Source organism: Battus philenor, unplaced genomic scaffold (genome assembly GCF_028537555.1).
Source record: "Battus philenor isolate CCGP_79_NKW_IND1 unplaced genomic scaffold, ilBatPhil1.0.hap1 SCAF_28, whole genome shotgun sequence".
Lineage (NCBI taxonomy): Eukaryota > Metazoa > Arthropoda > Insecta > Lepidoptera > Papilionidae > Battus > Battus philenor.
In genome coordinates this window covers 2,163,601-2,235,689 of record NW_027181691.1, presented here as the reverse complement: position 1 = coordinate 2,235,689, position 72,089 = coordinate 2,163,601, and the positions used below count along the sequence as shown (strand labels likewise).

The following is a 72,089-nucleotide window of genomic DNA, read 5'->3' as shown; positions in this document are numbered from 1 at the left end:
ATGTCAATTAAAAAAAAATATATACCAAGTTGTAATTTAAATATAATATCAAAACAATTTCTTTAATGAAATCACCCTGTGGAGACTTAAAAATAAAAAAACACTTGAAATACTGTTACAGCTGTTATAGACAATCAACAGTACGTATTTAATTATTTAAACTATTTTTATATAATGTATATAGCAACGAACTTAACGCCGAAGGCATTTTCTACCAGTTTTGTTTTTATAAAATTTAATTTATTTTTTATCACATCACTGCTTTAAATCACCTTAAGAGAAAATATATGAACGTGAAGCCTAAATCAAGTGATGGCAGGTAATAAGTTGAAGTTAGCAGGCTTTCTTAAAGCGCAGTGCTCTCAAAGAAAATAAAAAAAACGAAAAAAATGCCATAAAAAGTTTTGGTAACGTTAGCAAAGAAAATATATTTTTCATTAGCTCAAAATTATTTACTTTTATTCTTTCCTTATTACACTGGCAAAGAGAGTGATTAATTATGAAATTACAACTAAGAAAATTGGTTCCCGCCAAAAAAGAATTGACGAAAAACAATTGGCCTATCCTAATTAATTGTTTAATTTTCAAAGAAGAAAACATATAATGTTTATATTACGAAAAGAATTATTAAAATTGTTTAATGTTTGTCTAAATGTGAGTGTTTTATTTGACATCGAGTGAAAAAATGTCCCGAAGTTTTCGTACGTTTTTGCGAGAATTGCTAGGTAGTCGAACGGTTAATGATAAATTAATGAAGATAGGTAAAATTAATACATCGACCTTTGGAAAGAGACAATCGTTATCTCTGTCCCACAGAATACGACTGACAAAACGTCACATAGGTAGTGTGGGACAGAGATAGTGCTCTACGAAGCCGAAATTAGCCGATTGTCTCTTTCCAAATGTCGATGTGTAATATTTATCGCCTGGTACTGTAATTATAAATATATATAACGTAAAGAAATGGAAGAAAATAATCTTTTGATATTCATAAACCTAAAATTACTTTATATATTGTAGGCGGCGATCTGAAGTTCCACATCTATAACATGTGCGGCGCTGAAACGGGTTTGGGGTTGGAACGCGCCCGATTCTACGCGGCGCAAGTCGCCTGTGGTTTGGAACATCTGCACAAGATGGGCATCGTCTACAGGTTAGTACTAGTCTGGTGTTAAGTAAGAAAAGGACCAATATTTAGCCACTTCCGCACATGCAGTTTCACACCGATTAGTGCCAAACACAGAGTGACTCTGTGTTTGGCACTAATCGGTGTAACATAGCTCCTGAAGCTGCCCCGTGGAGGGGTGAAACACGTGTTGAGTGATTTGACGGTGGTAGTTGTGTGATTCGCATTGTTTGCAGCATGCGCATTTATCAGCTGGCTGGCGGGCGGTGCATTTCATTGCACGACTACCACTGCATGTGCGGAAGTGGCTAAATATTGGTCCTTTTCTTACTTAGGATGGACTTCCACGAAGTAACGCCTGATTCCATTAAATACTAGTCTGGTGTTGTTTACCAGGTGGTGACAACAGTAATTGTATCAAAGTAGGTTACACTGGAATTTATCATCAGGATGTATTTTGGCAACAGTGTTAAGGGGCACCTTCGCAATTCATAGGATATCCAAGTGCTTAAAAATATGGTGGACGACCAAGAACCTGTAATTATCCCTGTGCATGGCTGTAGTGGACTCACAAGAATTTTGTCTTAAATTGTCGCGAGTTCGAATTTCAAATTCAAACGTCAATGCAGACGCTGATATTGCAGTCGTGTTCTATTTGTAAATAGTCTTTTATTTATTATTCTGTTTGCTATGAGACGAAAACCTTACAATTTCGAGTAATATGTTTTTCAGATATTTTTCAAATTAACATTTGTACTCTTTTCTCCTTCGCGGTATCTATCATGCTTTTCTTTTCTTTCATCCGTCATAAAATATTTCACTCCATAAGCATTATTGTTATTCAACCATCGCCTTTCATACTTCTCCATTCCCAAAGCACCACAGATTATTTATCACATTGTTTCCTAGTTTTGTGTTGTGACTTTTGTATCTTAAATTTAACGAAATTCTACAACTTACCTTTTATTATTCATCTCTACTACTTTTTTATATCTATTCTTAAATGTTTTTATATTCATCTGGTCATACCTGACTCTTTATTGATTTTAACACATTCCATATATGGCATATGGGGCATATATGACCTCCGATACCGCTACCAACTATTAATGGAAATTTATGAGAGAGTTCTTTGGCTGAAAATATGGCAATGATCAATATAAGCTTTTTGTAACCTCATAGAGTAGAGTATATTTCCATTATAAGTAAAACTGCTATGTGATGTCCATTATTATATATAGAAAAATATCATTACATATAAGGAAACTACCACAAAGGATATTTTTACATAATTTAAGGATATGGTTAGTAGATAAATGCCACCATACTTTTAAGGATTTTTAAATGATATTGAATAGAATAAATACGTAATGTAAGTTAGTAGTTATAAGTAGAATTGTTTTAAAACAGGTATAATACCTAGTTACTTTTGCACGCCGATACTGGCTGAACATGTGATACACTTCTAATATATAAAATTCTCGTGTCACGGTGTTCGAACTTGAACTCCTCTAAAACGGCTTGACTGATTTTTACCAAAGTTAATATGCGTATTCAGTAGGTCTGAGAATCGGCTACTATCTATTTTCTATATCCCTAAGTGATAAAGGTTGTTCACACTTAAAAAAATTTTTTTATTTTTTTAACGAAATTTTTTGTTTTTATTTTTTTATGATACAGCATACAAGAATACATACGACCATAAATTTTCACCCCTCTACGATCAACCCTTATTTTTTATTTGTAAATTAAAATATCAATTTTTTTTTGCAAAACAACGTTTGCGGGATCAGCTAGTATGTTTATAAAATTGTAACAATCTTTTTAACATGTTTACGCAAATAAATATATTTCATTTCATTTGTATCTAGAAAATTTCGTTTCTGGCATAGTAAAGCGAATGAGATCCAAATAACGCGGTCGTTGTGAAACCACGTGTTCAACACTTGTAAACATTGATTTATTAAAAAGTTACTCCATACATCTACGCTGGTGTTTTTGTTTTGTTTTACAATTTAGCTGGCCGCTTGCCAGTGTAGACATGACCGTCTGAAGTTCAACGACCATTGTCACTTGTCAAATTACGACAGTAGTCTGATGTATTCAATGTTACTAATACAGGGTGTTACATAAATCAACGCCAAGCCCCCAAGTTTCCAAGTGATGAGGTAGATAATACCTAACTTTAGGTTTTCTTTAAGCTAAGTGCCCGCAAACATAATTTACGAAATATCTAAAAATTGCTATAAAAAGGTTTTGATAAGGTTAACAAATTTTTCTTTTTTTTATTAAGTCAAAATTATTTAACATTAATTTTATATCCAAAGATGACTTTTAACAAAAAAAAATATTTATTTACTTTCATTCTTTCCTTATAACTCTGAAAAGGGTTGATATAAATTATAGAATAATAACCAAAAAATAAGTTTGCGGCCAAAAAAGAAGTCTCTAAAAGGTCTGCCTTAATAAACTATAAGTTATAAATTTGTCATGTATTTTTTAAATTATTGCATTTAAAAAGTTAAATCAATATTGTCAAACCATGTAGTAAAAATGATTATTGCATTAAAATTTTATTAAGTTTTGAAAAAAGATATACGTTCTCTCATGATGCTAATATTTCATCATGATCATCATTTCAGCCATAGGACGTCCATTTCTGGATGTATTTCTTCCTCATAGATTTCCAATAATAATCTTCCGAACTTTAGGTCTTGCGTCTTTCGCTGCGCTTGCTTATTTGCCGTCTCCACTCCAGAAGAGAACGGAGCCGTATCTTTATTCTTCTTTTTTGAGTTTTCTATATAGTATGTACGAATATTCTTTCTTTTGTAAGAGTTCACCACAAGGTGACCACATCTGTAGTTTAGCGCAGAAAATCCCAATTGAGAGACACTGGGTCGTTGTCCCCGTGCTTTGCCATGTGTTGGGCAAGAGATCTGGAGATCATACCAAGCTTAACGCTTTTTCAGGGCATCTGGAGGCTTCTTTAGTTCTCACCCTCACTGACCATTTTGCAGAGACTGCAAGCCCGAGAACATACTGCTGGACGACGCTGGTCACGTGCGCATCTCGGACCTGGGCCTGGCGGTGGACGTGCCCGAGGGAGGCAGCGTACGCGGTCGTGTCGGCACCGTCGGCTACATGGCGCCTGAGGTATCTCACCACCAACTGCTACCACCATGCCATTGGCAGGAATTTTTAGAATTAACATAACAATGTAGGTATACATTGACAGTAGGGCGGTTTTGCTGTGGCATGTATAGGAAGTTGGGGGAAATCTAGCTTTCTCAGGTTGTATCATGGTTCAATACTGGAGGAACCGCTATGTTTCCTGAAGACGAAGTCCACCAGCCATCGGCAGGAATCCCTTGTGCTCACCCCTGAACCTGATCAGACTCGGAAGGTACCCAGAGATCATATTGGGTAATATAAGTGGAGCCATATTTCCTTAAGACAGTGATTTTTGTTTTAAATTCTCTCAGTTACCGCTACTGTACTGTTAATAAAATATTTTATTATAATAAAGTTTATTTTCGCTATAATTTACGCTGTACTATCCTTCCTTCATCATATAGAAGAAAAAAATAAAAATCCAGACTAAGGAATATATAGTATTTAGCAAACGAAAACAGATAAGATTTTCTATTAAGACTGCTTAGTTAGAATATGACCATAGCTTCCCTATGGGGGCGATACCGCCCATTTGTGGGCTCTGGAATAATCCCTAGTAACCTTCTTCCTCTGTAATACTTCTAATGATTCTTCCTAGATTCTTATTAGTGCTGCTTATAATTCATTTTAAATTAGTGTTGAAGCGAATAAGCAGCTAATTATTAACCCTAGAAATTTAGGTAAGGTATTTTAAACCACCCCTCATTTGACACAATCTCTACATTTTCCCTATTGGGAACTAATAATATTATGTATACATATTGAACCTGTTTCCTATGATAGTAATCCTTGATAATAAACCACTGAGCTGCGTGTTCCCGGCACTGTATTTAAATTTCCGTGTGCAGGTCATAGATAATGAACGGTATACGTTCAGCCCGGACTGGTTCTCCTTCGGTTGCCTGGTGTATGAGATGATAGAGGGTCGAGCGCCCTTCCGAGCGCGGAAGGAGAAGGTCAAGAGAGAGGAAGTCGATAGGAGAGTCAAGGTAAGCCAGTAAACAGTATGATATTTCGTGTAAATTTGACTTCACTGAATTTTAATAGTACTGTAGCGAGAAAATAAGAGATCTGTTCAGAATTTGTCTAAAGGTTTATTTCTACTTGAAATCAATACTCCTACCATATTTCACATTCTTATGCCTTATGGTTTCAAAGATATAAAAATGATTCAGTACACACGTGGAAACTTCTTACATACAGGGTGATTAGTTATGTGTTAAAATTTTAAAGGGCGTGAATAAGTATAAAGCTCATTTGTCAGCAAAGATTTAAAACTTTTACCTAATTATATATAAATTGAGCACTCTGAATTATTTCATATTAATTTATATATTTGTCCGCCATATTTTAGTGGAATTTGTTCGAACCAAAGCATTAAGGAAATCTATCGACACATATAAAATTATCTGATGGCTCAGTAAGTAGTATTGTGACCATTCCTACATAGCTATATTATTATTTAAATAAATAAAAAATAAATATTCCTAAGTTGTAAATATTATATTTTGTATTGGTCCTATGAGGGTGCCATTATATAATTAAAACCCTATATAACAAAGTAAAAAATATATATTATTATTTTCCAATGTCATAGGTCAATAGTTCCTGGCAGTACAAAAAATGATGAAACATAATAAACAATAATTAATTTTTATATTTAGTTAGTAGTAGTTTAGAGCAGCCGGCAAGTGATTTGGCCGTTATTACAGCACGAGCAGGAGAAGTACTCGAGTAAGTTCAGCGAATGCGCGCGGGCGCTGTGCACGGCGCTACTGGCCAAGAGCAGCGGCGCCCGGCTCGGAGGCGTAGGCCGACGCGGAGCCCTACACGTCAAGGCACATCGCTTCTTCACGCGTCTCAACTGGGCGCGCTTGGAGGCTGGTCTGCTCGAAGCACCCTTTGTTCCTGACGTAAGCACCCTTACTAAGGCACTAAGAAAGCAACTAATATATAGCTACTTCCGCTATGCAGGAGTAGTCGTGCAATGAAGTGACTACCACCTTTAATTTACTCAACACGTGTTAATTCACTCAACACCCTCCACGGGGCATCCTCAGGGGATGTTACACCGACCAGTGACAAAAACAGAGTGTTAGATATATTCGAACTTGTTATATATATTTATAATAACGTTTAATATAAAAATTTCCATATTTAAATCTTGTTAACATTTAGTTAAGTATATAAAAGTAAAAGGTATAGTAAAATTAGCACCAAAAAGAATAAATATATAATCATATATCAATTCATAAACAATTTTTAATTGTACCACGAATCCTTACAGTTTAAAAAAAAACAAGTGGGGGAACCCGAAGGTCTTCAAACCTAAAAGTTGTGCCAGACATTTGCATGTCTGGCGTATCTACTGGTATTACCATTTTTGGTCAAATACATAACAAACATGCTTGTAATGAATTAGAGATGAATTTAAAAAAAAATATTTATATTCCTAATTTCAATTTGTTTAAAAAATATAGCTGAAATTCGTATTTATATGTTTTAACTGCCCACAATTTTTTTTTCGTCAAAAAATTGGCTTTTTTGTTTTTTTTAATTGAGAAACGCACTCCCAAATTAAAACACTTTCAAAGGAACGTAATTATTCCGTAAAAAAATACTTGAGTGATATAATACATATATTTGAGTCACGTTTTACATTTTACCAATTATTGTATCAATGGGCATTTGCCCAGCTTCATCATGATACCGTTTCCAGCCGCATGCGGTATACGCAAAGGATGTACTGGATATCGAACAGTTCTCAACGGTGAAGGGAGTGAATCTGGACGCTGCTGATGATACTTTCTATGGCAAGTTCAACACGGGCAGTGTCAGCATACCCTGGCAGAGCGAGATGATAGAGACAGGTTGCTTCACAGAGCTGAACGTCTTCGCTAGAGGTAATATTGCATGCGATGCTTGTCTTTAATAAACAAGAAGAATAGACATTTAAATTCAGATTTCTTTATTGGAGTAGGCATTTACAAGCACTTTTGAATCATTAACTATTTTAATATTATAAATAGCACAGTTCAACCGGCTCGGAATGTTCTGTTGAGAAGAGCCAGCAAGAAACTCAACAGTTGTTTTTTTTAAATGAATGTAACAATTAAATAAGTAAATATTTTAAAAAACCAGGCTCCATACATTTCGATCAACAAAACACAATTAAATTTTTTTTTATCTTGAACAACTGTTTGGTGATCTGTATTATTTCAAAACTAGGTAGAAGTAAAATTTATCTAAAATTGTCATTGATTTTGACGTTTTCAAATTACTGTCCCGCGATTGGTCGTTAAGATTTGAGTTGACCAATCATATATCTATATATCGTATATCACTCAGTTTTGATCGGTGGTTATTATTAATTCATTGTTTTAGTTTAGCACGCATCCACCATATTGATATAATTAATTTTATAACAAAATGTTGATGGGAGAAAGTTGATAAAATAAATTCAATTTTAGAAACGCTTTGCGGGCCGCAAAGACAATTTTAACGGACCACAAGTTGCACACCCCTGCTCTGTATGACTTTAGTTTCTAACAAGTTCTTCTATCAAGGCTCTTCTAGTATTTACGTCATGTCTTAATAAATAACCCAAAGGGGGTAATAATATTAGTAAATTAATAAGCTTTAATGTTATAATTATGATGAAAAAAAAAAGTTAAAAAATAGTATTTTTCTCTGGGTGTCCAGGAGATGACGGCAAGGAGAGCCGAACGACGGACCTGCAGCTGGTGCCCGTCGTCAGCGTGCAGGAAGAGGAAACGGGCTGCTTTATGTTCGCGAGACGGGTAAGTTGTAACTGGTAACAGAGGTGCTATGCACTGTTCACTGTAAATCAGCTTGTAAGAAGACATGTTCATTACCAAGTTTACGTTAATTGTTACTGGTAACAGACCAGACCTGTGTAGTCTGTGTTATGAGAGCACGTAAGTTGGAATCAATCAACTAGGCAAAAATGTGCATTTACCCTCAATAATTAATTTTTGACTCAAGCGATTTTATAATACAGGTTCGCCGACATTTCTATACACACACTTATATGTATACGAAATTCCTTCTTAGCTGATGTGTACTCGGCGAAAGGAATATATTTACCAAATTTCAAGAATCTAGGCGTTACAGTTCCAGAGATATTGTGATGAGAAAGACTATATATATATATATGGTAATCGCGATGCAGGGATTGAATTTTAAAGTCTTTCGTGGGGCAGAAATATATTTATTTTAAAAAGAACTCCTAACTTGAACTGCGCACGCTCCTTCGTCGTTCAACCGTCGTCTGTCTCCCTTCCTCTCACACACTTCTCGCTTCCACCATCTGACGTTCCTGTTCACGTATGCTATTATGTTCCATTCCACATATATATTACAGTATTTTTGTGCAGCAAGTATTGCAAATATATTACATAAATAAATACCCTTCTTGCCTCATTGTGACATGTGCTCCTACGACGTCATCATCATGCCTACTGAAGATCGCCATGGTGAACGGTCTTGCGCTGACCACATCCACCGACTTCACGTGACCTTAAGTGTCGTCAGTCCACCAGTAGTAGGGCTCCTATCCACGCCAAGTCCACCAGCTCGTGGTGACCACTCCAGAACCTTTCAGCCCCAACGGCCGTCGATTCGTTTATCTATATAGTTATTAATAAACAAAGTAATTTCAGACACTGTGCCCGCAAAAGAAGATCCCGCCTCGACTTCGTCCCGTCCCCGTGCCGGAGCATCTGATGCAGAACGTGCAAACACAGGCGCAAGCGAACAGCTGACTCGGACCCACGCCCTCGTGCTAGGGTACTCCGCCAACACCAGCGCCGACACAACCCACATACTCTTCTCCGTTGAGTAGATATCGTAAACAAACATACGGGTAGTGGATATATAAACATAGCCACGTAAATAAACGCCCACTGCAAGCCATAGACCTCCCACAAAGATCGCCACGATGACCACATTCAGCGAATTCCCACTACTCTAAGTCGCGTAAAGCCGAAACAAAATGTGGGTAGATAGAAAAAAGTTTTCACATGATATACAGATGTACTGTAAACGAATATAATCTCTACATCTACTGACACATGTAGAAGTAGCTACACAATTGTTGTTCTGTATAGCTACGCTAGTAAAGTACAGTGGGTAGTCCTGAAATATCTGAAAATCCAGTACAAGGAATTTAAAGTGTCTAAATAATTGAATACTCAATCGCAATGTTTATATATTCATTGCCGGTTAAGTTCGTGTTGACGTTATTGACACTATTGTTAGGTTAACCAATGTATTACAAACACTCGCACAAACACGTCGGATTAGCGCGAATGGATAGTTCGCTTACAATCCAGCGCCATCTGTTAACCAACTCTGGTAACTGAGATATAAATTGTTTATTTTTATTCAACATTTGAAATTGAACCAGATTTTTTAGTGTCAAAATAGAAAATTCAACGTGTTAATCCGACTATAGAATGGTTTAGCATACCGTAAAATCCATTTTAAGGTATATATGTACAGATGATGTAAATAAATCATTTTATATATATTAAATTGGGAAAGAATTTTTTAGATTATTCGTGTCTAAGTTTGAATTAGATTGAATTAAATAAAAATAAATATTAACACGATATTTTATAAGTTAGGCTAATTTTTAAAAAAATGTTTTCTGACAAGTTAATATATACCTTAATATGGACTACCTAAAACATAAATTCTGTTAAATTGTTGAATAATTGGTTATGACGAGTTCGTACCACATAGGGTTGTACCCCGCCGTACCTGTCAACTAGTGTTGCGCTTCTAGAGATTGTAATGTCGATAACGCTTCGTCTAGTGTTAAGAAGGCATCATGAACAAATTAGTTTAGTTCTTCTTAGCTTTTGTCGTCAATAACCGACTGCGTCTTAATGGCGTGAAATACGTGATATCACGTGACAGTTAAAATGCACACTACATACAGAGTGTGTATTTATATGTGTAAAAGGTTTAAAAGAGTGAATGTATAGTTCATTCGTCAGTAAAATTTGAAGATTTTTTAAACTATTTCCAATCAGCCTGTATATCGACAGACCTGTAACTTCTGGCAGTACAAAGTATGCAGGGTAATTCGAATTTTGAAATCTCTCATTACTATATTATCATTATGTTGTTAATTATTTCAGAAATCATTGATTTTTGTATAAGGTGTATTATACATAAATTGACAGTAAATGAGCTATACATTCATTTATAGCTTTTATACAGATAAACAATCATCCTGTATATATTTTGGTGAAAAAGAGAGTTGGTTTATAATCGCAGTCGGTTTATAGTTTTGTAATTTTTGTATTATACTTGAGATATTATGTGTATTTGTAATTACAATAGTAATGTTATACTCAAGATTCAATTATCGACTGAATATTAGCGAACTGGTTATAAAAACAATTTTAATTGCGTAGTATTGAAATAGTGAAGGACGTCCACCCACAAGGACTGATGGCTTTGAAAAGGTCGAAGGCACTGGATGCAAGTCTTTTTCATCAGGTCCTACTGGAGGTTTATGGAGGAGGTCTATGTCCAGCAGAATTGTGGAAGGGAGGAAATGGTTACATGAGTTCCTTCACGCACAATCCAACTTAATTTTTTTAACACTTTTAAATATAATTACAATATTGCTTTAAACTTTATATTCAGTGAAATGAATTGATATTATTTGTTATAAGATTAATGAATTGTCTTTACTCAAATTTATTTCTGAACGTTTGACATTTTCGAGGTGTGAGTGTTTGAAAACTTTTTAAAAATTTCGAAGATTTAGGAATGGTTATAATGGCGGTTAGCTTTTATCGGATCGGTCGCTTATGTAGAATGGTTCAGATGGATCTATTAGATATTCGATCAGCACCGGGGGATGATAGTTGTCTGTACCCCGAGTAGATTGAGGATGTTGACTCGCTACAAATAAAAATTGGGAATAAATTTTTTTTTATTAGTAAGTAGATGGAATTAAGCATTTATTTATTTTGATAAATTATTTATCCCCGAATGCAATTACGTAATTGTAAGATTTAACTGGACGTGAAGCAATAATATGGCGGAATAATTTTTTTACAAAGTTCAATGCATAGTTTATCTGTGGCGTGTTGTTAATGTGTAAGGTTTTATAATTATCTATGGAATTTGTATGGTTTATATTAAACTAAGGCGTTCACTTTCTGTTAATCTCGATATATTGCACGAATTTTAAATTAAAAAAAAAAACATTAAAATGCTATAATTTGAACATTGCCAGGTTTGAAACTTCCATTCTGTAGATGTAAGTGTGAACGTTTCTATGTGTAATTTTTATTATATTTTTCGAATTAAAAAGCGCGTGTGTGCGAGTTCGTGTGTGGTTGTGAAGTGACGACGGTCGCACGACAGCTGGTCACCGTCCCCCACCGTCGAGGTATCCGACCGTTTGTCCATTCCAGATTTCAATCCGTTTAACTCATAGAACAAATTAACCCATAGGAAAAAAGAAAGGTGACGAAAGGGACGTCACGTATGGCGTTTTTAACTTCAGAAATCACAATAGAAATGACTAGACTAATGGCATATAGTAATTAAAAAAACGAACGACCTCACTTTCTATTGAATGATTGCTCTGTACACATATTTCAAAATGTCATTTATCCGACAAAACAAAAACGTGGGTAGTTAAAAATATTATAACTTGTCATGAATCTTTCATGATGAAAAAAAAAATTTTTTTTTCTATTACCCACATTTTATGTATTATATGAAAACGGTAAAATTTAACTATGATTCTCGGAATATAAGATAGAAGGGTAAAACTTAATGAAATCCTCTAGGCACAAGATTTACATTGCGGCTTAAACGTATAGATAAAGATGATGCATTTTGAACTGAAGGTAGTTGAATATCTCGCAGGTTTCCGGCGTGCCAAATGAAATGCTACTGATGCACTGAATATAATTTCTATCAACCGTAATTCGTTATAATGCCTCATTACCAGCGAGCTTTTATAGGTTAGTGAATTTGCCGCAACATTTGCCAATTCGACGTTCGTCGTTTTGGTTTGCTATTATAAATAACTGTATAAGTCGCTTCAGCTTCTCTTATCTCTACGTCGTTAAACTTGTAAGACGTGGTCATACTTACTACTTGTGCCTAAAATTTGAACATCTATTAGATTTAACAATTTTTAATCCAAAAAAGTAAACTATGCAAGTTATATAAAATTTAACGCTACCCCCATTATTTAAATCTACTGTAATAAAAAGGGAGTTCCCCGTTTGACGTTCAGGCATGCGGTGTCATTCGCTAATTCGACCGTACGATCAGCTGTCGTGTGGACTGTCTACAAGAAATGCGTGCTTCGCAGTATCCTTGAATGAATTTATTGTTATACCCGTGTTTTGGAACTGGACACGATGTTGACTCGTTTGTAATATTTTGCGAGCTTACTATTTACTAACAAAAATAATTTATATTGTTCACCCCACATCTATCTATATAATTTATATGCTTTTCTTTCATTTATTTGTATGAAATATTTAATGAAATTAGAAAAGATGAATGGGCTGGTGTTGATTTTAGATTCATATGAAAGCCTATAGGAGAAAAAAAATCATATAACAATAACAACATAATATCATATATAACACTTCTTAATTTATACTTCCTCAGTAAACTGATAAATCATAATTTTTTTTGCCCACAGTCACTCGAGATTCAACTTAGATACTCAATAGTTTAATGTTAATCTGTTCACTTAGTTTTGTAATTAAAATCAATAGATTACTTATTATGTATTCATTGCTCTTTTCATAATTTAAATAATAATTGTGTTAGGTTATACGCATCTTTCATGATTGTAGACAAAGTTATTTACCGTTAACCGGCTTGAAATATAATGTTCCAAGTCGATTCAAGTAAAGAGATTCACTATTAATAAATGTTGAGATTTAAGACTACCCTCGATTTGATATATCAGAAGAATTAGAAATACCCTCATTTTTTTTTAAAGTAATTGACTTGAAATGTAGTGTTGCAATCAATGGAATTGAAGATTTACACTGTTCGCTTTTAATTAATGTGAAGATTGAAGACTACCCTCATTTTGGTGTCTTGTTTTGAAAAATCTGATTAACATCGTCTTAAGCACAAAAAGAACGTCGGTCGCGTCCAGTTCCAAGACACGAAGACCTACCTGTATCATACTCATGGCGGGGGTAGTGCGCGGTAGCGATCGCTGCCTGTGCACACCGCGGCCCGCACGCTCGATACCGTTAGGCGTTATTGCAGTATTTTGATGCAAACATTATTAATTAAGCGTATTCCTAAATAAATTGACTCCAATTTCATTTGTGTTTTATTAATTTTTTTGACCCTCAAAACTCAGACCTATACGAAACTTAATATAAACCTAATATAATAATGTATGATCGATTACATTTAAACTATTTTAAAAAAGTATACCGAATAAATATGGAGACAAGATTTTTGTACACTTTTTTTTCTGTTTACAATCAAGGTAACTGTTTTTGGAGATATCCACTTTCTACGGTGCGATATTTCATTCAACGACATGGATTCAAATCAAATTTGTCGGTATTTTTATGAGTTCAGTTGTGAATGCCCTATATCCAAAACGATAAATTACATCAATCTGTCATATATTTTCGTAACAGTTCGCTTTGGGTGATGAAGCTCCTCGTACTACTATTTACAATAGGTTTAATTAGTTCAAAGGTGGGCGTACGTCCAATCTTCCACATAAACTAATTTCTAAATTATGCGAAACGTCATAGTGATAGTAGAGTTCCATACTATCAAATGCAAGCAAGTTTAGGCAATGCTATAGGTAAACTTGATAATATTTTACACGATTGTTGGTCTTGCACTATGGGACTTTCGTAAAATAGGGCGTCAAGATGATATAGCGGTGAACAAGTTCTGAAGTCTCTTGGAAAAAACCCTCAAAGATGAGTAAGCCCACTTATTGAAAATCGATGCATTGGATACCTACTGGACTTTAATTTTATAAGACTATAAATAATTTATGAGTTGATACTTCGTTATGTCTTAATATTCCAAAAAAAATTTCATCTCGTGTCATAAAGCGACGAGTCAGAAGGTTAGACACTACTACCAGGCAAAGATACTGAGGTTTTGACAATACAAAACATATATATCCACCGTTATTATCACCCTGTATTATAAAGTATTGTATCAGCTGTTTATACCGTTGGCGTTGCGTTATCTATACCTACAAACAAGACTCAAATATTGGACTACCCTCATCTGTAATTTTTTAACAAATGAGCGATTTTAAAACATAAATACCGATAAGTTCTTAATATAGAATAATGAACAATAGATCATTTCAAAAATATCTTTATTTTCAAACAATAAATAACATCAGTCCAATAAACAACATGCGTCACATATATTTACAATGCCAGCACATTAAATATCAATATATATTAATAAACTAGCAAACAAAACATACAGATTCCTAGTTTACAAATAAACTCTACAATCTACACATTAACGTATACAGATTCAAAATTATAAATTGATAAAATTTATTCATTAATATTTATAAAAACTGTTCGTATAATGTTCTGGTAAATAATTTTGGGAAAACTTTGTTTTTTGTGACTATAGAGTGCAAGTTTGACAAGACGCACACGAGATAGAACAGATGGCTTGACATTTGTAATTATCGCGTTCTGGCAATCAAAAATCTCACGAAACGGGACGAAAAATGGTTATTTAAGTTAAAATTTGACATACCCTGGGGTCATTTTTGAGCAAAAACGCCTTGTAAATATATTATACAAGATTTTTTAACACAAAATACTGTGACCCACCACACTAATGCGCAGACTTACTACTTACTATTCTCAATTCAATTATGTTAATAGTTTAAAGATACTTAATATGGCATGGAGATATCATCATAAACATAAACTGCTATATACAGCATGTCATTGCAGAATTTGATCCGTCAAGAATTATTGACCTGTCGTATTCCAAAATAAAAATGAATTAACGTTACATATTTCAGAATGATTTTATACAGGATCATTGAAATAGATGTAAAAATTTTAGGCATTTAGCTGACAAATAGGCTACACAATCATCCATGTTTAATATGTATCCTTACCTAAAGCGACAAGTTAATATCTTGTCAATATACTTCCGTTACATAGTTGTTCAAACTCAATGGTGTCAAAATATAGAAATATATAATGTGATATTAAAGAAATTAAGGTAATTAACATATGTACATGCATTAGAAATTGAAAACAGCATTATAACAAATAAATATGAAGATTATAAGATACATATATATAATTAAAAGTTTTAATGGTCTCCATTCAATTCCAAGGTTAAGATTTACATATAGACGCAAACATTATATAAATCATTTTTTAAACAACGTAATACAAAACAAGTGGTATGATTTAGTTCTACCCACATAAAGCAACATGTAAGGGTAGAACTAAAAATAAAACTTTATTCCTAAAAAAATTAAAAAAAAAAGTAATATTTAAGACAATAAACTCGTCATTTTATTACAAAACGATACTTTATTAATTCTGTGGTTTAATTAGTTATGGTGCAGTGAAGTTGAAGCGTTGGCATGAAATTGTAAGGAAAACGCTTTTGTATCTACAAAAGTTCCTTTTGTTAATTTTTCTATTCGCTTAATAAAAGTCGACTCCATAATCTCTTCGCTAATATAACTCAAATCAAATATATAATAAATTCGAAATTTAAACATGTGATGATTAGACGTCAATATTTATCACCAGGATTGGATATGATGACCATCAATTACCAACCTCAGAATGTATTGCACTCAAATAAAAATAAGGCATTCTCTCAAAATCCTCCAAAAGACATCTATCGGATATTCAGAAGTATATTCATCAAAAGCTAAAATATTAGCTTATTATGGAAAGAAAGTTCGTATCGTAAATGACTTCTTTCATTCATTTTATTCACTAAGATACATCAAAACTAACAAATTCGAAATTTTTTCATCTGAACACATCATTGTTTATGACCAGAACTGGAGATGGTTACCACCATGGTTGAAGATATTACATTTAAATTAAAATAATTAATCACATCTAAATCCATTGATTACTGTATATGTCCATAAAACTATAGGATTTAATACTACTAGTCAATAAAGATATTAACGACTTCAGCATGGCAACACAAACTGCGTCATTAAAATTATTTTTCATATGGCAACATTAACAACCGATTCATATGTGAATTATATTAAAATAAAATTACTATATTATATTTTTCGGATAGATCAGGAGAAAAGTCTCGGAGTTGAGGTTTTCCTTTTTCAGATTATTCACGTCCTAAAATTTAATACAACTATTTATTGCACCGCTTAAACATATTACGTATTTATATTTTAAAGTGCTAGATTTTTAATGAGGGTACTTGGAGAATTAAAACAGATTCATCCGAGGCTATGCACTGGCAGTTTTCTTCTGTTGATTCTTATCCACGTAGATCCTCGGGAAGAGAACGAACTTGCCAGGTTGTATGTGTTTAGGCTCATGAATGGCTCCAGTTTGCAACCAAGACGGTTTCTCACAATGCTTCCAGGTCCTGCAGTCTTTCGCCACTTGCAGCTTATCTAGGAGTCGCGAAGCTAACCCTGGTATTAGAGGCTGCAGTACAATTCCGCAAATCCTCAGCGTCTCCATCGTAATGTGCAGGACTACGTCCAGCTCCTTTTGGCACTCTGGTTTCTTCCGAAGCTCCCAAGGTTTAAGCGTCTCAAAGAACAGGTTGGCGAGGTGTAAAACATGGACAATCGAGTCCGCCGCTTTATGAAACTGATAGCTGCTGTAGTAATCGTGGCAGAGATCTAAAAGTAACAGATAATATATACATATATGATTTATATTTGGTGTAAAATCTTTAAATAAGTAAATTTATATCTCATTTGTTGTAAATTCATATATGGTAATCCCGATACAAAAGTCAATGTTTTCAGAAATAACAAATAACGTAATTGTAATATAGTAAGAACAAGCATATTCATAATTAGAATTATAAAGCATTATAATTAATAAATGTCTACTATCTGTACTTGTAGACATTTTACTTCTAGATATTTCTAATATAGCCTATCGCTTAGAAAAAAAATGTAATATATTTCAGAATATTATATATATTGTGTTGTGTGTTTGTTAATAAATCCCGACAAGACCTAACGGTGGCTTTCAATACGACAGCACCACGGACCCCTCCGTTACAGACCCCTCCGTTCCGTGAACTCATTTCCGGTGAAGCTGTTAAAGCCGCAAGGCTAACAGCACAAACTTCACACGAGACTATAGACTTTAGACGACAGCGCGGCTTTAAACCATAACGCGAGGCAATCTACTTCCAGCGCCATCTATCGGCGCATCGCAAGTATTTTTATGTATTATTTTTCCATCAGATTCAGAACAGCTTATTTCTTACCCGAGCACCGTTTCGAAAAAATCGACTGCATAAGGTATTATTAACTTATACTATTAGTTCAATTAAAAAACATATCAAAATAAATTGACGGTGATGGCATATTATTCAATGAACAAATATTTAAATGACAGAAATCCCTGGCAGTGATGTCACCTGATTATTTTGTTTTCATTTAAGTTATATCTGATAAAGCGTATATACATAAATCTGTATTGTTAAAATCTATTTAAAAGATGTGTTGTTGTGGAGTTTCTCTTTGCTTCTTCTCCGCTACTATAACACTTTGCGAAGCAGAGTAGAGTTAAAAATAAAATAGATTTAAAAAAAGTTGACTATCGAATAACTTTGTTAAAAGTACCAATGTCAGATTAAATAAATTTTATCTTTTTATCCACACAGCGTTGACTGGTAGAGAATGGCAATAAAGCAATAAGTCCATAAATAAATAAAGCAGGTCACTCACCAGGAAGCGCCTCGACTGCTGGAAGAAGTCGTGCTGCAGGTCGACCTACCCTCGTCAACTCATGTGAATGAAGAGCTGGTAATTCAGCTCGAGGGTTGAGGGCTGTGCCTGTGCATCGCCCCACCAGGTTGCCCAGGGAATCCGCCAATTCAGCATTCGCTATGTTGATTAGCTTCCTCTCGCTGTAGTCTAAATGTGCGAATTAACATACTAGTAAAATTTCTTATAATTTTATAAACACTTCTTTTTTTTTACTATGTTAGGATTTTACTAGCTTTTAACCTAGTTTATTGAAACAATTGTTATTTATACTTAATAAAGAAGTCCATCAAATAAGATACCACAAAATGATATCTTTCTTCTTTCTTTTTAACGTATATACGTCCACTACAAGCCTTCTTTAAAGATGGTCACGATGACCAATCATGGGCTGCCCCACATTCAGCGGCTTCACAACCTTAACTATGTCATCGATTCATCTAGTGGAGGTTCTACCCACGCCTCCTGGTTGCTTATCGAGAACCTTTCACCTCCAAGGTATATACTTTTTAAATTTATTCCTAAAATATTTCGGACTCTAGATGGGAGTGTATGAGAATTTTAAAATAACTTTTGTAGTGGTAAATACGTACTGGCGTCGGAGGCGAGAGTGGCTTCACGTAGCAACACGTAGCGTAGGGCTTCGGACGGAGCGGGGGCTTCGCGTGGACTCAAAGCGTTGCCAAGCGACTTGGACATCTTGCTGCCATCCACAGTCCAGTGCGCGTGGCACAGCAGCCTCCGTGGTGGATGTCTGCCAACTGCCATCAGAAATGCCGGCCAGTATATGCCGTGGAACCTGCAGAGTTGTCATCAATTTTTTATATGTTATATCACCATTTCAGCCGCAGGACGTTCAAGGCTGGACATAATCCTTTTCTATAAATTTAAGAAATTGGAACGTAAAAAAATGTCAAAAAAGCAAATAAATAAATAAATTGGAAGCTGTAAAGTAGCAAACCAGGAGATCCAAGAGGAACGGTGAAGGAATGAATGGATAAGAGTGGAAGATATTATGACGGATAGAAGAAGAATGATCAAAGATCGCCACGATGACAGGTCTTGCGCTGCCCGCATCCACCGACTTCCCACAACCTTAACTATGTTGTCGGTCACCTAGTGGGAGGTGGATAGACCTCCCACTAGGTGGGAGTAGGAGTAGGAGGCCTACCCACCGCCTGCTAGGTGACCGACCGTGGTCGTCACTCGAGAAGTTTTCGGCTCCAACAGTCATCGGTTGCACGAGCAATGTTCTCCACCCACTGTAACTTCAGACGAGCAATTCTTCGAGCTACATCGATCTTGGTTCTTTAAGCATTGCCCTCTCCAATGCTCTCTGAGCGACCTTGAGTCTTATCATTCTTTCTAGGTATATATAGATTTAAATACAAAAAAACTACCTCATCATCAGCTCTTCAGCGGTAAGATGTCCACAGCTGAACCATAGGTCAGGAAGTTCATTTATATAGAATATAAAAACTAAGTTACTTGAGTATATCCTTGCCGACGACCTGGACGTCAGCAGGCCAGGGTCTGCCGCGGGCCTTCATGACGCTCTCGTCCGGATAACCAATGGCTGAAAGGTAGTTCACCAGCGCGTCCAACCACACGTATATACTCTGGTCCTCGTCGTCTGGTACCTAAAATATGCATATATGGTTAAACAATACTGATTACTGGTACTAATAGTAATAGTAGTATCAGTGGTACAAGGTGGGACTTGTGATACAGATGGTACTGGTGATACAAGGTGGTACTGGTAGGAATGGTAACGGTGATACTAGTGGTACAGATGGTACCAGTAGTACTACTAGCATTACTAATAATACTGGTAACATCAATGATACTAATGGTAGCAGTGGTACAAGGTGGTACTGATGATACAAGGTGGTACTGGTAATTCTACTGGTAGAAATGGTAACGGTGATACTAGAAGTACAGATGGTACCAGTAGTACTAATATTACTAATAGTACAGGTGACATAAATGATATTTATGGTAGCGGTGATACAAGGTGGTACAACATACTGGTAATATACTGATAGGAATTGTAAAAGTCATACTAGTGATACAGATGGTACTAGTAGTACTAATATTACTAATAGTACAGGTGACATAAGTGATACTTATGGTAGCGTTGACACAAGGTGGTACTGGTGATACTACTGATAGGAATGCTAAAGGTCATACTAGTGATACAGATGGTATCAGTAGTACTAGTATTACTAATAGCACTGGTGGCATCAATGGTACTTACGGTAGCGGTGGTACAAGGTGGAACTGGCGATAATGCTGGTACGTATGTTAAGGGTGGTACTAGTGGTATTGACGGTACCAGTAGTACTAGTATAACTAATGGTACTGGTGGCATCAATATTTGAAAACCACCAAACCATTGTTTAAAATTTGATGTTAAAAAATTTCAATTAAAATGATATTTTTTTGCACTATTTTTTATTTTATCACCTAGGAACATATCCCCCATATTCCCAAATAAATTATGATTCCGTATTCACAATTACTGAGTTAATTGTGGACTCTTCTCATAACAGAACAAGTTAGGGACACAAAGCTTAAGTCGTAGAATTTCACTATAGTGGAGTTCAATCTGATAGTACTTACTATCACATTGGTCTTTTCTGACAAAGTGTTCTCTGTATATGTTACTAAGCTGATAGTAAAATGGATAAATGAATGCACACAACTCACCCGTATTGCCCAGTGAACCCTGGACGAGGGGCGGCTAACAGATATATCCGGGAAGTATACCTCGTTGTCCAAATAGTCCAACAGCTGCTTCTGGAATCTCTTCGGCGTCACAACTCCATCTGAATGTTTTTTTGTATATTTATTACTAGTCAACTAGGCTCAGAGGCAATGATGTTGAATATGTACCGGATATGAGATACTTCAAGATGGTTATTTCCAACTCGGAGGCTTTCATCTCACTACGAATCGGTAAAACCTGATCTCCCTAAAGTACTAAGAGTCAACATAGTCAACGGAGAAGCTATGACAAGTGTTGACAAGATATAAAGGCAACCCACCATAAGCCGCCAGTTCTCCTATACCCTGCTCCAGCTGTCGCAACCCTGATTCTGGTGATAGTTTTAACAGGTCATGTCTATTAAAAACCATCTATTTACATGTTATGGACAGTCCTCTGTACAGGGGATGCGTGGAAGAGAATGAAGCTGCTGCTCATGTACTCTTTCGTCTCATCACGGATCATCAATATGCTCAAAGGGAGGTCCCCGACATCTGTGACTAAGTTTCCTGGGATTACTTGAGGAGTTGGGTAGGGTTGACTTGAGATGCCGATTGGTTGAGGAGAAAAGTTCGCAGAGACAAGACAAGTTTTAGAGGCTGTACGATTCTTCCACTGAAAATGTATATTGTATAAAAGCTTCAGTTCGGTCAGTATTAAACAGTCAAAAATTATTTATTTCACATTTTAATAAATAAAGTGTTCGCTCTGAAATACGTGCCATTGTTTTTTATGGGAATCTTTGTCATCATTTCAGTCTGGTGTTCACTAAGAGACATCGAGCTGGTGTCCAGCATCTTTCGACAACTTTAACATGGTCGTGTCCACCTTCAGGATGGACATCCTATGCAAGTCTATGGTCTTCACTCCAAAGCCTTAACGTTCCAACGTACATCTGGCCTGCCCAATACCACTTGAACTTACCAATATGCTATACTACTCTCCATGGCTCTAAATGCTTGACAACGAGGCCTGGACAAAGATCACGTTTCAGTGTTGCAAGTCATTAATGGTGACAAATATAGTACCTTTGACCTTCGTTTTAAGGCACCGAGGTTTATTGAATGAGATGATGTTTTATTGTCTCCTGATGATGTTCTGATGATCTATTTCCAAGAACTTTTCATATCATATTTTTGAGGACGTCATATAAACCTGAGTGTTTATTAGGAATATAATAAATTAAAAAATAAATCCTCACCGGTCTTGAGCCAAGTCTGCAGGTGCGTTTTGAAGGCACTCAACCTGAACATGTAGTTGGTCTCCTCAGTCCACTCTACCCGGTGGCCCGAATCCACAGAAACTTTTACCTGGATAAAAAACATGAATAAACAATAATTCAGATAACTTTCTATTTTATTAGTTCGACATTATAGTTACAATACAAACAGTGTTATATAATTCACACTTTGTGTATATAGAACTGTCACTGATCACAAAACAATTTTTCCAGAGGATGGGCATCAGCGTTCTTTGCGTACCATAATACCACACTGCGATCGCACACCGTGGCACAGGCCTTCACCGAAGATGTCTATGAGGGGATATACCATAATCGCCACCCTTGGCAGGCAGGTTGACGAACACAGTGTGTTAAAACTAATAAATCATTTAAGGTTGTATATCGGGAATGGAACCTAAAACCTCACTCCTTTGCCGTTAAGCTACCACTTCTAAATCATATTAACATTATTAACAGGAAACATGTATATATTTACTATTTATATATGCCTATTCATTTGTGTATTTTGTTATAAAAAAAAACATTGCATCAAAAGATTTGCCGCCAATTTTTGCATATGAGATAGATGGCGTCACTGTAACAGCTGTTATATCCTACCTTTTCGCCATCAATGACTTCGTCTCTGAGATGTGTCTCCGGCACGAAAGCCTCGTCGCTGACGCTGTACCAGCCCGAATACTTCGCCTTGTATATGTAGTCTCTCTTCATCAACTGCCTCTAGAAGTGAAAAGTACATTTCATCTTTTTCTCACAGAACATATACAGGACGATTGCTTATAGGAACAGAAAATTTTTAAGGACTTCAGAAAAAAAAACAACGTAATAATAATATAGTTAGAGTAAGTATTTTCTAAATTCAAATTACTACCTATTAAAATTAATAATTGTTTACTATGTATCTGCAAATTTTGTACTGTCAGAAGTTATATGCCTTTCGCATTCCAATAAAAAAAAATTAATGTAACATATATTAATGTATTCACTTTGTGTACGGTGGTTATGACAAAAGAGCTATAAATGTAAAACTTTTAAGCCCGTACACCCATAAACAATTACCCTGTATATGTTCAACATATATTTAATGGAATCAGGCGTTACAAAGGTGTTACAATGTTTGCCACGTACGCATTTATCAGCGGACTGGCGGGCGGTGCACTTTGTTGCACGACTACCACTGCATGTGCGGAAGTGGCTAAATATTGGTCCTTTTCTTACTTCAACATATATGTTCTTTACTATAGATATAGGTGTTGATTGCACCACTATCTCTATGTGAATACACATTTGAAATATTATAGTGCATCTTTCAAAAACTATTCATGTGTAAACACATCCTTAAATTTGCTTCAAAAATATAGTTTGAAAGAGTGTGACAAATAAGTTTTTCTAGTAAATACAGTACCAGGGTGAATCAAAAAGTTCTTAGAAGTGCACATATATGAAATCTTTTTGGATCAAGTTCGATATTCAAAGTAAAGAGTGTCTATCACACTATATTTATGCAGACTGTCACTTGTTTTTGTCAGTTCGTTCACATGTAATAAATTTTTTTGTGCAACGAGTTGCTAAAAAGTCAAAATTATGGATAAAAGTGAGTTACGTGCGGGGATAAAATATCTCAGTTTGAAAAAAATGTCTACGAAGGAAATTTTTTTGGACATTCAGCAGACATTAGGGGGTGATGCTGTACCCTATTCTACGGTTGCGTACTGGGTGGCTGAATTTAAAAGAGGTAGATCAAGCTGTAAAGATGACCCGCGTTCTGGGCGGCCTTCAACCTCCGTTACAGAAGAAAATGTCAAAAAGGTTGAGAATCTGGTTTTGGAAGACAGAAGAATGACTATAAAACATATAGCTGAGATCCTAAAGATATTTTTTGGTAGCGTTCAATCCATTTTAATTGATTCATTGGGGTTCAAAAAAGTGTCTGCAAGATGGGTGCCACGAATGTTAACCGACGAAAACCAAAAGCGACGTTTGGAAATTTCCAAGCGTAATCTCGAAATGTTCCAGCGTGATTCGGATAATTTTTGCCGTCGTCTTGTCACCATGGATGAAACGTGGGTCCACCATTTTGATCCTGAAACTAAAAGACAAAGCATGTCTTGGAAACGACCATCCTCTCCATCCATTAAGAAATTTCGAGTTGCTCCTACCGCTGGCAAAGTTATGGCCTCTGTGTTCTGGGATAGTGAAGGAATCCTTTTTATTGATTACATGCCAAAAGGCCAGACGATTACTGGACCCTATTATGCAAATTTAATCCCAAAAATGCGTGAAGCGATTAAAGAAAAACGTCGTGGAAAACTGTCGTTGGGCGTGTTGTTCTTTCAAGATAACGCTCCTGCTCATCGATCGGAAGTTGCGCTCAACGCAATCCGCTGTGCTGGCTTCAATCTCCTCGACCACCCACCATATTCTCTGGACTTAGCCCCAAGTGATTTTCACTTATTTCCAAAATTAAAAGAGGAAATTCGTGGAACAAAATTTCACGATAATGACGCGGTTATAGCTGCCGTAGAGGACTTTTTCGAGAGTCAAGAAAATAATTTTTTTTTCACAAGGTATAAGGAAGTTAAAAACACGTTATTCTAAATGCATTGCATTGGAGGGAGATTATGTAGAAAAATAAAATATTATTATTTAAATCTTTGCATTTTTTAATATTGATTCCAAGAATTTTTTGATTCACCCTCGTACAATTGCGACTGTAGTTAAGAGACACACATATAATAACTCTCTTATGATAAATAAAATAACAAAATGTAATGCACCAATAACAAAATTGAACATAAAAGAACATATGCATATGTATTAAATGAAACTAAGCAAAGGTTTAAGTAAAAGTCGCCAAAAGGTGGACAGGCGAACTAGTCAATCTTCTTATGTCTGCGAACGTTAATTCACGCCCGAGCTTAAGAATCGATGTGGCCCGCGGGCGTGAATTCATGCCACAGTGATTTGTCATGGAATTTTTTCTTTTTTTAATAAGATAAAATAAAGCCTTTATTTCTTATTGAAATAGGAATGCAAATATTTATTCTTATAGCAAATTTCTTTTAGAATCTACATTTAATAGTATTTTAAAATAAATATGTTATTTATTATCTGTTATCAGCAGAAGTTTCCGATTCTTTCTTATGTCCCTCATCAGTGGTACGAACAAAGTCTGTGTACTCTACTTCAAAGTCCTTGAAGAGGTCCCTGTACTCCTGAGATACTTTGTCACAGTACTCTGGGAGAGCGAGGCCAGCCTTGCTCGCTGCCTGCTGGATCTTCGTACCATGTTCATCAGTACCTGGAAAAAAAAAAGTTCAAAAACATGATTCTATTTATAATGAACCTTTTATATATTTCTATATATATATATATATATATATATATATCTGTGTGTGTATATATATTTATATATATCTGCACTACTGGTCAATTTAATATATATATATATATATATATTGATCAGCAGTGATGGAAATTGTAATGAAAAAACCAGCATATCCTGTACTAGGAAAAATCCTCTCTTTATCACCTTCATGTTCATGCAATGCCCACATCCAGAAACTTCAAGTGACCTTGATAATGTAGTCGACCCACCTAGTGGGAGTCTTACCCACGCGGTGTGTTTGATGTGCCTTGTACTCTTCAGAAGAGCAATTCTTCGGGCTACATCAGTGACCTTGGTTCTTTCTTGGATCTCCTCATTTTTGATTCTATCTCACAGCTAAACTCTACTCCCTCTCCACTCTGGACTGACTTCAAACTTATGTGGCTTATTGTAAGCGACTGTGTCTAAGATCTGTATGTTATGGTTGGTACCTTCAGAAATTCATAAAGTTAATACTGTGTAAATATATGTATGAGAGTGTATTTTCTTATTAACTGAATTTATTCTTATCTTTGCACAATTTTGATGTTTATAATTTTAGTCCACAAATTGGATAGGAATAAATCCATAGTTTGCAATAGAGATACCACTATAACCTGACAACGGAATTATTTATTTATTTACAATTTACATATTGTGTAATGACTGAATTAATGCTTTAGGCATTCTCTACCAGTCAACTTAAGGTGATACAGAGATATCAGGTATGGGTATGTGTAAATATTCTTTATATATGTCTATTTACAATCAGCCAGGAAGCTTTAATAAAATTTGACGGTGACTTAAAATGGAAGTCTAGTGTCAGCCACTCATAGCTGACATGGGGATTACAGTGTTGAGCAAGTTAAGGTTTAAAAAGTGAGCTTAATTGAGCCATAGACTTAACTTCAAGCCTTTACCAACATTGGAACTAGACTTTAACAACATTGGAAGCCACATGATAGTGTCATTTAAGTAATAATAAATCCATAAATACATACCTGTGCTGAATATAACATTGCAATCTGGGTTTGTGAGTTTTTCAAATCGCTGAACAGCATCTGCTACTAACGCTGTATACAGGTGTCCAAGGTGTGGCGCTATAATATTAAACAGAGTGGCATCTTTTATATATGCACATATTTGTATCAAATATTCATTTTAAACTGGCCCTTATAAACTTTATGCTATGCTACTTATTAATCATTTATAACCAAATCTTAATTTTGTAACACCATTGTTGTTAATGGTGACTAGTGTTTCTTTAATGATAACTGATAATTTAACTGAATTAATTCTTAATTTGAACATATTAATAACAATAATGCACATGTTAAGTTACAAAAAACTCAAGCAAGGTGCCCTCCAGCTACAACCCCACAACATCTGCAGAAACTGCCAAGGAGCCATCAAAATAAATGAAATAGGAGAATAACAACTATAAAAAATATATTATTCATGGTAATTATCACAAGGCCTTCGACTAATAATAAAGTGAAGGTATTAGAAAAAAAGATAAAGAAAATTATTTCTCTTATACTTACATTCAATTCAATACTACAATTTTATAATTGATTACAAATAAATATGTTCAGTTTCTTATGTACTTACAGGCATTAACGTAAAATATCGGCGTTGTAACATAAAAAGGTCTCTTTTGGACTAGAGATGAAAGCAATCGCATAGTAAGTCGCATTATAAAACAGTTTTCTTTGCTCCTAGTGATAAAAAATTATGCTCAATTGTTATAAATTCACTTATTGTATTTAACTTTATTCACTATATCACCTAAAATAATTATCATAACTAAAATAAAAGTAAAAAACTTATGTCTAAAATTTTTGTTACTTGATCTATGACAGTTTGTCAATTTGACATTAGTAGAGAAGTGTTTCAATTTTAAACATCGGTTTATTTCCTATCATACTTTTAATACAACCAGATTTTATCTTAATGTGAATTTAGGCTCTTCAGTTTAATATACCGTTTTCAGCACTGTTCGTTCCCATGCGCACAAAGCATACGTGGATTAACAAGCGAGAAACAATTGTGCATTACTTTTAATATCTCATTCTTATTAATTCCAATTCCACGTGTTATATTTGTAGACGTAGATATATAACAAATTAGATAATTTTAGCTACATGATTATTCTTCGGAATTATTTCAAATATCAATCTTACTACGTTTTTCGAATCTCACCCGAAAAACAATGCCCTACTGGCATATACTCGATAAGTGCTGAGCGTTGTTAACCTTTCTGGCTTCCAACTCTAGTTCTTCAGATTATCTTAAATTTCATTAGTTATTGGTCGCTACTTTATGAATTTCTCCAAAGGTTTAAATTTTTCTCAAAGTGTATACATGTACATATTTGACATGTTAAACATTAACGATAGTACTTGAAGAAAGTCAAAAGTAATATTAAGAAAATATTAAAATCATCTATTATGTTAAAAACATTTCCGTAATTATGAACAAATGATTTTTTAATTTAATTGTTAGGTTAGGAGATTCATTATCTAGAGTAATTTAATTGTAGTTTTAAAGTTGCTCTAAAATAATGTAATATTACCACAAATTTCTCTGAGTTTTTATTAAATTAAGGTTACAATTTTAAATTTTTAATGTTACGGTATATATTTATGTATTTATTAATTATAGCATTTCGAATAATTGATTAGATTTAGCGACAGTCGAACGAAGTACATCGTAAAAGTTGGTAGTGTTTTCTCTTCACTACACTATTTTGATATTGAAGATAGTGCCGACGATTTTGCTACAGACGACGGAGATGTTTTGTTATGAATGTGAATTTTATGGTGACGATTAGATTGTTGAATAATTGTAACTTACTAAAAAGATAAATAGTTGTGCAATAAAATGTCACACGGAAAGATTGTGCTGATGGCCTGTGGTAGTTTTAGTCCGCCGACATATATGCATTTGCGTATGTTTGGTAAGTAATTTCTATACAAATATTGATCTTATTAATTAAAAATCACGATTGTCTTTTAATATAAATTTAATATTTGCTCTCTACACCTAATAAGCAAGAAGTTATAATTTAATGATGAATTGCATTTTTTAAGTCTGCGTAACTGAAATATTTTTGAAAAAGTTACCACTATTTATAAGGATAATGGTTTGCCCTAGTATTTTTATATACCACACCTACAAATGATCTACATTTATGATTTTTTCTATTTTTTTTTATTTTACTGTAGTATAGGAAACAAACAAAAACATGTAAACTGCTTATTTATAACATAATGCGAAAAAGTTGTCAATACGTAACCACTTAAGAAATCCCTGCAAATTTTTGATGTCACTAATGATTTTGGGAGCCCTCTGTAAACCAATGTGGAGAGTGTTGTAGGCTAATTTATTATACAGTGTTATCCTCTTCTAGTAATGCATTGCACAAAGATCTGTCTGTAACAAGTAAAGTATAACTGGTTGTCTTAAAAAAGATATTTTTCAAGATAACCAGTTAAAATCTCTGCCACCAGATGCAGTTAAGGTCGCAAAAGCGAGAGGGTTTGAAGGGCCATCTCCATAATTTCTTAGCTAAAGAGTGGTTCAGTGTGCATATAATTCAATATCTGGTTATAAATTAAAATTTAAATTGCAAATAATTACTATATTGTATAGTCTGGATTTAACTATCAGGTTGCAAACAAATTGATATAGGTAAATATTTGTTATGTGTTTGAAGCTTTAACATTTATTTGTATTAACAAAATAAGATATAAAACTAATACCTTCTGTTATAAATATTGTTCATGAGATGTTTGATTTACTGTACTTTAGTAGACTGTCTCTTTTAGTTAAGAGTAAAACTTAAGTATAGAGAAGAGAATGAATTTTATTATACAGAACCCCTTTTATTCTAAACAAACTTAAAACTATGTCAACAAATCCTAGTTTTAATTTTATTTAAATAATCAATCACAATCCCTACCTTTTAACCTATCACATGTGTCATCTGTGTGAAGTGATGAAAGATTTGTGTGTAAAAATAAGGTATATATAAATGTGAATGCTTCTAGTTTTGTAGCACACATTATCTATGCAGCCAGTAAGTGTCGCTACAGTATTATGTGTTCTGTGTTTTATTTTAGAATTTTTTAATAGAGTTTACATGGTACAATATGTTATTGTATAAAATTTTTAACCAATAATCAGAAACAGTACTATATCATATATCACCCATACACTATTGGGTAGAGTCCACTGTTCATTGCATTAAGCATTTAATTTATAAGAAAGTGATATCAGCATTTGTAAAATGATATTACCTTTGGTATTACAATGCACTTCCAAAGTAACAGTTTAATTCCATTTCTGAGATATGTATACTCTGGTGGTTTAAGTGATGTCTATGTCTTTTTCATATTTGCATCGTTATTTAACTCACAGTGACAAATAAGTCTTTATCTACGTACATTAAATATTTTTTAACAATCTGATAAACAATGCAAGGATGGTGGTAGACATTATCACAGCTGCTGGCACAAGCTGGGGGGGAGGGGTAGAGACACTTGGTAGAGACACAAATGTACAAAGATCTAGAGGAGGAGGGAATCAGGATAATTTGTAATATGATGTGGAATTAAAAACACTATGTGTTATTATAAGAGATTGAATCAGAAATGAGATCTGCAGAAGACCTAAAGTCATAGTAGCTCGAATAATTGCTCGTCTTATGTGGTTGTTGATGGGAATGTCATCAAAAAGTTTTCAAATGGCGACCACAAGCCTGTAGACATGGCCACCCACAGGCCATCTAGGTAAACCAATGATATAGTTCGATACAGGTCATGTTAAGTCACTGGAGGAGCCCTTGCAATGGGTGTATTTTAGCTAACATAAATAAATGAACAAATGATTTTAATATACCAAATTGATAACAAGTATAAAATTAAAAACTATTTTTATTGTGAGCTTATTTAAATAGCAAAAAAACAATAGAAGTCAAGATAAAACAGTTTTTACTGCTGCGGATTAAAAAGTATATTGTATTGTGGAGAGTAACACATGTTCTAGAATTATATCTTTTGTTGAACTAACACAAATGTTACACATTTTTTTTATTTGGAACAAAACACAATTTTAATTAATGCTCTATATCTCTGGGTCAACTTGTGGTTGCAAGCCACATCGGGTTCTATGCAGGATTATTTTTTGCTTTGGTTATTTGTTGACTTATTTATAACATCCTAAGTGTGTCACATATTATTTTAAAATAAGTTTCATCATCATGATCATGTCAGTTGACACACCCACTGTAAGGTATAGGTCTTCCCAAAAACCGGCACACTGACCGGTCTTGCACTGCTCGCATCTAGTGACTTCCAGCTACATTGACCATGACTATTATACCTTGACATAGACTTTGGCGAGTGAGCTGTCTAGAAGATGGTGTAAACATTTGACGATCTGTGCCAGAAAGTTCTAAGTTAGGTTCCTGAGTAATTGCTACTCACCAGAGTTGTAATTCACTCACAGAGTCCTAAAATTGACTTGAGGGAAATCACTCCCCATAGAAACAGAGTTAGGGGGAATTATTCCCCATTAGAAAGAAATACTCCCAAAATTGAGGTAAAGGGAATAGTTCTCCATAAGAAATTGTGTCCCAAAATGGAGGTAAGGGGGAATCACTCTCCATTAGAAATAGTCCTGTATATTTACTGTTTATATATTTTACTGTCTATACATTTCACTATTTTTCAAAAAGAAGTCTATTAACGAAACTAGACTATCTTGCATGAACTTGTTTGATTCTTCACAAATATAGATACAAAAGTCAATTATAGATTTTACTCATTCATTTCAAGAATTTATAAAATAAAGCCAAAACTGCAATAAAAATTTCCATAATTAGATCTGATTAGATAAAGTTTATTTGTTATAATAACACCAAGTTACAACTGTATACAAATTACAATATAAGATAACTGTCTTAAATTAATACAACAAAATTAATAAACAAATGATACTATCTATATTCCATTATTAACATAATTATTACAATATAAATATACTTCAGGTCATACAACTCGTAAAAATTCGTACAACTCGTAAAAACTCTTGCAACTCGTACAACGGATTTTCTGCTAAAAATGCCTTAACATCTTTGAGAATTCCCTAAATTTCAAGTGTATGTATTTTTATATGTATATATATTTGTTTTGGTATGTTCGTATTTATGAATGTATTTGTATGTATGTATATCCTAAACTGCCCTCTCCTTCATGTCTCTTTCACCCACCATATGAATTGTTTGTTTTTTCCCTCTATTTAAAGTTTATAGTGTACAAAAAGTGTTAATAAATAAGAATAAATGAATGAATTATTCTAAGCGGCAGTTTGTTATAGATTTTTAATAATGCAAGAGAATTTTGAGAATATCTTCTTTTTTTTACAGAAATCGCCAGAGACTACATCCACAGTCTGGGGTTGGGGACGATAGTGGGTGGTATTGCGTCACCGGTGCACGATGCATACGGCAAGAAGGACCTTGTGGCGGCGCAGCACAGGTCCGTATGACTCACGGCATGCACGTAAATAATAATGCCTTTCGCCCGTTTTAGTAATGGAGGTCGCTGATCGATATTTATAGCCGGTTTATTTTCCATCTAGATACTGTAATTGTATCACCGCTATAAGGCCGTTTCAAAGAATATGTTCGTTCTAAAACGGTGGTGGTACAGTACCCGGCAATAAATATTGTACATCGACCTTTGGAAAAAGACAATCGGCTAATTTCTACTTCGTAGAGCATTATCTCTGTCTCACCTATGTGACGTTTTATCAGTCGTGCGACAGAGATAACGCTCTACAAAGCTGAAATTAGCCGATTGTCTCTTTCCAAAGGTCGATGTGCAATATTGATCGCCGGGTATTGTACTCCCTAGTAATACTTTTTTCTTTAATAAATTTCGTTACAGTAAACAAGAGTTTTAAATGATTTTTAACGATCGTCATTTTTTAGGGGGAATTCGTGTTAGTTTCGTGACGTAATATTTTCAAAGGTAGTTATAAAAAGTGTAACGTGATATGACTACGATGGGGAACGAATATGTAGTTTTGAAATTTGCGACTTAAACCCCTTTCAAGAAATAGTGCAGTGCATACAGGCTAGATTTTTCTCAAAGAAAAATGGATAATTCTTTCAATGTTATATACGTTAATTTATTCAAATATCTAAGGGTTTCTTAAATATCACGTCGCACTAAGTGTTCTCCCCCTTCTACCCCCTGGTATTTGAGTCTCTATCCATTCATCTATTTGTATTTACCGGTTCATTGGGCTTTAGCAGGAATGAAGTGAATCTCGATGCGTTAAGTTTTAAAAATAAATCCACGTTCATGTCTTCTGGAATATATGTTTCGCCACTCGTATAAATCACGAGGCTATTTATATATAGACACAAACATAAAACCTGTTTACATTAGTTTCGTATAACATTGTACAAATTTAAATGACAAGTTTTCTTGTTACATAGCCCTGGCTATAATAATGCTATAATATCTAAAACAGTGTTTCCCAATTTGAAGCCCACGTCCCACAGAGGGGCAATTCGAAAATGGACTCGACGAAGAGTCGAACCCTTTCGCTTTAACATAAAAATAATGTAGACACGTGATATAAAAAATGTTGAAAACCACTGATATAATCTTTATTAATAATAATAATAATCTTTGTTAGTTTAAAGACAAGGTTTTATACCTGATTGAACGTCGATTTATATTCTGAGTCCAGGTGTCAGTAAAATCATTATGTCAGCCGGTAGACCTCAACTGTAAAGCATTACCTTCCCCCAAATATCGTTTCCATGATCGGTCTTTCCTGCTACCTCGCACGACCTTGACTACGTCGTCGGTCTATTTACTGGAGAGCCTATCTACCTTGTGGCCGCCATTCTCAAACCAAACTATGCAACAATACCTAACATTGCGTCGTAGTTACGTTCCAAAAAAACACGACGCAAATTGAAACGCCGCAAAGTGAATTAAGATTTTCTATAGCAAACCATGTAAAGATCGAAGATAGATTCCAGGGTCACGAAAATACTACTTTTTAAAAAGAAAATTGAACAAAGTAAACATTAAAAAAAAAACAAAAATAATATAACTCTGCCAATAAATAAATTGGAATAATATTAACCTTTTTTGTAACCAGAAACAACACGTAAAAATTTACATAAATTTATTATTCTCTTCTAAAAAAAGCACAACACATTACGTAATTGAAACTGAACTCTTAAAATTAGCAAAAAAAAAGTGATTATAAACCTGTATTCAAATTGCGTTGATTTTTAGTTAGAAGGGGATTCCTCGAGATGTGATGGCATGGCCCGATTAGAAACAAAAGTGTTGCCATCTTTTGAAAAAAAAAGAAAATTAAAAAAAAATTAAAGACTAACCCAAAACATCGCAACCTCGAAAATCTAACGACGCACAGTGAAAATTAGTACTAATTAAGCAGCGACGCAACTTCGAAAAAAATGCAAAACGAAACGACGCAAAGCGAAAAATTGGTATATAAATAAGTCTTGTATTAAATATAATGAAAGTTATTAGAGAAATTCGATTTATTGTTTCTCTTGTAAAATTTGTGTTCTTGAGATTACGGGTTTATTCGGTGGAGACGATAATGTATGTTATATATTAAGTCATACAATCTTTACGTACAAACTGGTTCCAGGTCAAGGTTACTGTTATCATATTACGTTTTATATTTTTATTATCGTTTATAAGCGAAGTGTATGACTTCTGTCTCGCCTTATGTTCTTTCCCCCCTTTCTGGTTGGGGACAGGGATTTTATTTTATTTATAATTTCTTCATTTTCCTTATTTTTTTTTTAATTTCCAATGTCTTTCATTCGTCACAATATCTATCTTGCTACTCTTTCATTCAACAATTCGATCTATATTTCTTTGCCACTCTAATCAACTTTTCTCCTCCCTCAATCACTGCAGTTAGGTTTATTTACAATTTGCAATACCTCAGATTTTTTATTTTAACTTTTCTGTTACATTTATGTATCGCAGTTTTTTTTTGTTTTATCACTGTTACAACTTTATTTTTATTTACGTCTAGTTTGTATCTTACTATATTTTACTTCTAATTTACATTTTATTCTTACATGTTTAACTTTCCTATTTCTATTTATTAGCACCTTTCTGCGGAAGTCGAGGAAGGTATCTCTCCCTTCTTACTCTTTCATGAAGGAGGCGACAGTCGTCTCCTCGCACGATGTTTGGCGATGACGAGGTATGCGATGCTACGTGCTTGTCCAGATACCTCACTCTTGACTTGAAGACTCTCTAAGTTATTAGGAAGGGTTGAGGGTTGTTAGGAAACAATAAGGCCGGTAGGCTGTTCCATTCCTCAGCTGTTCACACTATAAAAGTACTAACGCTTAGTGCGGGTAGAAGGAATTTCAATAGTGTACGGATGTCGTTAATCCGAACGTCTTATCCGATGGCAGAAGGGAGATAGAGGAATTATTTGGTAGAATACCGATAAACTGGCAACATTGCTGAAAGGAATGTAAGGAATGATAAGAGTGACAGATATTGTGACGAAAGAAAGACGAGGAAATGATTAGGTGAAGTATGAAAGATGAAAAAAAAAAACAATTTATATAAAATATTAAACCGCTAATAAAGTCTCTATTTCAAATAGAGGAGCAATGAGAGAGCATAAAAACGGGTCGCGTAATAAAAAGAAAAAAAAAACTGGCAACATCTCTGAAAGGAATGTAAGGAATGATAAGAGTGACAGATATTGTGAGAAAGAAAGGCGAGTGATTAGGTGAGGTGTGAAAAAAAAAACAATTTTTTAAAAAATATTATACCGCCAATAAAGTCTCTATATCAAATGTAGGAGTAATGAGAGGGCATAAAAACGTGCCGCGTGATAAAAAAAAATACTGGCAAAATCTCTGAAAGGAATGTAAGGAATGATAAGAGTGACAGATATTGTGACGAAAGAAAGACGAGGAAATGATTAGGTGAGGTATGAAAGATAAAAAAAACAATGTATAAAAAATATTAAACCGCTAATAAATTTTCTATCTCAAATGTAGGAGTAACGAGAGGGCATATAAACGGGTCGCGTAAAAGAAAAAAATAACTGGCAACATTTCGCCGATGTTTTGTAGCCTAGTGCTTACAAGCATATTTATCAACCTGTCTTTTGGCTCCTCACTATATGGAGTCCAAAAGCTTCGTGCTGGTACTTCGACATTTTCAATTACTTTTAATGAGTTATTGTTTTAATATATATGGTCGTTACACTTCGTGTCTACAAAATATAAAATAAAAAAAAAAACAATTTGTTAACCAAGTAAGAAAAGGACCTATATTTAGCCACTTCCGCACATACAGTCGTAGTCGTGCAACAAAGTGTACCGCCCGCCAGCCCGCTTATAAATGCGCATGCGGCAAACAATGCGAATCACACAACTACCACCGCTAAATCACTCAACACCTGTTTCACCCCTCCACGGGGCATCTTCAGGAGTTATGTTGCTTTAGTGCCAAACACAGTCTGACTCTGTGTGGAAACGGCTAAATATTGGTCCTTTTCTTACTTAGGATAGACTTCCGTAAAATAACGCCTGATTCCATTAAATAAAAACTTAATCGTAAATATGGCGCACGCTCCAAACCAACAGGCCTCCAGAAAAAATCGCCACGATCACCGCATCCAGCGATTTGCCACGATCTTGACTTTGTAGTTAGTCCACCCAGTGGACGCTAGTATACTGTAGTTTAATTGGAAGTACTCCAAAAATAAACTAATATTAAAAATGTGGTAGAAAACAAAGTGTATCTTAAATCTGCGAACAACGGCATGTATTAGTCATAAATGATGTTTGTATATAAGAAACTATAATATTAAAATATTATATCAAAGTCTAGATTTTTTTTAATGACGTTCGTTTCATTTTAAACTTATCGATCAGAGACAAAGATGGTGAGGTTACAGTACCAGGTGTGATTTTTCCAGGATATCGATGCTGCAGTTAGCTGTCCGTTCGTCCGGATGGATCAAAGTTTCCGAGTGGGAGACCCAGCAGTCCGGCTGGACCAGGACGAAAGTGTCCTTACAGTACCACCAGGTAACAACCACAATTCAACCTCTTCCTCCATATGTCCAATATAGTGGAATCGTTCACTTCATTGTTTTATAAGTAGTAGAGAATACAACCTGCGAACTATTATCGCATTAGGGTGTCTTTGATATAGTTTTTTTTTTGTTTTTGGATCAGGGACTTGATAATATTTTTTTTTCAGTCTTTACTTTATTTATCACTCTTTCATGCGTCACAATATATTTCATTCTTTACTTTTGTCCTTCACAATATCTTTCGTTTTGCTCTTTTATACTTTCTTTCTTTCCTCGCCCCTCTTTATATAGTTATATGGAATAGACGAAAATATATTAAATATTCGTTATGTATACATGGTGATTGGTTATAAGTGTACAGTACCCGGCGATAAATATTGCATATCGACCTTTGAAAAGAGACAATCGGCTAATTTCAACTTCGTAGAGCATTATCTCTGTCGCACGAAATACAACGATTGACGTCACATAGGTAGTGTGGGATAGAGATAGTGCTCTACGAAGCGGTTATTAACCGATTGTCTCTTTCCAAAAGTCGATGTGCAATATTTATCGCCGAGTACTGTAAAAGCTTTAACGGGTGAATATTTAGATAATTTTCTGTTAGTTAATGTATTGTACAATGGTAATAACTCTTAGCAAATTGTAAATAAATAAAATTATAATCCTGAGGTGATATAAATGTTAAACGAAAACAATGTAAATAAATAGAAATAAAATGATAAAATGATAATGTGTAAAGAGAGAGGAATGAAAGGTCACGAGCGAAAGAGAATGAAAGAAGAAATGTGGAATGAACACGGAATGAAAGATCGTAGGAAGCATAAATGAAGAGAACGAAAATAAAAAAAGATTGCGAAAAATTAAATAAATGAAAACAAAAGTCTCTGTCCCACACCAGATAGGGAGTACGAGAGACTCCCACTAACGGGGGCCATTAAAAAAAAAGTATTGTACACCATATTAAAATTTATGGTTTCATAAATAATTAATTACGTAATGATAACAGAGTTAGAAAAAACTTTTTCAAAATTCCTGCCGACTTTGTACTACAATAAGTTGTTTGCCTGTCATAACATATTCCAGAGGCATCACTTTAAATAGGTCATTAGATATAGGTTTAAAAGCTTTAACCTTTTTGCTGATGAGCTATACGTTCGTCTCAAAGTTTTTATATCTCTAACCAATCACTCTGCATACAAATAGATGCAACTACAAAAGAAGCTTGAAAGAAATTATGTTATTTGTCTATCTTTTTTACCGAAGTTTCCTTTTATAACGTTACATTGCCGCAGAAGTTTATGCTAGTGCACCATGACCTATCGAATATCTGTCTACCGTACATTATATTATATTTTAAAACTATATTTCAGGATGCCATCAACAGCCACCTCGCTAACCAGGAGATATCGGACCCGCCATCTTGGATCCCTGACGACATCCTCAACGTGAACAATATTGACGAACCGGACAACCTGATGGAGAAACTGAACGGTAATGTGGAAGATGGTAGGATAACCGTCAAGTTGCTCTGCGGGGCCGACCTCTTGGAGTCCTTCGCCACCCCAGGCTTATGGTCAGACGAGGACGTAAGTATAAGAAATATTAAAGAATAATTTAAATGAGTTTTCTTAGAATATTTATTACGTGTCATAAGCATATATGAAATACTAGAGCTCGGCTCAGGGTCGACATACCATAGGACTCCTTTCGAAACTCACCGACATAAACTAAACTGCGAAAACTCATCAAGACATCTTTCCATCTCACACAACTACTAAGCGGGCACGGGTACTGCAAGCAGTACCTGCACCGTTTTAAAATAATCAACAATAAGACTTGCCCATGTGACGACCCCATAGTACAGACTTTTGATCACTTACTCAGACATTGCTCCCGATTCGCATCTAAAAGACGTAACCACGTGACCTTATGCGAAAATTTTAATATACCTCCGTTCAACTTATCGGACCTTCTCAAGAAAAAATCTACAGCAGAATCTTTTGATGAGTTGGCCCGGCACATTGCCCTAAATCTCAAGGCATTTAACGGTCTGTAGCGCTTGGGAAATAAAATAATGTAGTAACTAATATATAATTGAGTATTCAAAATTGTATTGTTAATATGTATAAATTTTAGCTGTATTTACCCATAAGAGAAAATTGTGTAAGAAAAATTGTAAAAAATTATAAAACACTGTCGTGCCACGCAGCTAAGATAGGAAAGATCCGTATCAAATAGCGGCAACTCCCAACTGTCTGCGTTTAGTTTAAGCAAAAAATAAATATTGTAAAAAAAAACCACTAGCGATACAAATTATAATTAATAAAAAAAATATGCATATATGTATCTAGTAAGTCGAAATGTGTAGAATTTGGTTTGCTTGACTAATTTAATAATAATAATAATTAAATTTTAGATAATAACTTGTTCGATTGCGGGAATAATATTTTTCACGGTATAATTGGACTGTATTTGCGGGGCGGTTGAGCAAATTACGCGGTATGAAATATTATGTAGTGTCAGTTTGTTACAAGAGGAAAAAGGATTGTAAGATATGAAGCCCAGGACCAACTACTCATATGAGTATTCATTCTGGTCCTCAGAGTCCTGAGAGCAGCGGATTTTGTCCTCGTTGTAACATTGTCTGATGCACAGTAAAAATCACACGCGGCGTGGATGCGTTTAGTAACAATGTGGAAACAATAATGGTAGGCGAAAGAAAGTTTTGTCACAGTTTTTAACTTAAGAGTCAGTGTTGCCATTTCACAGCACAGCTTGTTCACATGGCGTTTTTAGGCGTGTGTAGGATAATGATAGGAATATATGGAGAGCACAAACTGACAGCTACATAGTTATTTAATAAATTACTAGTGTGAAATATGTATGCGAAAAAGTAAATGTATTTAATAATTAGATAATTTTTAAATATAAAATATATCACGGCGTAAACATAATTTATGTGGACAACCTTAAAGTAAAACCTCCTCCGAAACCTTCCATTTTCATCTATCTTTGGCAACCTGGAGCCATCGGCAACGTACTGTAGCCATGACCTGGTCAATCTGGTATTAGGTCTGCCTCTCTCTGGTATCTCGTGGTTCTGTGTATTTTAAACCTATCTCCATCTATTATCAGCGTACCTCGCCACGATATAAGGCGATAGATAGTTGTATAGAGCAGTCGCATTCGTTGAATCATTTACATGGTTGATATTATAATGTACCTAAAAAACATTTAATTTTCGTTCAAAAGAGCAATTGTTGAATTTCTAGCCGACTCTACTCTGCATCAGTGTTCCGAGCCGGTGGTAGCTTACTACTTATAATGTTAAAATAATCGACGATTCAAAAGTGCATGTAAATGTCGACTTTAATAAAAATATTTTGAATTTTGGAAAAATAAAGCAATTGGGCGTCGCAATTGCAAGCGTTGACGTCTGACGGAACAGAGAAGTCGATAAGACCAAATATCTGGTCTCTCGGTCATTCTTTTTGAGATATAGCTTTCGGACCCGCAAGCTCAAAGTCATTAGAGCCTCTAGCTTAACAGCACTGTTATGATAACTCGATAAAGGCTTCTACCCTATCAATTAAATACGAAATCCAAGTTAATAATAATCTTTTATATATAAGAACACTATATGTATACCAATTGCTTAACTTCTACAAAAGTGATGCAGCCAATGAGAATGCCGGACAGTAGTCCATCTCCCTCGCTTATATAGTGCGCTCGCTCACACTCTTGTTTCTGCTAGACGTCATCGCTGTTAACCTTGTGGCTGTTACAGCTTTGTCCGTCACAGGGCACGTGTTTTTCGCAATTTTTTCTTTGACGTTCTCTTTCGCCACTTGGTTGCTTCTGCCGCCGTACATCTCTGCTTCAGGAGCTCTTGATGTATACTTCTCGTTCTTTTTATTTCTTGAGAATCTTCGTTCAGGCGGTTCTCTTGCCTAGATATATCTTGTCCGTGTTATTACGTCTAGTTTTGATGACCAACCTAATTTTGGAAGGCGTCTAGATCCATTTCGGAGTCAATGCGTGGGGTGATGGTAAACGTGGCGTGCCCAAAGCCTTATCTAGCTTTAAATCCGGTACGTAATTTGCTGCGGTCGTTAACTTATTAGGGTGATTTTGGTCCCTTCGAAATATCTTTTTGACGCTCCCAAAAACTCCGATACTGTCGGAAGAGTTAACCCTTTGTGTGCCCCAAAATTGCGCCTGAAAGTGTAGGGAACAAAATTTTTTAAATGATAAATGAAACATTTTTGTTTTTGGTCCAATGGTCTGCAGTACATCCAGAGCAAGTGACTTTAAACTGTATTTTGAAGGTGATTCGATATAATGTTACGTACTTTATTTCGGGCAGATATGACCCGTACACACCCGGGGAGTTCGTACAATACCCGGCGATAAATATTGTGCATCGAACTTTGGGAAGAAACACCGGCTTTAGATAGCTTATAAAAAATTTGATTTATTTTATACAAGGAATAAAAATAACTGTCAAAAGTAGCAAATGATACTTGTTTTAACAGCTCCTAATAGATACCGGACTGTCCGTATTTTTTGCGACAGAGATAGTGCTATACGAAGCCGAAATTAGCAGATTGTCTCTTTCCAAAGGTCGATGTGCAATATTTATCGCCGGGTACTGTACAGATATGTCTATAGGCAGTTGATAGGTTAAGTCGCTATGGATGTCGATATTTATATGTCCAACTCGTACACTAAATTGATAGAAATAGAGTGAGACCGATGCCGGTGTGTTATGGTATATGTAAATTTGGGTGGATCCTATACTAATATCATCAAAATATATGTCAATATTAGCGTTCCGTGTGGAACAGCCTTAATAGTTTTACTTCAGTATGGATGGAGACCATTTATATTTCGAAATAACCGATGATATATTTCAAACTTTTCAGTTGGAGATCATAGTTGGCAAGCATGGACTTGTAGTTGTGACTCGGGCAGGCAGCGACCCTGGCAGGTTCATATACGAATCCGACATGCTTTATAAACATAGGGTAAGATAGTATGCCGTCCTTACCACGTTTATTTTATATAATAGTTGAGATAAATTAATGCACCATACTTTAGACCAAGTAAGAAAAGGATCAATATTTAGCCACTTCCACACATGCAGTGGTAGTCGTGCAACAAAGTGCACCGCCCGCCAGCCCGCTGATAAATGCGTATGCGGCAAACAATGCGAATCACACAACCGCCACCATCAAATAACTCAACACGTGTTGGTTGGCGGGCGGTGCACTTTGTTGCATAACTACCACTGCATGTGCGGAAGTGGCTAAATATTGTTCGTTATCTTACTTAGGATAGACTTCGGCAAGGTAACGCCTGATTCCATGAAATTCTTTAGACCAGTTTATATAGGGTGATTGGAAATAGGCATAAATTCTTTAAAGCTGTTATCTGGTCAGTATGTAAGAAAAAATACCATATGGCCTTTTGGAAAATTCCAGAAAAACGTGATACTGGTAACAAATTACATCGCGAACGAGGTCAGCTCGACTGTGATCAGAAGGTTAATGCGACGCGGGGAGAGCGCAAAGTACTTAACGGACGACGCGGTGCTCGCGTACATCCGACAGAACAGGCTCTACGGTGCCACGCCCTTCATCACGTGAGACGATTTTTATTTAAAAAAAAAAAACTTTACATTGATTTTCCCGCCAACTTCACAATTGTTATCGTTTTTGTTTTTTTTTTCGCTGTGACGTAATAAATGTATTGTTTTTGGGTCTTTTTTTCTGTAGTGTTTCGTTTATTTTTTATTAATATTTTCGGTGCGGTAATTTCAAAGAGTTTATTTGGTGTCCCATAAATCAACGTCAGTCGGTGCAAACCAATTCAATAAAAAAAACTTTGTAGGTCATTCTCTAAAAAAAATTTGGGGTAAATAGTTTAATAAAACAATTTTATTTTTTCAAAATATGGTCATTGCAGTAATAAATGTTGTCTGTCGTTTGCATAATGGTAACATTGTTGTGAAAAATAGTTTAGAATGTTTGTAGATTGTCATATTTATACAGAGAACTTTACCGGTGGCCTAAAATTATGTCTTTTTATATGGTGATAATTTGCAATTACCTGCTATATGCAATTTCGTTTTGGCTTTTATTTGTGGGACAACCTTGGCAATAAGTATTTTTTTAATAATTTCTATGGCTTATTTTAAATTTTATAAATATGTTTAATACTTACAAATGTATAAAATGACTAACAAATACAATTTACTTTTACGCTAACCTTGGAACCAGTGAGTATAATCTACTTAATGATTTAATTGCGACATACGAGAAAAAGTCACCGCAAGACGTCATAATGACGTCACCGGAGGAAACCAGCTTCAAGAACATCCTCATCTCCATCCGAGACAAGCCATCCATTATCGACGAGACGATAACTGTTAAGCGTCCAAAGAAATCCAGTTTCCTTGCACCAAGCCACACAGATTCCATCAGTCCTATGGACACAATAAAGCCCAAAATCGCTTACATCGATAAAGTTCCAGCGAACTATGTACCAGGAAAAGCGGTGAAGATCGTCAGTGATGAGAAGGAACACTCCATCGAGAACGAGAAGGTAGGTTTCTCTGAATCAACTTACTCATCCCTTGACAGCTATTTATCCAAAGACGAGCTGGATGTATTCAAGCGAAGAGTTAGCGAAGGCAACGTGAAGAAACGTTGCTCTTCAACTATCAGGAAACTGAAGTCCGAGGAGATGAGGAAGAGCAAGTCGGAGGTCAGTAAGCTCTGCGACAAGGTCAAGAGCATCAAGCTGAAAGACAACGACAGGAATTACAAAACGAGGAGTTGCAACGATATCGTCCGTCTCATACTAACAAAGCATGGGATACACGTCATCAGTGACACGGAAGCCATTGTTTAGTCTATTATTTATGTGCTATGTGCACTTAGAACACCTTACAAATTTCTATATATAATGGTTTAGACACCCAAAGAGTTTTTAATCTCTGAATGTTTAATCCGGAGCTTAAATTCAATGTCATTCGTTCTTCCGTTCAGGGTCATTCGTTCTTTTTTGTACTTCAATACCAACGCAATCTTTTATTATGATTATGTAGAGTATATATTATTAATTATTTATTTTAAGGAAATATACAGTGATATGTTGAGGGAAAATAGAGAGTAACTAAATAGTCTTACCTTCACACAAATATATACCTATACATATATATGTTTAGTATAAATAGCACAAATGTAGCATAAATGAATTTGTGCACAATACACATTATTGAAATGTTATTTTTAATCTCACAAAACCCCCTTTCGAAGCAGAGATTCGTTAAGTCTTCTAAAAAAAGTCTTAGACTCTTTCTATTGATATTTCCGATAAAGAAGATATATTTCGCAAATACATATGTCGTGTCGTTGTCGAGTCTTGTTTGTTAATGACGATTCTGGCTCGCGGTGCCCCTTTTAAATTTTTATGCGGAGAAACTACCAACGCCATCCGTTGGCGCCTGCTAAAACAAGAATTCCAAAATAAATCTTATCGACCAATGCGTTTATAGCTGAAACAAACCCAAATACAATATCGTTTTAAGAATGTATATTTTTTATCGACCATAGGTATAGCATTTGACCTCTGTATCACCTATTCTTGAATGATGACGAGGTTTACCATGCTAAATACTTGCCTAGAAGATATCTATTTACTCTTGACTTGAAGAGTCCAAAGTTGTAGCTAGTTCGAAACAATGCCGGTAGATTGTTCAAAACGCATAGTGCGTGTGAGAAGAATTTTAACCGTGTATGGATGTGAATCCGTGCATCTTGTCTGATAGAAGAAAGGAGATGGGGAAATTAATTGATTTAACTCCGACGCACACTCTCCAAAATGCAGCTTCTAGAACACTGATAAAATAGCATCTTTTGCCGATGTTCCAAGCTCTGGAACTTATTTACCATTAAGCCTTTTTTCTCATCTGTGTATGGAGTCCAGCTTCAAGTTATTACTTCGCCGATTTATCCGATAGATGGTTACAGTCGTGCAAATGACCGGTGTGCGACATATAGGATTTAGAATAATATTTTTACGTTTATGTAATGTGCCAAATTGTCTTCCTATATATTCGAAACATGTTCTATATTACTGCTTAGTATATAAATACAATAAATTTTTCAGCACAATTTTTGAGTAGAAACTTAAAAAAAAATTTAGAATAACTGGTTTCTGTACGAAACATTTTGACAGTTCAATATGACAGTTATATTTCGTATTTAATTGTGAAGTGTAGATCGAAGTTCGAATTTATATGTAAATAGTTTATTATTCTATAATAATTACAGTTAGTGTAAAGTTCTCACAGTTATGACGGATTTATATAACGTTTTTAAGGTAAATAATACTTTATAATTTTTTTGGTAGTCGTAAAATGTCTTGGACCTCGCGCGTGGAGTGTATACGAGGGTCAAACTGAAAGTTCTTAGAAAATCAAAAACTAAGCATTCTAGCAAGTTATTAGTTTTATTATAACTTTTCAAAATAGCGTCCATTTACATCAATACCTTGCTGCATTCGATGGAACCATTGAGAAAAGCACCTTGCCCACTCGGCCTTAGGGGTCTCTTCGACGGCGTTTTGAAACGCAGCCACTGCTTCTTCGGCGTCCATAAAATGTTTTCCTCGAAGTTTTTCGGGAAATTTTTTATTTTCGGGAATAAATAAATATCGCAGGGTGCGAGGTCGGGGCTATACGACGGGTGACCCAGTAATTCCACGTCTGAGGTCGCCAAATAGTCGATCGTTTGCCTGGCGGTGTGCGACGAGGCATTGTCGTGATGAAGGAGGATCCTGCTGCGAGGTCGTTTCTCTCGAACTTTTTCCAAGACAAGTGGCAAACAGTTGTTAGTGTACCACTCTGCATTAACCGTTTTCTGATCCTCTAAGACAACTGTCGCGTAATGACCTGTCTTTCCGAAGAACGAGGCCACCATCTTTTTTCCAACACTTCGACCTCTCTTCACTTTAGTTGGCAACTCTTCGGAAGGAAACACCCACTGAGCAGACTGTCTTTTGGTTTCCGGATCATAACAGTAAATCCAGCTTTCGTCACCCGTTAGTATGTCGAACACAGCATTTGAGTCACCTCCGTTAAATTTTTGGATCATTTCTCGGCACCAATCAACACGGCGGAGTTTTTGAGCCTCGGTCAAATTATGCGGTATCCAGCGGGCACAAAGCTTCCTGACCGCTAAATGTTCATGGAGGATTTTGTGCACTTGACTCATACCTATGCCTAGACTTGTCCGAATCTGCTGATAGGTCACTCTTTTGTCAGTCTCTATCATACGCCGCACAACACTGATATTGTCTTCAGTCGTCGCTGTAGAAGGCCGTCCCTCACGCAAATCATCGGTGAGATTAGTTCGACCACGTTTGAATTCATTAAACCAGTTGTAAACTGTGGCACGAGATGGGGCTTCATCGTGAAAAGCCAATCGAAGTCTATCATAAATTTCTTGTTGACTTATATGACATCGAAAGTCATAAAAAATCATTGCACGAAAATTTTCTCGGCTTAAATTCATTCTGACGTGCACAGACAATTTTCAATTTGCCGCCAAATCGTAAAACAAATGACAAATGAATGAAATGTATACTCAATATTATTGGTAAAGAGTTCTATTTTCAAAATTTAAACTTATTTTTTTAATATGATGCTTTTAAGTTGCCAGTTCTAAAAACTTTCAGTTTGGCCCTCGTATACGAATGTTGTTTACTGTTGAATTTATCTGTCAATTTACTTATATTGCTCTAAGATTATCTTCGAAATTTAGATTTACAGTATAATCATTATATTGATTCTTAATATAAATCTAGATTAGAGACTTAGGTTAACCACTTGAAATGTCTATATTTAATATTTCGAGTAAAATTTCATCAGTTATTAAAGTTCGGTATTGTTTTGCCTTGAATATCTTTATTGGCCTATCATTGATTATTTTTGTAATTAATAATTATTTATTGTTTATAAGTAAAATAATTAAGCAGTTAATAATTAATATGTTAAAACTAATTTTCACTGGCAGTACAAGTGGCATTGATTGTTTAATAAAAAAAAAAACTTCTGTTGGTAGCCAATATTTAATCCAAATGTTCTTTTAGTACTTATTTGGTTAGCCGAAAAATATATCATCATCATTTCAATCTTAAGATGTCCTTTTTTGGACATGTTTTACAATAGGACCGGTGTGAAGCAAACCTACCTACAGCTTTTTACTTCAACTTTAATAATTAATTTGCTAATTTTGCTTTCTAATGTATGTTATTTAAATAAAAATATACATGATATACTTAGTCTGGTCGTAAATATTGTTGTAATTAAAAATATATACAAAATATCACGTTGGAATTTGGAGTCTGTCATTTTTATATGATTGTTCATTGTGTTATCTCATTTTCGTGCCAATATAATGTAAAATATTTTTTGAAATTAAAATAGGGTCAGATGATAAAAAGGACCGAATTGCTGTGATTGTATAACAAGTAAATATGATGCCAAAAACGATTTTAAAAATATTCTGTATGCTTGGTATTAGTGAAATGTTTTTGTACCCGGCTATTGAACCTCCTTTGTTTGTGTCAAAAAAAGATGTGGCCTTCTTCGTAGCATTTGTATGAAAAAGGTGATCAAAACACTAAAGGAAAAATCTGAAGAAATCCTATAACTAATGAAGATAACTTTGAAAAGCCTTATATATTTTAATGGTTTTATGTGAATGTATTATTGTGAAGTAACACCATATTAGCTCTAAATGTTACAGAAAAAAAATTCTGCTACAATATTTATGGCAAGACTTTAATGTCGCTTTCTTAAGATAAATTCACATGACTACATCTTTAACAAGTTTTTATTTCTAATCAACAATATATTCGCCTTTGTTATCAACAACCTTTTGTCATCTAGGATACAAATTCCAATGCTGGAGGTGTAAAATTCAATTGGTTTTTCAGTAAAATATGTTGACAGAAACGACAATACTTTCCAGTCTCCCTAATATATTAATTATATTTTCATTGACAAATACCTGTTGACATCTGCAGCTTCAACAGGTGTGAGGCAAAGTACTGTACTCCACCCTAATATCTTTGAAAAATCTTCTACTTGTTACTTTAGACTCCACTAAACTAACTACTGTTTGCAAAATAACCCTTCTGTGATAAACTACCCAATAATTAATTGTGCCAAATGGTTTTTAGAGTACTCTGTTATTGTAATTACTTATAATATTAGATACATAAATAAATTTATTCTACCTTCATATATTTCTTACTGTAATTAACAAACTTTTTTAGACCAGTTATAAGCTCCAATAGACAATTCTATTAGAAATAATATAAATTAAAATTGAAGTGTCTGTTTGTTATATTCAAATCACCGCTTTGCACTAAATGCATATGAATATATTTCCAGTACATATACCAAAATTAAATTTTTTTTTAATTTTCTCTGTCTGTTTGTCTCTCTGTCTGGCTGTACCGATTTTGACGGCCATATACTGGCAAGTAGCCGATATAATAAGTAGTAAGTTAGGCTACATTTATTGTAGAAAAAATCTTAAAAACAAAAAGTAAATAATCTGAATATTTTTTTTTATTTCATATGGACGAAGTTGAGGACAAAAATGTCTAGTACCTAAATAAATCCTATAATAAATTATAATAAAGTGCTTATATTCAATCATCTAACGCCCCTGCAAACAGAATGTCGTCTTTTACTTATTGCAGTGGTTAAAATTAATTTTTAATAATTTTATATATATAATTTTTTTTAATTCAGGCTCAACTATATTAATTTGAGTAAACCAGAGTTATTTTTGTGCTATATTAATAAAACCTTTCTAGCCATCATCCTAGTTGCAAATCTTTTGTAATGATTTCTGAGTTTACTTTGTTATAGATTGAATATTTATATACAGTGAAATATTAATTTGTTACCCCCTATGTGCCTATTCATCCTAATACATACATTCACTATGTTTAATATTTACTTATATCTGACTTATAGTTGAATAACTTATTGTTGGTCCTATAATTTATTATTTTGTGTTACAACTACAACATAGGTGTGGGTGTTTTTTTTATTATTTTACCATAAGACTTACAATGCTCATATATGTATGGGAAAGTAATGTCGCTTTTCCTTAAGTTAAATTAGTATGACTTCATTTTTACAAGTTTTTAATTCTATTTAACAATATATTTACTTTCATTTTCAACAACCTTTTGCTATGTAGTCTACAAATTTTCAATGCTGGAGAGGTAAAAATAAATTGGTTTTTCTGTAAAATATTTCGAGAGATACAACATTACTTTCTGGTCCCCCTTAATACGTATGCAAGATTATAAAAAAACTAACTTTAAGCATTTGTTAAAAATTTAATTGTTGACATAAACTTATAATAATTCAGTATAAATTTTATATAAATATTATCAATGATTATTTATTTATTTAAATTATTTAATTTAAATAAATAAATAATCATTGATATTTTATTTTACCATTGTTAGCTTCCTCGAAAATTATGTACGCATCAGATTTAATGTCAATGTTAAACAAAATATTGCATCATTTCACTTTACTTTTGATACTAACTTAAGATAGTGTATCACATGTGAAGTTAACTTTACTTGTGATATAAAAGATTGTGTTTAGGTTTATTATAAAGGAAATTTTGTTTCTTTAGGTGTATAATCAAGTTTTATATTTTTATTTCTTTGTTACAGCGAAAATTTAGCTCAGTGAACTGTTTATTTGTAAATTTTTGGATTTTTAGTAATAAATGATTGAAATTGAGTGAATCATGAACAATCAAAAAAAAAAATTGTTGTGAAACTAAGAACAACATTTTGCGTTCATCGTTCATTTCAGCCGTAAGTCGTTCACCGCTGGACATTGATCTCCCCTATAAATTTGAATATGACCAGATGGAATTGACCTGCATCTAAATTTAAAAGGTTGTTTGTCCACCTTGTCCTTTTCCCTTTTGTGTCTATATGTAATTCCGAAAATTATATTATAATTTTGCAAATGTATGTCTATTTTATTATTAAATGAAACTCATTTTACATAAAATGTATACATATACATATATATACTTTAAAAATAATTATTGATTCAAAAATGTGTATAATTGCCTTTTTGAATGGTTATATTTTGAATTTGTGTAAAACTTTAATGAACTCCATATTGATTATATTTACTAATGTAATGTTATTAATGGCCCTTGAAATGTCTGTATTTTTGTCTTACTGTTTGTATAGCATGAGATTATACTTTCTGCCTACCCTATTTTTAAATGTTGTTACAGTACTTAGTGGTTTTGCATGTATTTTTGAAGATCAGACCCCTAACTTTATTTATTTTCTCTGTGATTTTTGCTGAGACCGACTAGTGAGGTATTTTTTTTTACATAAAAGGACTAACATACAGTTAATACATTAGAATTGATTATCTGTGACCTATTTTTCTTACAAAACTGATTTATATCACATTTGTTTAGTAATTTGAGTGCGCTCTATTTAAAAATAAATTAAATTTATAATGCGATTAAAGAAAAATTGAATTTATGACAGTATGCATTACAAAAAGCAGTTTTATAATCATTGTCCAAATATTCTTTTGCTGCTTAACTATCCTGTGTAAAAGGCATATCCAGCAAAGGCTTCAAAAATATTAAATTAAGAAAAATTGTTATCTAAGTTAAGATTATTACAGAATAAAACAATTATTGTTTAACAATTCCCTGTCCCTGCAGTGTTTGTCGTGGCAAAAGTTTTTGGACTCTCACATTCCATAAGAAAAAATAACTTATAGTTCCATGTGGTACCACCACTGCCAGCAAATATAAAGGGTGAAGAAAAACAGTATGACTTCCACCTGATCCTCACTGAGCTAGTGATGATTATGACATGTAATTAACATGTAAACAACAAATGCATAGGTAGATCAATGTTTGAATTTATACACTTTCTCTAACTACCCTACTTTTAGTTTTTGTCAACTACCCTCACTAGTCGGTTTAGTGCCTGTGTCCTAGCTAATCTGTGCTGTGTGTGCAGGGAGGCTGCCCGTTGTAGCTGACGTGCTGCGCGCCCCGCAACTGAGCTGGTCGCGCACACCCCCCCAATTACCCCCCAATCTACCCAGCTTCACTTGGTTGCATGTTATTTCTATTACCCGGTTGAGTTAAAACGCTTGCGATACAAAAAGATACGCTATTGTAAAATTCAAGTTTGCGTGAATTTTTAAATCAACCGAAAATTAGTACAATTTAAATATAAATATTGTAAGCTTGTGACGTAGATAATTTAATGTGAATAATGTTTGAATAATAATTTTACCATTGTTAGCTTCCTCGATAAAGCTTTGTGTATACAGTTGGCGCTGTATCGAACTTAAAGTCACTGTGAAGTAAAATATTGTATCGCTTCACTTTACTTTTGATACTAATATAAAATATTGTATCACGTGTAAAGTCAACTTTACTTGTGATACATAATTATTATGTATCAGGTTTAAAGTTAACTTTACTAGTGATACACAATAATTATGTATCAGATGTAAAGTTAACTTTGCTTTTGATACAAAAGATTGTTTATTGTAGGTAAAGGAAATCTTTTCGCTTTATGTGTATAGTCTCGTTTTGGATGTTTAATTATCTCTCACACCGAAAATCTTGCAAATTAAAATGTTTCTCTGACATATTTTTGGGACGTATATTCTACGTATTTATTTTAATGATAGTTTTTAGTGATAAATGATAACAATTGTGAGAAATAACCTCATGTTAAGATTTTCAGTGTGATATTCTTGTATTTTTAAATTTTAGTAAGATATATGTGAACGCTTCCTTACATTTGTGTTTAAGCTGATTTTTATTTGCGAAGATGATTCTTGGAAGTTAAGTGATTTTATATAACATATCGAAATGATCATACATGTGAAATAGTTTAGTTATCAGCTTTATAAAGTATAAATTGTGACAAGATACGTATTTCATTACGATAGTCTGTTGTAAATTAAAATAAAACGCATGGATGTGAAAGTTCTTGTAAACAGTTGTGATTTTTTTAAGTATTGGTTGTAAAACTGACTTTATGTTTGTTTACTATGCAATAATCTACAATTTTATAGCCTAATTTAATGCATTCAATTGGTTCCTATATATATATATATATTCCTATATATTTATTATTATTATTCCAACTAAAAGTGTGCTTACATTCCAAATTAATGAGTTTTTCGTAATAGTTCATTCTTGTAATGTATTCTTTTAATGTATTTTAGTTATTCAAAATAGTATTTTTAAGTCAGTGATTCAGTTTATTTTTGTCAAATTACTATAATCTATATCGCCCCAAGTTTAAACCAGCGTTTCATAATATTTTTGATAAATGGAACTTTTTTCAACTATCCATTGTCCGCGGAAGTTAATTCAGGCCCGAATAAAAAACCGTTGCGGACTTGAATTCACGCAGGAGTGACTTATTTTGATTTTTATTTTTTAATAAGATAATAAAGCCTGTATTCCTAACTGGAATACAATTCAAAGTACTAATTTTTATAGTAAAAATCTTTTGTAATCTATTTTTATCAATAGTATAGTTTTTGTCAAGTACAGCCGCGTGATAATGTAATAGCTACGGACATATAAGGACTTTTTGCCAGGGGCCCGTCTAGGGTTGTCACTTTCACTGTGGAACCTTATTTTTGTTGCAATAGTATGCTTTTAATGTAAGTTTCAGTACATGTACTATATATAACAAAAATTGCAAGTAATTGACAATTAACACACCCAAAAAAGTTTCTAAAAAATTTAATTTACATTTAAGGTCTGTTTAATTTTAATTAATAAAATTTTATGGTCATTTTGGGTTTATTAAAGTCACTTTGGCAAATGACTACTTTATCTGGATACTTTGGATTTCCCGTGATTATTTTACGACTGCTTTTAAATACCAAAAGATATCCTGACAGACCCTTATTTGTGATATCGGACCTTCGCATTTGGACCGACTATTCAAATTAGAAAGTGGAATTTACTTTTGCCGTTATATTTTTATTACTTTTTTAAATGTCATTAACACATTCAATGCCATGTGGGGCGTATACGACCTCCGCTGCACTTTCCGTTCAGGCCATTTAGCTGTTCTCATTGAAGAACAAAGGATTCTTAAACAAATGAATTGTAGGGTCGAATATAGATAACTTCACATCACGTACGCGCGTACGTAATGCATATTAAAATTTATAACTTTTCCCCGCTAATTATAACTTTGAAGTATTGTAAAAGTGTAAAGTATACTCTTAGACTCTAAAAAAGTGCGGGTCGTATACGCCCCACATGCGTGTACATGTTCAAAAAGCACGTTATTTTCATTGAACCCAGGAATTCACAATACAGTTTAAGAAACGCTGGTTTAGAAATTTCTTTTTTACAAGTCAACAATGTTTTTTTAAGAATCTATCAAGTTTAATATGTATCAAATAAAGAATTAATATAACATTATATATGTAACTATAAATATATACTAGATTATTAATAGTGTAAGATTTGTGTTAATGTTATTATGTGTACTCGATTTTTACGTAACATCGAGTTTCGTAACATCGAGAGTTTCAGACAGCTTCACTGCTAGTGTCTTGAACATGGGAGTCAGTCATAAGACAACTTTATTTTTTGTTGTTTATTTGTTTTAAAAGTATTCAAATGTTATTAAATACCATTTTCATATATAAAGTAATTAAAGTAAAAAACAAGAAATCAAAAATTTCACGCACCGGCACTGCGATAGGAATTCTCTGTAACAGAGCCGGGTCTAGCTATTTTTAGCACGTGGCAGACCCTTTCTCATCCTCATATTGTAGGCGCAATAAAAAATTAGTTCACCAACGACGTAAGAACGTTCAAGCGCTGTGCAGACACGTTAGCGTGTTATTTGGATATTTAATGGAATCAGGCGTTACCTTGCGGAAGTACATCCTAAGTAAGAAAAGGACCAATATTTAGCCACTTCCGCACATGCAGTGGTAATCGCCGCCACTCTCACAGAGTCACTCTTCACAGAAACATTCTGTGTTTGGCACTAATCGGTGTAACATAAGTCCTGAAGATGCCCCGTGGAGGGGTGAAACACGTGTTGAGTAATTTGGCGGTGGCGGTTGCGTGATTCGCATTGTTTGCCGCATGCGCATTTATCAGCGGGCTGGCGGGCGGTGCACTTTGTTGCACGACTACCACTGCATGTGCAGAAGTGGCTAAATATTGGTCCTTTTCTTATGTGTTACTTGGCGCGATGCCAACTTCGTACTGGTTCATACAAGTTGGTTTTTAGGTATCTCGCGCCGGCGCGAGACCGGCACCTAAGTTGTGTGTTTGTTTGATTGGAATTATTCAACTCATATTTTAATGGACCTATTTATTGCACAAGTAATATATAAGAGCTTACTTCTATGTGTAATCAGTATATTGACGATAAAAAGTCTTTAAATATGTCAAATAATTTCTGCGCTTATTTACGCATATATTGTGCAATACACGTGATTCTAAATACATAGAAAACTTAGTTCTAATTATTCGCATTTATACATATAAGATATGTACTTAATTGTGAAAAATTGTTTTACGTGTTACGTTTTTTTTTAGACATTGAATTTTTATGATTTTTTTGTTATTTTTAGTTAGGCATATAATGATTTAATTTGTGAATAACGCCAGAGTTTAACATGATGTAAATTCAAAGTCACGTTAGTTTAGATACGTATCACGTCATATCTGACACAAATTTACAGTTCATAGTGTTTTCTTTTTAAATATAAAATTGATACATATACTTATTTAATCTGTAGACTTGCTTTTTATCATCATTTCAGCAGTGGGATGTCCACAGCTGGGTATAGGCTATAGATGGGGCGATGATCTTGTCTCTGTGTATTTAGCATTTTAAAATAATATGTTTCCTGATTAAAATGTATTTTCATATTTTGGGTTTAATGTAAAAATAATTTTAATTGATTGTCACAAAAATGTAAGGTAATATAGACTTTTGACTTTTGAATTTTAATAATACAATACGAAATAATTACTTCTTACTGCAAAAAGGTCACATTTCTCGCAACAGTGTTATCACTTTAAATATATTAATAGTAATTAAGTATTGTAAGTTAAATAAATTATGTATATATCTATATGTTAAATATACGCTTTACGCTGAAAAAACGATTTTATTTTTTTTATAAGTTTAAAATATGTGTAAGTAAATTTCACGTAAAATTTTGAAATAGAAATAGTTTTTTCAAAGTTTATTTAATTCAGCTTGAAGGGTATACAATCAAAGCTATTTTTGTGCGGTAGATACCACATAAAAAAGTACCAAAAATCATTTCTATTCACTAATGATGTAAATATTAAAATAATTGCAACTATTTATTCTACACATGTAGTTTATGATTTCTTTATGAATTTACTATTGAATGTACTTAATGTATCCCACAATTCACGCTTAATAAATAAATGTTATATTTATTTATATTGATGTTTTATTTTTAAATAATAAGTGTGTTTAATTAGGTGTTAATAAATTTATTGCTCCACAGACAAAGATATCTATGTAAGGAAAAGACCAATATTTAGCCACTTCCGCACATGCAGTGGTAGTCGTGCAATGAAATGCACCGCCCGCCAGCCCGTTGATAAATGCGTATGCGGCAAACAATGCGAATCACACAACCGCCACCGCCAAATCACTCAACACGTGTTTCACCCCTCCACGGGGCATCTTCAGGAGTCATGTTACACCGATTAGTGCCAAACACAGAGTAATCTATGGGGGATGTACGATAATCGCCACACTTAGAAGGCGGATTGGCGATCGTAGTGTGGTATTATGGTACGCAGAGGACACTGCTGCCCATCCTGTGGAAGCTTATTAATGAGTAGTGGTAATCCTATATAATTAATGCACAAAGTGTGAATTATATATATGATCGAGAATCGAACCTATCTCTGGGCTACCACTGCTTTTTTAATTGTTAATAAATTTTACTGTTCAATTATTTTAAAAATGAGTATTTTAATTTATAAATAATAGCGACATCTAGTTTTATTAACTTCTGTTAGCTGTACTGTGATTTTATTTTAAATTGCACAAAGATTGACCATATTTATTATAAGTATTTACGTTTAACTTTGTATGTTATTAGTACTTTTATCTTTTCACTACTATGGTTGTCTGTAAGAGATTGCCTTGTGTGATAAGACCGCCCATTGTACTTTTTTGTATATTATTGTGAAACTTATTAAATGTATCCTAACGTGTACAATAAAGAATATTAAATAAAATAAAAAAGATTGCATCTAGCGATGACTTCACTATGTCCTCGATCCACCTAATGTGGGACCTGCAGACGTCGCGTCTACCCCAATGGCCATTGGTTTCACTGCTACTTCAGACGAGAAATTCTTCAATCTACGTCTGTGATTCTGGTTCTACGGATCTCCTTATTCTATCTCGCAACGAAACTCCGAGCATCGCCCTTTCCATAACTCTCTGGGTGACCCTGAGTCTTGTGAGGTCCATTGTAACTGACCACATCTCGGAACCATATGTTACATATATGTCAAAGACCTTCGTCATCAGACTGCGGAATAGATATTCCGCATTTGGTCGAAGTAACAGAGTTTACTTAACCCTTAATAGCCTGATTTACGAAAGTGATTTTTTTTTAATATTACTGTTTTTGCTTGTGGGTCTAGATGAAGGGAAAAGAAGATTTTTTATTAATTTCGTTGGAAGGAATATTATACAACAGTAAAATTCGTACAGCCAACCTATAAAAAAAAACTAATAGTAATGTGAACATTCGTGTGAAAAATTCAAATTTGGTTTAAAAAAATCAAAATTGAAACTAGGCTATAAAGGGTTAAAACATCCTATAGCTAATTATACATTATACTGGTTAATTCAAAATTTTAGCAATGTTCTCGCATATAGCAGTTCTAATGTTTAATAATAAAAAACCCTTTAATTACTTGTAGAAAGAAATGTTGCAGAGTTATGAATTTCTTGTTGTGCTAGCTTGTTTCTTTAATCTACAAGAACCTCTCCGCGGATGAAGACCTCCTCCAGAGAAGCCAAGATTTCTGTCTTGTGCTGTTTGTCTCCAGCTCGGGCCTGTCTTTTTGCTAATATCGTCTGCCCATCACGTAAGCGGTCTTCCCTTTTGACGTTTACCCCAAGGACCTTTCCACAGTGTCACCCTTTTTGTCCATCTCTCGTTTGTCAGCCTTGTTATGTCTCCCGCTTACCTTCATTTAAGTTTCAGTGTGTGGTTGAGCGCATCTGTGACTTTGGTTTTGTTCCTTATTTGTGTATCTCGTATTTTCAAGGTTTTTTTTTTAAATTTTTGACATTCTCCTTTCTAGACCCCCTTGACATTTGATAATTGTAATTCATGCATGTTAATTCGGAGGCCGGTCGTCGGATTTTGTACTTCATGTGTAAACCTCGTGTCCCTTGCTATTTTTCTCATATTACTGTTAATTAACGTACACAAGTTTTTTTATATAAAGAACACGATGATACAATTAAAAAAACTATAGATAAAGCGACACGAGTTGTCGATAGTTTTTGCTGGTAGTTCGATGTTTATCAGCGTCTAATGCAAAAGTTGTGTGCTGAAATCTTTAAATAATTGCCACTATCTTTATCGTTAATTAAACTATTTTATTGATTGCGACGTTATTAATTTTGCTTGGAGAAATGACTTCGCGTTTTTTGTATTGATAGTTTTTTTTAGATTAAGGATATAGTTGTCAGTTGAACCTTTATTAACACGCGAGTCCCGGCTGACGCAAAACAATTGTCTTATTGAAAGACGCCATACTGGGTATTCAGCCTGGCGTCTCTCGTGAACAATTCCTCAATCCATGGAAGGAAGTACGATATGTCCTCTTGAGGAAAGAAGGACCGCAGGATCTTCCTTTACGTACCATCTCATATGCCTGCTTGATAAGTGCGGCGCGCTATTTGAAAGGATACTAGTTGCCTGGATCGATGGATATGTCCCGATCAGCCAGTTTGGCTTCCGACAGTGAACGCCATCATGCGCGTGCCCGGTCCATGTCGGTAGGACGTGTTTGGGGTTGTTCGTTTATTTAAGCCAGGGATGCGATAAGGAAGAACAATATGAGGTCTCTTCCTTGCCTGCGAGGCGTCATTTCGGACTATTTGCAAGACAGGTACATGGTGGATCTGAAGGAAGGTCCAGAGAAGGGTCCAGCAGGGGTCAGTCATAGGAACACTTGTGAAACTTCGCTTACGATGCGGTTCTGAGTGTCACTCTGCCTGCTGGCGTAAGCATCTCTCGACCAATAATACGGATCTTGCAGCTGCACTTGGGGAGATTCCTCAAACCAACGTATTTCAAAATTTATAATTTTTCAGACTAATTGATTAAAGTAATTAATCATCCAATGAAGACTTCAAGGCACTTTAATTATAATGCCATGGGCTGAGGTAGACTTCACTTTACTTCACTATGCCTAAATCCATTGCTTGCATTTTGGGTAACACAAGTTTCGCCGCCAGAAAGAAGAATTCTAAGAAGGAAACTTCAACACCGAGAGTTCCAGAAGCTGCCGAAACAACTACGAAGCGAGGACTGTTTCCCTGAACACCGCCTGGAGGGATAAGAAAACAGTGTACCTCAGTCACCACATAACATCTAAGCGGCGCATAAAAACGGGCAGAGTTAGTAGTGGGATAAATTTAAATTGCTTTAAAGCTGTAATTGACCCGTAAGGTTAACAGCGACAATAAATAACTGAAACAACAGAGAGTGGAAAGTTTCGAACTGAAAACGCACCGAGCAAAGTATAAATTCTATTTTCTACAAAGTCATCATATAAATATTACTTATATACCTACACAGTCCACTTGGCAACATGTGATAAGTGTTTGATAATCATACGATTATATCACTGAACTTAATTGATTTGTAACGAATTAAATTTCGATAATAAAACGTGTAAACTGCAAGCTTGAACTTTAATTTTATCGGCGTTTCGCTAACCCGCTCGTTCCGGCGAAGCTAAAATAATCGGCCTGGTGACAGAGAACGGAAGTCGAGCGACTGTGGAACATTCTTTACTTAAGATATCTCTCCATTCCTAAATATTAGCACGTTTTAGTGGCTATCTCATTATAAAGAACGCATTAATATACTTATGACCATATAATATATTTGTAATATGAATTCAATTTTGTCTGTGTTACCAGTGATGATTTATATTTCAGACGTATTCTCTCACTTCGGACCTCATTGGAAGCCAATGCTTAAGATTTCTCATCGCTACCTTAGATTCAGGCATTACCTCGCGGAAGTCCATCCTGACTAGGAAAGGGACTAGCGGAAGTAGCTATATATTAGTCCCTTTCTTAGTTATTTCTCATCAAATTATGACCATATAATATATTTGTAATATGAATTCAATTCTGTCTGTTTTACCAGTGATGACTTATATTTCAGACGTATTCTCTCACTTTGGGACCTCATTGGAAGCCTATGCTAGAGATTTCTCATCGCTATCTAATAGATTCAGGCGTTACCTCGCGGAAGTCTACCCTGACTAAGAAAGGGACTAGCGGAAGTAACTATATATTTGTCCCTTTCTTAGTTATTTCTCATCGAATTAGGACCATATAATATAATAGGTTGTCAAATATCTCCCTTCCGCCTTTTTGTCTTTTGAATTTCGCGGCTATGTACAAAGCGCTACAGAGCTCGTATCTGGCAATACTATACATAATTTGAAAGGTCTTGACATAACCTACAAAAGGACGCTATGCATGATTAGTTTGGATATTGCGTTCAACAGTTATAGACGTGTAAACATGGAGTTCACTAACGCCGAAATTCGCGCTATTTTAAAGTTTTCCTTCGTTAAAGACAAATCCGCTAGAGAAACGTTCCGTGAGATTAATGGTGTTTTGGGGGATGGTACTCTATCACTTCGAACCGCGGAGGAATGGTTTCGACGATTCAGAGCCGGCGAAAACGACACCATGGATAAGCCAGCCGGCGGAAGACCTGTGACGACAAATACCGATCACATCATGGACTACATCGAGTTAGACCGGCATGTGGCATCTCGTGAAATCGCCCAGGAGATGGGAGTTAGTCACCAAACCATTTTAAACCATCTGCAGAAGGCTGGATACAAAAAAAGCTTGATGTTTGGGTGCCGCATGATTTGACGCAAAAAAACCTTCTGGACCGAATCAACGCCTGCGATATGCTGCTGAAACGGATCGAACTCGACCCATTCTTGAAGCGGATGGTGACTGGCGACGAAAAATGGATCACATACGACAATATCAAGCGAAAACGGTCGTGGTCGAAGGCTGGTGAATCGTCCCAAACAGTGGCCAAGCCGGGATTGACGGCCAGGAAGGTTTTGCTGTGTGTTTGGTGGGATTGGAAGGGAATCATCCACTATGAGCTGCTCCCATATGGCCAGACGCTTAATTCTACCATCTACTGCGAACAACTGGACCGCTTGAAGCAGGCGATCGACCAGAAGCGTCCAGAATTGGCCAACAGGAAGGGTGTAGTGTTCCATCAGGACAACGCCAGACCACACACTTCGTTGATGACTCGTCAGAAGCTACGGGAGCACGGATGGGAGGTTTTATCACATCCACCATATAGCCCGGACATAGCGCCAAGTGATTACCACCTGTTCCTGTCCATGGCGAACGCCCTTGGTGGTGTAAAGTTGAACTCAAAAGAGGTTTGTGAAAAGTGAGGTCTTCGCAAATAAGGAGGGGGGCTTCTACGAGGGAGGTATTATGAAGTTGCCGTCTAGATGGAAACAGATTATCGAACAAAACGGCGCATATTTGAACTAAATCCGATCACTGTAACACTTTTTATAAAGCATTGAATAAAGAGCAAAAAAGCGGAAGGGAGATATTTGACAACCTGTTATTTGTAATATGAATTCAATTCTGTCTGTGTTACCAGTAATGACTTATATTTCAGACGTATTCTCTCACTTTGGGACCTCATGGGAAACCTATGCTAGAGATTTCTCATCGCTATTTAATAGATTCAGGCGTTATCTCGCGGAAGTCCATCCTGACTAAGAAAGGGACTAGCGGAAATAGCTATATATTTGTCTCTTTCTTTCTCATCGAATCATGGGTGCGGAGATCTGCAGACAAACGAATGCAACAGATATAGCTCAGCGGATTGGCAGGTCGAAGTGGCAGTTGGCAGGCTAACTGGCGAACATATCTCGATACACCCACCGTGCGTTTTCCAAGGCCCCAAAAGAGACGTCTTAAGGATTTTTTATCCGATCCCATATCATGGTTTCCATAACCCTTTCACCACACTACACCTTTCTTAGTCACTTAGAGTGCAAGCGTATGACTTATCGTACACAAACTTGCGTTACTACACTTCTAATAATCTGCTTTACTTCCGAAGACGGCTCTTCGCCCCAGGCTTCGTGCACTGCGAGGGCGATCCGAGGTAGGTTCCGTATCGTACCTTCGGTCGTTGAGCACTCGCTGTCATCCCAAGTCGCACACTCACACGTGTACAGCCTGCCACCTTTGTGTGATCGTCTTCGTTCAACTAGAATACGATGGGGCCAGTAAATTTTGTTAATATCGCGGAGCCTTTAGTTCCAAGAATTCAGTACCGATACAACTGCAAAAGCCTCCCGGTGTAGCAACGACTACATACACTACACAGGTGGTCACTGGAACCATAAGTTCCTGGAGTTTCTTCTTCCATAGCTTTGAACGGGGCGTGTTGAAAATATAAGACAAAGCCTAAGTTCTAGCAGTGAACTTCCCGCGGAAGAAATAATGGTGATGAAAACTTAAACGGATGTTTATATTGGTTTTTAGATGAGGGAGTGAGACGACAAATTACCTTCTTGTGCGCTTACAAACAAGAATTTATTTTTCTATTAGTAACTCAAGCCGCCTTAATAATTAGTTAGCTAAAAAATAACTAAATATGAATTCAAATATCCATTAAAATCAAATCACCTCAAAAATTATTTTTATTATATACAAAATTGAATTTACACATAAAGTTGATGTTACATCAAACAGATTTATTATTTGTATAAAAATAGGTAAAGAGATAAGATCTATTTTAGGCCAGCGCTTTAGTGCGTCAAGCAAAACATCGGACAACACAGAACAATTTGGTTCTTGACAAATAATTCATATTTATGAAAAGTCGACATAGCTGCGTAATGGCAATGTATAATTAATAATGATATACTTATCACAATACAAATCATCATCATATCAGCTGACAGACGTCCACGGCATAGGCCTGCCCTAAAGATCACGACGATCGGTCGCATATAGAGACCATCCGTGACTATCTAATAGATTCAGGCGTTACTTTGCGGAAGTTCATCCTAAGTAAGAAAAGGACTAATATATAGCTACTTCCGCTATGTAGCAGTAGTCGTGCAATAAAGTGCACCAGATTCAGTAGTTGACCAATCAAAATCTGAAAAAATTAGTAATTGACCGTATTTGGCATCAGTAGTTGACTATATGAATAAAAACCTACTTTTATGGTAAATAAGACCACAGGTATGTTAAAACTTAAAATTTTAGTTTTCACATAGAAAAAATATAATATTCAGTAACGAACTCAAGAACTGAAATGGCACACACATCTTTTGGAAACTTAATTCTACATGAAATGTAACTCAGGAACAGAGTAAACATTACGTGTTTTACTAGTCTTTTTGGGTTCATTTAAAGTGGGTTTTCACATTTTTCCATTGGTATTCAACGACATCAGGCCTTTCGAACCATTTCCATAAGCGACCACACTGTATCATTGATGAAATTGTTGCAGTGTTTTCAGTAACATTAATTATTTCGCCAAGATAATACTTATTATCATATGTGGAAATAACATATTCATTAATTTGTTTTAATAACGGTTTTCTAGAAGGGTTACAGTTGCTTAAGTTTTCATCATCCGAGCATCCTGAAACCACACTATCTCCAGAAGAAACCACGGTCAATTTCTGATACTTTCTGAAAAAAACCATTCAGTAGATGACCACCCCAAACAATCACACGAAATGTTAAGTTATATTGTTAGAAACTCTTGAACATAAAAGAAAATACTTTTAGAAATATTTTAAATGTAAATCTAACCTAAAAAAATTATTTTTGTGATGTCTATAGCTCCACAAAAACACTCGTTCTCTAGTTAAATCAGATAATGAAATCAAGAAACGTGCCTCACAACTGAACCTGTCAAAAACAACTGTCGGTCATTGCTACACACAATGCGCTTTAGTTCTGAGCTTTCCGCAGTTGTTAATAGATGGAAGCAGCTACTTACAAATTAATTTTTTTATTAGATACGATATACACAACGCTTATTATTTAAAATTTCATACAAAACGGTCAACTACTAGTACATGGTCAACTACTAATACCCTTACCTTAGATCTCTTCTTTTTGATTCGACCTCGCAGCGAATCTCCAAATATAACTCTCTGAGTGACATCATAACTATATATATACATGTAATTATTTTTTGGTACAAGAATTTTATTTTTTTATTTATTTTAATTAATATTTTCTATTGTACACGTTAGGATACATTTAATAAGTTTCACAATAATATACAAAATACCAGACAACCATAATATGGAAAAGGTAAAAGTACTAATAATGCGTAGTTTACGTGTACAAAAAATACATATTTACAAACAAACAAACATAAACATACATACATTTGTATATAACATATATACATATAATAAATAAGGTATAATACATATTATAAATATAATACAATAATAAATAAAAACATCAAACTGATTTCGATCGCACTTGCCTCAGAAAGAACAGAGGAAGAAAAAGAAATGAATTAAAAAAAATAGAAATAGTTTTTTTATTTTTTAAAAAATCAGGATTGAGGAGATCCGAAGACGAAAGAAAGTAATCGTTATTACTCAACACATTGGCAGCTTGAAGTGCAAACGGGCAGACTACACAGCCCGCCGAACAGATCGCTATTAAGGCCTTACATTTCTTGATGCTACGGACAGACAAGCGTATCAGAGGGTTACCGCCCCAAAGATAGCATTTTTTCCATCATTAATCGCTTCCAATAAATTACTCAACTTCCAAGAAATTAATGGATATGGGCCCTGAAGTCCTCCTTCGATTAGCCCATTCCAGGATTATAATCAGATTTATTTAATGCAATAAAACACTAAAAAACATTAAAGTACATGTATTTTTTATTCTTATTACAAATAGATAATATTTTCTAGAAATCCCGACGAATTTAACTGCCCACTGACTCATATAAAAATAATCGATTCAATACAGATTAAATCTAAAATCGCTAACATGCGGTTACGTCAATTTGTCAATCTGTCACTTTGAAGTTGAAGATCAAAATCATTTCTACTTATCTTAAATAAAATCAAAAGATAATTTATTATAATTAATAATTAATCTAAAAATAAATCTAAGAAATATTTACAATTTTAAAGGCATAAAGTTAATATCAATGACGTCAAATTTAAAAAAATACGTGACGTGACCTGTCACATGAATTTTAAGCGAAATAAAAAAAATATCAGAATATATACGTTACTACTTTGATAATCTATCAATATATATCTAACGGTATTTATCAAGAAATTTCATGGAAAAAACCCAGTGTTTTATTTTATTAGTGACTAGATTATACTGTCGATCATACAACACACGGATAAAATATTAATATCAAAGAATTATCACACACACAGATAAATAAAATCGAATCGTTCCACAGATAAAAGATAATATATCTTCACTCACGCAATTGTTAACAGGAGTTAGCTTCTAACGAAAAATGCTACTTGACATGATAAAAATAATTTCGAAATATTTAAAATAACCTTTAGTAACCCAAACAAAGATAAGTATGTTTATAATTGTAACATAATTTGATATCTTATTGGATAATATAGTCTAGACATAAGTTCTGTTACAAAGAAAATATCCCAATTTTATTTTTAAGTTTTATATGTAATTATTTAGAGTGAAAAAATATGTTAACGTACTAAACTAGTTATTCAAAGTGTCCACCCTTAGCTCTAACGCACGCTTTTAAACGGTCGGGCCATACGTCGATGGATTTACGTTTCCATTGGAAACTTGGTCAGTGCTGCCTCCAAAGATTTCTTGAGCGATTCAATGTGTGACGCTTAGAGCGGGCCAGGTCCTCTAGCACAGACCACAATTTATAGTCCAAAGGATTTAAGTCCGAACTAGACGAAGGCCAATCATCAGCCTTTATGAAGTGTGAATTTTCGCTCAAGCCAAATTTGTGTAGTGCGCGCCTTATGGCCCGGAGCAGAATCCCGTTTGAATGTCCACACTTCGTTACTGCATAAAGTGCTGTCGAGAGAATTAACTACAGCTTCTACACTTTGGTTGAAGTTTTCAATGTATCAAAAATGTCGACTGACTCTTTACCTGCCTTGTACAGTGTAATTACTGCAATCCTATTCTCTTTAGTGCTCCATTCTATTTTCAAAACGAAAAACATAAAATAATGGCGGGAAAAGAGTCTATTTTATCGTAGAAGCTAATGTTCGAAATTCAAATTTTTTTTTAAATGTATATAAACAGCCAGTAACAGAATTTATGACTAGACTATGTATATGCCACACATACGAAGATACCATTATATATTTTATATGCTCATAAAAACGCTATGTACATGTAGGTTTTAGAAATAGATATTTCTGAACACAGTTAGAACACATCTACTTTTTGGCAGTGGAAAAAACTTAGATGTATAATAGATTTAATTTCACTTTCAACTAGCAATACTGGCAGAGATATTTCCCTCCAATTGATGTCACTAAGGTATTCCATAGACATAGTTTCTCTTTTAAAGCACAGAGTGTCTAAGTCTTTTTAGTTTTGACTGGTTCATTGCACTGGCACCAGGGCGTTTTAGTCTTGTCGCAAATAAGGCGTACGTTGACGACAGTTATGGGTAATGTGTCTATGGTCACGTTGTGCGTACCAGCGAGCTCGTATGCCACGTCGTGGAGACCTGTGACCCGATCCCTACGTCGGGTGACTTCGCGCTGGTTGTAGCACTTCCGCATGTCTCGTTTCCGATATGTCTTGTCGTGTATGTGTCTGTAAAAAAAAAAACAATTCATCATGTCCGCCGGTAACCCCCACTGCAAGGTATAGGCCTCCCCCATAGATCGCCACTCTGCCCACATCCTGCGACTTGCTGTGACCTTAACTTTGTCGTTGGTCCCACCAGTGGGCAGACGCCCAAGTAAACACCTGCTAGTGGTCTCCGGTTGAAATTCTTCATACGAGCAATTCTTTGAGCTACAATGTAGATAACCCTATTAAAATCAAACCTGAGTTTACTAGCGCGTTATTTCTTGGTAATGTTCTGAATGTCCTTTTGGGAGGAAGAAAGGTTTTTTAAAGGGCCTTACTTTTGGAGGCCTTCCGTTACCATATCTTAAAGCATTTTTCACCACTATATCTTTTTTCAAACTTCACGTTTTTCATTCATTACCCTTACACACATTGCCTCTCTTTCTACGCTACATTATTTGATATCATACTTGGTCCACGTTGATCCAAAGTGCGCATCAAAGCCGCTCTATGAGAACCGACCCTTAGGTATCTCCTGTCTATGCTAGATCATTCAATATGACTTGTTATATCCTCGATTTTCTACATATGACAAAATTTATTACAATAGGCAGACGCGCCTACTTATTCTGATGAAAAAGGTCACTTATTCGCATTACAAGATTTATATCATATCTGTCGTGTAATCTCTTAAAATTGACTGATATTTGGAACAGATATGACAGATATTCGAAAAAGGAACTGTGAACGAAAAGAAAATAAATAAAAATTCTTAACTATAAATGTAAATCAGCCAGTATTTATATGTATTTTGCTTTATACATAAATCTTTGTTTGAATTACACACCTATATCCATAGAAATAAGGTCTCTTATGCATTGAAAACTTTTCCTTGTAGAATTAACTGGCAATTTGGAAGAACGTGACTGATTCGAAATATGAAATGTTTGAATTCGAAAAACATTTTTTAAAAGTTTTAAAACAAATAATTTCTTCTCTATAAAAGTAAATCAACCAGTGTTTACATGTATTTTATTTAGATAATAGATAGTAACATTTCAATTACATACTTATTTCCATACAAATAAGATCTCTTATGCATTGAAAAATTCCTTATCTAATTAAATGCCAATTTGAAATAGACATGACTGATTTTCGAAATATGATCTGTTGGAATTCGAAAAACATTTCTTAAATTTTGTTTTTCGTAAATCAACCAGTATTTATTTAATACCTTTATTAACATATATTAATACATTGGAATTGCACCCTTATACCCATGGAAATAAAACCAAAAATGCATTGCAATACTAATTTTATCTATATCATATTAATTATCGCCCATGTCTTTATATATCAGTACAATCACAAGGAATTTACTGACCATTGCCAAAAATTACGTAACGCTGATAATAGATAAGCGGCAATGTTATGGCTAAACATTGGTTTGGTTGTATTTTGTAAGTGTAACTTCAAAGCAATTCATCAAACTATGCTGGTGACCATCATTTTTCTGTGGAAATCTTTTTTTTATTTCATCTCTCAAAGCACCAAACACAGCCCTGTCATCTCTCTCTGGGTAACATTAAGTCTTATAAAACCCATTGTAAGTGTCCACATTTCATATCCTTACATCATCACTGGTAACACATATTGGTCAAAGACTTTAGTCTTTAGATAGTGAAGTATTTTGGATGAGATGAATAGATGTGCAGTTTGTCATAGGTATACATAATTGTCTACAACTTTAAGTGCAACACATCAGACAAATACTTGCAATATGTGAAAAGCGTAGATATGTAACATTGTTCCCTGTACTATGATTAACAGGTCATATAGGTTGAAATAGCTAAATACATCACTTTTTTATGATGGCCTTCATTTCTGGGGACCCCTCGTTCCTCCCTGCCATGTGCATGGGCATGGGCAGGGACGTTATTGGGTAAAGTATTTTTTTCAATTTTACAACTTGTTGTAATTTTTATTTCTATTTTTATACAATTATAACTATTTTATTATGTTTTCTGATTTAATAAATTTATATTGCTTTATACTACCTTGGAATCTTTCTTGACCCTTTTTAACTTGCATCCAATTATAGAAAAATAGGGCGACATTTGTTGCGCTCATGAGGGAGGAGATGCTACCATCTTTCCTCCTATTCCTCATCTCTTCACAGAATCAGTAATATCACTTCTTATAGAAAATTGTACAATATCATTTGGAAATAAAGTCACCTTTCATTGATACATGAAAATATTAAGTCCTTGTGAATATGACGGTGACATCTTCTAGACTAGACTTATTTTTATTTTTAAGCACATGGAAACATGTAGTGTTTGCAGAACTTACCGTTTGCTTACCTAAAGAACACACAAGACAGGTGAGCAAGCACTATCACCTAGTCAAGGAAGTAACTAGGAATAAATTCACAGAAAATTTGTATATGGCAGAAGTAGGAATGTGGAGTATAGCAGCAAAATTTCTCTATAACCTTCTGCAGGTTTTATGTTTGTCAAGGAAAAACGAAGCAACATTTGGAGGATTATTAACTTTAGTTAGGTAGGTAGAGGGGACTGGTTTAAAAAAAACATCTTTAAAGGGCTCGTTAGAGTACCCATGTTTGGACTACTAAATACTACAATTTCAGTGTTAAATGGCTATAAATCAATTGATATGGTATTGGCTTATCCGTTGCTAATATTACTACAACTTCGAAAAGCATTAGAGCAGGGGAAGAAATGAAGGAAGAAACTCCAGGAAAACAAAGGTCGAAGCATAAAGCATTCTAAAATGATTAAAGAATGGTGACCCATATGATACACAAGCCAAGCTCAATTCCGACGAGGCTGGTTCATTTTTGATCGACTATCCCATCATCAGTATTTAACGATGATAAAAAACCTAACAATTAAGACAAAGATGTAATTGAAGATTACTTTAAATATGTTCCATAAGACATAGCAGACCTTATTTTTGTTAGTTTTAAATCTATAATTAAAAGTATATTATTAAATAAATTTTATTAAAACATTGAAGATTTTTTAATTGATTGATATTTATAGAACTTGGTTTGTTGACTCATTTGAAACTGTTAAATTTAATTTAATAGATGAACTGTCAAGTTTTTGATTTATTCGTCATTTGAGCGGTGTTTTGCCTCATTACTTATAATGTTAAAATTATTCAAGTGTGTGTAAATGCTTAACCAAATAAAGATGTATAGAATTAAGATGTAAAAGTATATAAAACAACTCACTTAAATGTAGAATCAATCCCGGTGTTTATGTTATCTGGTCTATTAACAGATAACCCAGCGTCTTTTAATCTCACATAGAACTCGTCATCTTCTAAACCCCATCCCCAATAATTATTAGACATTCCTTTAACCATTTCAAAATGCTCCTTTTTTATCAATAATATTCCTCCAATGAATGTATCATAGTGGTATTTTGGATGGGTCTGCGGAGACGATATATGTAATGGTCCAGATTGAGGATATGTATATTTTAAATTATCATTTAAAGGTAGTAAATCAACATCATGCATAGCTATATAGTCATAATCATCTCTTGTATACAAAAATCCAACATTTATTAAAGAGGCTCGGTTAAAACGATTGTTATCTTTCTGCTGGATTATGAATATGTTGAAAAATATGTTCTGTTTGTTGAGGAACTTGTACATGTGCGGTACAAATTCAAGTAGCTCTTCAAAACGGTCTCTAAACGGTACAATTATTGCTAACTTCTTTTTGTATTGTCTCTGTGATGAGATTTCAAATCTGATTGGTTTTGGAAGAGCTTCCTGTTCTGTAAAATAAAATAACATATTGGAATAATTTTTTTTCACACATGAACACACAAAGGTTTGAAAGCTGTTATTTATTATATTTACATATAATTATATTAAGTAGTAGCCATTAATATATTTATATAAGGTGTTTTCTATCTGAGAGATTGTTTTTCTTCTCAATTTATTTTTCGTATTTTGTCTTTTGTCATATTACCTAGATTCATCAACCTACATTAATTTATCTCTGCACCACCTAAATGATTAACTGGTAGAAAATGCCTTCGGCATAAAGTTTTATATAAAGAAATAAGACTCAGTGTTTATATGTAGCAAATATTACAGATTACAATAATAATCCTAGATAAAATCTGCTTTCTGGCTTATTATGGCAAAGATTATGTAATGATGTCTACAACATTTTGTAAGTGATTAAGATTTATCATAATAATTTCAATCCTAGAACATCTTCTGCTAGATATAGTAAGAAGCAGCCTGCATCTAACGCTATCATTAGCATCTTCTTTTCAACCAATAGTCACCCACTGCAACACTCAGGCCTCGCTCAAAGATCTCTTATATTAGAGGGACCGGAAAGTAATGTTGCTTTCTTAAGTTAAATTCACACAACTACATTTTTAACAAGTTTTTATTTCTTATTAATGATATATTCACCTTCATTATCAAAGACCTTTTGCCATCTAGTATACAATTTTTCAACACCGGAATGGTAAACATCAGTTTTTCTGTAAAATATGTCAACAAAACCAACATTACTTTCCAGTCCCCATAACACTTTTAATATCTGTAATTTTCTTTGAATGGGTGAATGTATAGCTCATTTTATGCAATTTAATGTATAGTGGAACCCAACCAAAAATCAATGGAATCAATACATATCTAAATTAACATTTGTCTCTTTATTATTTATCTCTGCAGACTGTACTACCAGAAATTTTTAGCCTGTCACATTCTAATAGAAATTAATGTAACATATTTCAGAGTGATCAATTCATACATGGTAATAGAAAATAGGTGTTAAAGGAAAAACTTAGTTATAGACAATATTTATTAACAAGGTACATATGTAATTTGTCTAATAAACGTATTTTAGAATAAATATAATAATCTTTATTCTATCCTAAAAACTAGGTACCAATGTAAACTTAATTAAGAACAAATAATGTGGTGATAAATATTGTTTTGATAAGACCAACCAGATAAATCAAATCCTCTGAGTAGTGGACGAAAGTAACACAAGAGAAAGTTTTTGCAATGTTTTAGTTTTTTTTAATTATCGGATAACTATGTTCTATAAGCGTACTATACATTTATAACAGAAAATGAAAAAAAACTTTAAAACTATCAAGGCCTCACCGTTCTGTATAGGCAGGGAAGCTAAAAAGCATCCCATAATAAACGTAAGTCCCAAACATAGTGTGAGACATTTCGATCCGGTCAACCGATAACCCATAACATTTACTCTCATATACATTAATAAACAAATTTATTTACACACACTGAGCGAACACCGAGCACACATTTTACTTAAACATAACGGTTTTATTACTAAAAACATTATATTCTCTGTACTTAGTTAAGACTTTTTTACTCATGACACAAACAGCGACCGTCTATTCATATGACAACTGACAGACTACAGTCGGAATTGAACGTAACATGTCAAATGAAAATGACTTTAGCAATGCGTTTACAAAGTATGCGACATTATTGTTATTTGTAAGATCATTTTTACTTATCTAATTTTAAATATATATAGTTAATTTGATATAGTCATTACATAACATTCATACACATAACTTTATGACAAATAGTATTTTTTATTGTTTATTACTGGTTTGTTAGAGGCCCTTTTTGTATGTTCGTAAATTTGATAGTATAGAGGCATTAGTATTCTAGCTTGTAAGCGCCGTAAATACACTAGAATATTAAGTTAACGCAATGTAATATCTAATATCTCAAGATAACGAACTCCGTTCCAAGTATACCCTACCAGACTCTACTTACGACTGACTAGAGTAACCAATTTGTCTTAAATAATAATAAAGGTTTCATTGTCAAAATTAATATGAGTTAAATTTTATAAGAATTCCAGAATTGGAAATTTGTTTTGATTTTATTAACCTAGGCACCTATATTTAAAATAATACCTCTTGCTTGAATATCGTAAGACATAAGTATTAGGTATTTAATGGAATC

At 34.4% G+C, this 72,089-nt stretch overlaps 4 protein-coding genes across 4 annotated transcripts in view; 2 read left to right on the top strand and 2 right to left on the bottom strand.

The window, feature by feature from the left end:
* Positions 1-9,389, top strand: part of Gprk2 (G protein-coupled receptor kinase 2) — a 111,924-nt gene extending 102,535 nt beyond the window's left edge. Inside the window, exons 7-13 of the mRNA XM_068769322.1 lie at positions 1,021-1,153; positions 4,147-4,282; positions 5,149-5,289; positions 6,013-6,213; positions 7,020-7,203; positions 8,003-8,100; positions 8,983-9,389. Of these exons, the coding sequence (XP_068625423.1) occupies positions 1,021-1,153; positions 4,147-4,282; positions 5,149-5,289; positions 6,013-6,213; positions 7,020-7,203; positions 8,003-8,100; positions 8,983-9,084 (995 nt within the window). The 3' untranslated portion in view covers positions 9,085-9,389. The remainder of the gene's footprint in view (positions 1-1,020; positions 1,154-4,146; positions 4,283-5,148; positions 5,290-6,012; positions 6,214-7,019; positions 7,204-8,002; positions 8,101-8,982) is intronic.
* A 6,519-nt stretch (positions 9,390-15,908) lies between these two features.
* Positions 15,909-27,524, bottom strand: MetRS-m (Methionyl-tRNA synthetase, mitochondrial). Its single transcript, XM_068769445.1, is given in 10 exon segments — positions 15,909-17,201; positions 18,267-18,455; positions 18,899-19,104; positions 19,794-19,945; positions 21,015-21,133; positions 22,274-22,382; positions 22,913-23,056; positions 25,456-25,613; positions 26,681-26,779; positions 27,291-27,524. Coding segments are annotated over 10 exon segments (1,665 nt in total). The 5' UTR covers positions 27,376-27,524; the 3' UTR covers positions 15,909-16,797.
* Positions 27,525-28,468: 944 nt separating this feature from the next.
* Positions 28,469-43,742, top strand: Nmnat (nicotinamide mononucleotide adenylyltransferase). The gene is made up of 7 exons (XM_068769543.1): positions 28,469-28,638; positions 32,110-32,221; positions 36,705-36,816; positions 38,198-38,413; positions 41,753-41,854; positions 42,311-42,471; positions 43,109-43,742. The coding sequence occupies exons 1-7, from the start codon at positions 28,563-28,565 to the stop codon at positions 43,740-43,742; spliced, it is 1,413 nt and encodes a 470-aa protein (XP_068625644.1). The 5' UTR covers positions 28,469-28,562.
* A 21,786-nt stretch (positions 43,743-65,528) lies between these two features.
* beta4GalT7 (beta-1,4-galactosyltransferase 7) lies at positions 65,529-71,468 on the bottom strand. Its single transcript, XM_068769501.1, has 3 exons — positions 71,247-71,468; positions 69,337-69,889; positions 65,529-66,098 (listed from the first exon to the last, which is right to left on the bottom strand). The coding sequence occupies exons 1-3, from the start codon at positions 71,362-71,364 to the stop codon at positions 65,858-65,860; spliced, it is 912 nt and encodes a 303-aa protein (XP_068625602.1). The 5' UTR covers positions 71,365-71,468; the 3' UTR covers positions 65,529-65,857.
* Between the last annotated feature and the right edge of the window lie 621 nt (positions 71,469-72,089).

What these genes read in the sequence shown, in the direction of transcription:
- Nmnat (XM_068769543.1), top strand. Translation starts at nt 28,563, where the DNA reads ATGTCACACGGAAAGATTGTGCTGATGGCCTGTGGTAGTTTTAGTCCG. An exon ending in TATGCATTTGCGTATGTTTG is followed by an intron (nt 28,639 to 32,109) that starts GTAAGTAATTTC and finishes TTTTTTTTACAG; the next exon opens with AAATCGCCAGAGACTACATC. An exon ending in CTTGTGGCGGCGCAGCACAG is followed by an intron (nt 32,222 to 36,704) that starts GTCCGTATGACT and finishes TGATTTTTCCAG; the next exon opens with GATATCGATGCTGCAGTTAG.
- beta4GalT7 (XM_068769501.1), bottom strand. Translation starts at nt 71,364, where the DNA reads ATGTATATGAGAGTAAATGTTATGGGTTATCGGTTGACCGGATCGAAA. An exon ending in TTCCCTGCCTATACAGAACG is followed by an intron (nt 69,890 to 71,246) that starts GTGAGGCCTTGA and finishes TTTATTTTACAG; the next exon opens with AACAGGAAGCTCTTCCAAAA. An exon ending in GGGATTGATTCTACATTTAA is followed by an intron (nt 66,099 to 69,336) that starts GTGAGTTGTTTT and finishes TTTTTTTTACAG; the next exon opens with ACACATACACGACAAGACAT.